General features: G+C 38.0%; 3 protein-coding genes, 1 long non-coding RNA gene and 1 pseudogene across 8 annotated transcripts in view; 4 read left to right on the forward strand and 1 right to left on the reverse strand.

Moving 5' to 3' along the window:
• Positions 1-11,400, reverse strand: part of LOC127452831 (tumor necrosis factor receptor superfamily member 14-like) — a 12,233-nt gene extending 833 nt beyond the window's left edge. The window contains exons 1-8 of one of the 5 annotated variants that reach the window (XM_051718611.1): positions 10,904-11,400; positions 9,675-9,800; positions 9,437-9,592; positions 9,086-9,179; positions 6,276-6,352; positions 5,922-6,038; positions 2,685-2,741; positions 766-876 (exon numbers count right to left, since the gene is read on the reverse strand). In XM_051718611.1, the coding sequence (XP_051574571.1) occupies positions 766-876; positions 2,685-2,741; positions 5,922-6,038; positions 6,276-6,352; positions 9,086-9,179; positions 9,437-9,592; positions 9,675-9,800; positions 10,904-10,997 (832 nt within the window). In that variant the 5' untranslated portion in view covers positions 10,998-11,400. Of the gene's footprint in view, positions 1-765; positions 877-2,684; positions 2,742-5,921; positions 6,039-6,269; positions 6,353-9,085; positions 9,180-9,436; positions 9,593-9,674; positions 9,801-10,903 lie in introns of all 5 variants that reach the window. The other 4 variants (XM_051718609.1, XM_051718608.1, XM_051718613.1 and 1 more) reach the window with 4 other exon arrangements.
• A 12,885-nt stretch (positions 11,401-24,285) lies between these two features.
• LOC127452847 (uncharacterized) lies at positions 24,286-25,717 on the forward strand. The gene is made up of 3 exons (XR_007899319.1): positions 24,286-24,368; positions 24,574-24,772; positions 24,981-25,717. It is a non-coding gene; the product is annotated as an uncharacterized LOC127452847 (long non-coding RNA).
• Positions 25,718-26,122: 405 nt separating this feature from the next.
• On the forward strand, positions 26,123-31,745 carry LOC127452845 (mannan-binding lectin serine protease 2-like; annotated as a pseudogene).
• Positions 31,746-31,864: 119 nt separating this feature from the next.
• Positions 31,865-50,241, forward strand: LOC127452821 (complement C1s subcomponent-like). The gene is made up of 11 exons (XM_051718587.1): positions 31,865-32,027; positions 32,245-32,446; positions 33,583-33,757; positions 34,161-34,301; positions 45,396-45,598; positions 46,994-47,141; positions 47,232-47,350; positions 47,542-47,620; positions 48,206-48,340; positions 48,448-48,522; positions 48,632-50,241. Exons 1-11 carry the CDS (start codon positions 32,002-32,004, stop codon positions 49,390-49,392), a joined length of 2,064 nt encoding a protein of 687 aa, XP_051574547.1. The 5' UTR covers positions 31,865-32,001; the 3' UTR covers positions 49,393-50,241.
• On the forward strand, positions 34,657-37,120 carry LOC127452826 (anti-sigma-I factor RsgI2-like). The gene is made up of 2 exons (XM_051718596.1): positions 34,657-36,245; positions 36,324-37,120. Exons 1-2 carry the CDS (start codon positions 35,415-35,417, stop codon positions 36,675-36,677), a joined length of 1,185 nt encoding a protein of 394 aa, XP_051574556.1. The 5' UTR covers positions 34,657-35,414; the 3' UTR covers positions 36,678-37,120.
• Positions 50,242-54,529: the final 4,288 nt, after the last annotated feature.

Raw genomic sequence — 54,529 nt, forward strand, 5'->3', positions numbered from 1 at the left:
GTTGACACATCAAAGACTTAATCGTCCGCACTAAATTATGTGTAGGAGGAACGTGTAGGTGTCGTGGGAGGCCAATACAGCTAAACCTCATTAGCATCTATGACACGCAGTGAAAGACGATACTTGTGTGGTCTGTACCCTTCCGTCTCTGAGCCGATAAGATCAGAAGAGGTCAAAGGAAACTTTGTAATCATTTATACGGTGATGCAAAGTCATAGTTGAAATAATTACAAAAAAATTGGTTGCTGTTCATTTCGAAACTCTCCTGAATGTATAATGCGTTCTGTGGGAATGATTGGTAAGAGTCTACAGTGGTGTGATTGAATGTTATCTGTCCAGGTCACATGCCTCAGAGAAATATTATTAGAGATACAGTTTTACTGTAGCTATATGTAATACCGGGAGGCTGTCGGAAGCACTTAATCTTATTTGGGTTTAAATCAATATTAGATTGTACAAATACATTTCACGTTCAAGGTTTTAAATAAAATGTTTTCACATACAGAGTGCACCATGTGACTTCTGCTTTTCGAAATATGTGAGAGCTGCCTTGCAGTTTAGAAATAAAGTGACTGATTAAAGGTTAGCCAGAGGAACTTCCTGTGAACTGAATATCTACATAAATGAGAGGCAAAAATACCTCCCACAAAAATGAGAGGCGTGCATATAGAATAAGCAAATACAAGAACACATGTATGTATGTGGGAGAAAAGCAGAACGACAATGCATTTTGCACATGCTTTTAACAGAAAGTGGGCGTTTTACCTGTATGTGTGTGTTGCTGACATTCTGCACTTTTCTCCATGCTACAGTCTACAGGGTATTTCAGGATGTCTGGAGTAAGTACGGGTGATCTTGAATACTTTGAAATAATCACTAAGAACAAACATATACACACATTATTAGATGACTTTACAAGCCGTTAAAAAACAACAAAAACACACACAAGTTGGACTCTTTCTGCAGTGCTTGATTTATGTGACATTTCCCTTTTATTGTGATGATAAAAATGAACATTTTCATAATTTACAATGACATGTGACTTACAGTTACATGTCGTTCCAAACCTGTATGATTTTATTTCTTCTGTGAAACACAAATGGAGAAGTTTGGCAGAATGTTGATGCTGCTCTTTTCCATACAAAGAAAGTGAATGGTGACCAGGGACTGTCAAGCACCAAAAAGGGCAATAAGCACAATTCAAGTAGTTCATATGACTAGTGCCCTATATATAGTCGTCTGAAGCAATACGCTTTAAGGAAAAGGACAAAATTCCCAAAAGTCATTATTTAATGACAATCTTCCCTTCTGCCACAGCTCTCAAATCTCATTCACGTTTGTTTATATTCAGATATGACAGGTCAAGCAGGTTTGAAATCATGTGATATGCCAAATTTAAATGTGCATATTCAAGTTGCACAAACAACATTTGAGAGCTACGGTAGAGGGGAAGATTTTCAGTGATTAACAACATACATTTTTGTCTGTTCCGCATATGACTTCAGAAAACTTAGGGCTCTATTTTAATGACTGTGCTTGGTGCAGTGCAACGATCAATGACCATACCGCTGTTATCCCAGTTTTGTTAAAGCACTAATTCTAAGCATAATTTTCATGCCAGCACAAGTGGGTGTAGGTGTATTGTACGTAAATGAAGTGACGCAAAGTGCAATATGCTATTTTCCTGAGAAATAGGTAATTGCGCTAAGATGTCTAAGAACCACTTCTATTCTTAGCGCAAACTCAGTTAATGCATTAGCAGATTACAGTTTGGAGATCAGGTGGTTATAAAGTTTATGTCCAAACTCTGAAAATGCAGTGGAACATCAAATTACGTCCCTGACAATCACTATTATCACTAGCCATGATTTGTGGATCAGTAGATCAATGTGATTAATTATACTTACATTCTCTATAATGTAATGAAGCTTACGTCCATTTAGTTCTGACAAACACCACATTTTCCAAGCTTATATTAGGAGCATGTCACTGTCATAGAGCTATGCCTGACATTAAACAACAACTCTTCTAATGGATTGCATACACCCTATTTAAACTACCAGCTTCTTATGAATTTGCTGTCTTTGTCTATATTGTTGGTGATTGACCAGGAATTAAATATGTAATAGGACGCCGACGGTGCAATAACTGGAGAATCTCAGAATTAAATTGCACTTTACCCAGCCCATTAGCGCTTTGCTCATGCAGTTTTTCGACCCACTTGTGCCTAGACTTAGCACATGCTTGCACAAAAAAAAATTCCAAAATTTTATGGCCATGCCCACTGACTTTGCGTGTATGAGGTATTGCATAGTGCTGCGCTTAAGATATAGCACTTTTAACATGAGGCCCTTAGAATATAGAGCAGAAGTTGTATGAACTACTGGTTATGGTACTTTTTTGGAATTTTTTGGAGTTTGACAGCACCTGGTCACCATTCACTTTCATTATATGGAAAAGAGCAGCATAAACATCCACATAACATCTTTTTTTATGGTTGTGACAAGGAGGAGGGAGGGGCTGGGCCGTGACTACGCACGCCCGGCCCCCAATCGGGCTAATCAGCTGAGTAGAGGGATAAGTGCAACGAGATGCGGCAGTTCGGGAGAGAGAGAGCTACAGGCAGCTGCCCTGTATGTGTTTATGTTTGTGTGTTTTTGTGTTTGAGTTTATTAAAATATTACTTTTATGCTTTGTCAGGTTCCCACCTCCTCCTTTCCATTGAACCCTGTTACAATGGTCTACAAAGAAAGAAAACCATACAGGTTAGGAACAAAATGAGGGTGAATAAATTACAAATTTTCCTTTTTGGGTGAGCTTTAATCAGTAACTTGTTGCTTCAACCTTCTAACTAAGGCCTTGTTGATGAGAGAGGTCAACAGAGAATGGTCATACTGGTTCAAACTGACAAAGTCAGTTCGAACCAAGCGCTCTGTACAATTGTGGTGAGAGAAATAGCATCTCACAATGCTATTCTGAGATGCGGGTTGGTGCTGTTTTGGCGGCACGAGGGTTTGAACACGATATTAGGTAGGTGGTTTTAATGTTGTGGCTGATTGGTGTGTGTGTGTGTGTGTGTGTGTGTGTGTGTGTGTGTGTGTATATATATATATATATATACACACACAAGCACACACGTTAGAGAGTTGGAGATAATGCAAGAGTTGGATGTCATTTACAGTACTCAGTGTTTTACTTTCTGCAACATATGTGTCTGATACTTTTTAAGAAAGCATGTTTGTGCAATCTACACCTCAATAATATAAGCCTGTGCATGTGTATGCTCAACTGAAAGGATGTGGTCTACCAGCAGCATTTTAATCTTGAGCATCTTGTGCACTGAGCAGAAAGCTATTGACAAAGCATACAGCATAGAAACGTGTGACGGTTTGTGTGTTTCGTTATGTTCCCAACATCCTCGCTGTTGATGTTAATCAGTGACACCAGCAGAGGTATTATTACAAATATCAAATTATTGCAGGGCAGTCTATCACTCAGTGACCAGCAGAGCAACTCTGGGAATTGTGTGTGTGTGTGTGTAAGTACACATCTATGTTTGTATGTTAATGTGTGTGTATGTCTGTGTGTGTGTGAGACAGAGTTTGGGGTTTCCCATCATTCAGACCTGCCGTTACGCAAAATGACCCTTTTATTTATGGTAATGCGAAATGTTGTTCGCCTATCGCAGCTCTGCAACCCACAGACTTGATCTGATGTCAGCTTGGTTTAACTGTCCATCTGTGCAGAATGTACGAGACTCGGCTGAGATCAAGCAAACGTCTTTTATCATTAGTGTTTTAATGTTTGAACATATCTCTTAAAAACGCATTAAACTTGAAGTTTAGTGAGTGGATTAAGACTTAAATACTTTTTTTCAGAAGTATCAAGTTTTTCCAATTATTTAAGTTTTTCATCCTTTATCTAAAAGGCTGAACACCTGAATAAGTTTGAGAAAACATTCTTCAATGATCTACATCAGTGATTCCCAACGTGTACCCAAGGGGGTACTTAGTCAGGTTTCAAGGAGTAGGCTGCTTGGAAAGATTTTGCTTTTTTTACCTGGAAAACAAAAAATTACGACTTACAGGATTAGTTCACCCAAAAGTGAAAATTCTCTCATTATTCACTTCCCCTTATGCCATCCCAGATGTGTATGCCTGTCTTTCTTCAGCAAAACACAAATTAAGATTTTTAGAAAAATGTTGAAGCTCTATAGATCCTTTTAATGCAAGTAAACGGGTGCCATCAGGCTGCTGGCTAATTGATGGTCCAAAAGGCATATTTAGGCAGCATAAAAGTAATCCACACGACTCCAGTCGATCAATTAATGTCTTCTGTATCAAACTGATAGGTTGGTGTAAGAAACAAATCGATTATTAAAACTTTATTAACTTTAAAAAAAAAAAAACGCTTCCTGCCAGCAGTCGAGGCATCAGTGACGTAAGCGAAATGGCGTGTTTACGCGAGAAGTCGGAAGCATGCGCTTTTTATACAACAGAGGAACGAATATCACACTAAAGTTAAGCCGCCTTTTCACTGCATCCCACAAATAACAGAAGACTGGAAGCCATTCATTTCAAACGGAGTGTCGCACAGGGCTGCGTGAGGTTCTGACTGTCTCCTGATGCAACATTTTCGGATCCGATTTGTGCCTCGGCTGCGTTAAAATATTTCAACTCGTGTGACTAGACGTATGCGCCCGCCCGACTGGAAGTGATGTATTCATGCAAAACTATCAGCGCAAAGTGAGAAATATCAACAGATTTTGTCCTAAACATTTTTCTAAATGCCTGCTACTTCTGTATTTTGGACAATTAATAAAGTAGAAGTCAGAAATGATTGTTTACATTGCAAATATCACAAAAAGCTTTTGGAATTACAGTAAACGTGTGATTAAATGTGTACATGTGTCATTTATCCCATCTATGAATTTCTGATTCATATTTGCTGAATTAGAGTTGTTGCTGCTGTTATTTATCATAATATTAACTATAAAAACAGTAATAATGATAAATACTGAGTGAATATTAATCCTGAATTTTATTGAATTCATTCATCTGCTCAACAAAATCACACAGAGTAATGTCATTCTGAGGTAAACCGTTGGGAGCTTCTTCAGTTAACAAAATCCATTGCAAGCAAAATGACAATTCATCACGACTACCACTAGGGAGAGAAATACGACAGTCGTATGCGAATGTTGGAGACAGCTAAAAGGCGGCTTTAGTTAATTTCAAACAGAAATACAGCACTGGGCGGAAGCAACGATTAATAGTTAAAAATATTTTAATAATCGATTTGTTTCTTACACCAACCTACCGATTTACTTCAGAAGAGATTAACTCATCGACTGGAGTCAAGTGGATTACTTTTATGCTGCCTAAATATGCCTTTTGGACCATCGAATAGCCAGCAGCCTGATGGCACCCATTTACTTACATTAAAAGGACCCACAGAGCTTCAACATTTTTCTAAAAATCTTAATTTGTGTTCTGCTGAAGAAAGACAGTCATACACATTTGGGATGGCATCAGGGTAAGTGAATAATAAGAGAATTTTCATTTTTGGGTGAACTATTCCTTTAATAGTATATAGATTAAATAAATTATCTGTTAGGTCTTTCTCAAGAAAGTTTCTCCTGTGATTGCCCCCAAAACTATAAAAAAATTGTGAAAGACCAACAAGCTTTGTGTCTCATTAAAGGGAGAAGCTATTAAGTCAGTCTGTTTTCCAAATGCAGTATTGATTTTCTTTTTTTAAGTGAATCATTGTAATAATGGCCATCAATGGCCTTTAATCAAATTAATTATGCTAAATTATACCCATTATGATATCAGTTAAATGGAATACAATTCTGGACAACACTGGTCTAGATGAGAATCTTCATGCACATGCAAAGACAGACAAAAACTACCACTTACCTGATGTATGTGACTGACGTTTGGTTCTCCAGTAAATGATAAACAGGGCCAAAAATATAATCAGGGAAGTAACGACTAGCCCTGCCCATAGACTAGCAGGTAACATCCAAGGACAAGCTGAAAATAGAGGAGAAATAGTGAACTAAGGACATATGGAAATTATTCCAGAAAGGCCTGGTCCAGTTAGAAGGGTGTGTGGATTTTTTCTGCTTTTTTTCTACTCCTTTTCTACTCATACTTTATTTTAAATCTATAAATCAATTTATTTGCTTGATTGTAGAAATACTGTGAACTTTGTGTGGTTTTCTGGAAAATCTTAATTCTTCCAGAAGAGATTTGGAGGCTCACATTTACATGCTTTAAAATCTCCACACATAGCATCTGTTGTGTCAGTCCCAGGAGCATTCAGATCTCGACCCAGAGCTTCACAACTGTAAAATGACAGAGACAGACAGATGAGCTCAGAGTTTCTTAAGAAAGGGGAAACTGCGTCAAGATTACATCAAAGTTCAACTGGGGAACATGATGTGCTATAATTACATTTAGCATATATATATATATATATATATATATATATATATATATGGGTATTTCATGTATTCATATCAATGAACTTTTTTTTAATCAACATCACGATTTTACATTCAAATGAATATGAATGTTTCTGGAAAAGTGTATTTTATATGTGCTGTGACTGTTCACTATTTCTCTTAAGTTTTTCCACCTTTTTAACCCCCTTTTAGTTCATTTTAAATGGTCGTGTAGTCTGAAATAATTTTTTTAAGTACTGTATAGCTATTCCATGCAGTCTCTCAATTAATATGATGCCATAAAAATGCATTATAATTATAATAGAATAGGTTTAGATGCAGTATAGCATGTCACACATGTCAACTTCCCAAAAGTATTTAATGTCAACTAACAAATGTAATTTGTGTTTGTTTACTTTTGGTTTAACCCTTTGTGCATATGTGTGTGTTGAGCAAAAGGGAGAGAAACTTTTGTAAGTGAATGTGTATGCGTGTGTGTCAGAGAGAGGTTGAGAAAGAAAGCTATAACCTCCCACACCCATACTCCTTTATGTACCTCTAAACTTTTTTTTTAAATGGAATCAAAGAATTGTGGTCTTATTTTGTGTAGGAGAATGACATCAGACATACTCTTGTGAATCCAGTATAGGTTAATTATATAAAAGTTATTAATTCCTTCTCTATCTGTTCTTTTAAACAAATAAGGTATAAACAGGAATAAACAATGAGATTAGATATAGGGGAGACAGGGGTTAGTTGTCACAAGGGCTATATCTTAGGAACTATAAGGTTTTGAGTCCAAAGTCCAATCACACATATGTGTTTCCTTTTGCAGAGGTTTTGCATGTTGTTTCAAACACATAGTTTAAAACCCAAAAATCTGCGTAAAAATGCTGACAACTACACATGGAGTCGCAAGTTCGAATCCAGGGTGTGCTGAGTGACTCCAGTCAGGCTTCCTAAGCAACCTGGGTAGACTCACATTGGGGTAACCTCCTCGTGGTCGCTATAATGTGGTTCTCGCTCTCGGTGGGGCACATGATGAGTTGTGCGTGGATGTCACGAGAATAGCATGAGCCTCCACATGTGCTAGGTCTCCGCGGTAATGCGCTCAACAAACCACGTGATAAAATGTGCAGATTGACGGTCTCAGACACAGAGGAAACTGAGATTCTTCCTCTGCCACCCGGATTGAGGCGAGTCACTACGCCACCACGAGGACCTAGAGCACATTGGGAATTGGGCATTCCAAATTAGGGAGAAAAAAATAAATAATCTGGGTTACAGTCATGCACTTACAATAGAAGTGAATGGGGGCCAATTTTTTTTTTAAATACCCACTGTTTTAAATGTTTAGCCACAAGATGTAAACAATGTGTGTTAACATGATTTTAGTGTGATAAAATCACTTGCTAACCTTTTCTGTGTAAAGTTATATCCAATTTTACAACTTCGTTGCCATGACAATGTACTGTCAACAAAACCTAAAATCCTAAAATGACTGTAAAAATGAAGATTTAAACAACTTTACGGCTCAAATAATACACAACTTTAAATAGAAGAATTAATGTAAGTGCTTTTATAAAATTATAAGCTTCACATTTCTGGTTTTAAACCCTCCCAAAATTGGCCCCATTCACTTTCATCGTCCCCATTTACTTCCATTGTAAGTGCCACACTGTAACCTCGATTTTTGCTCTTTTTAAAGAAAAGGAGGGACAAGTCTAAATTAATTATCGTGCTAATCAACATTATGCCACAAATGCTGATGATTGAGCTTCACTTGTATTGAACCCGGAACATTCCTTTAAGGCGAAAATTAAGGTATACAGATTTTAACCAAAAAGTTGAATTGTGTTGAAATGTCAGGTCTGGGAAAGTTGGTATGCATTTTCAATATTTCAAATGAATACAAATTAACAATTACAATGTTTGTTGCCCAAAACAGTGGCTTGATATTTTTGTACATGTTCATGTACATTACCTTGTGTTTCTTTAATTGTTCTGTTTCATAACTGTTTTACCATTTAAATTTTGCTGAAGGTCTACAACAAGCTGTTTAATTGCAGGTTACACTGTGACAACGTGCCCCACTATTGGGTCAAAGTGTGTTCAATGAACTTTAAATGTTTTCTTGGGGAATAATGGTGTATTATTTACTTTTATGTGTGTGGCTATGTATATTGAAATGTACTTTTAAAATGAAATATTCACTGGAGTAGTGTGACAATTAGCCCCAGTCAGTAGTGTAGTCTAGGGAATAAAATCACAGTATGCCCACCTCTTCAGTCACTACTACACAACTGGCCCCAGTCTCCCTTACTGCATGTAATAAATGTGGAAATTTAACCAAGATAAAGTAAGACAAGAAGTGTTGTTTTTATGCTTGTGTGTGACATGGAAGTACTCACTAATGTGTGTCAAAAACTTGTGGTTCTGGTGACAGTTTCACAAGAGGTAATTTTACAAATCACATCTGATTCTATGTCAATTGTTCCTGTCTGTACAGAGTGTAAGTAGGAATTTTGTGCAGTTGTGATACCCATCTGCTGTGTGAAGTTTTATACTGTATGTCTCTGTCAATCTTCTTATATATTTTGAATGTTTATTGCAATCAACTTCACTGAATCTCACCTAGTATGATTTTTGCAGCTGGAAAAGTAGTCGTCCACATCACTGTAGGTTCCCTTTGGGCAGCCACTGCACTCTGTGTCTCTCCTGTCTGTGTCTGTAATATATCTTCAGTTAATACCAGACCACCCGCCACCCGTAGGAAAGGAAAATACATTGTATATTGGAACTGCGGTGTAGTGGTTACCACACGTTTCGACACGAGTTTGAATCTTGCTCACAACATTTCCTAATGTTTCTCCTCTCTCTCTCCCTATCATTTAATGAATAATGAATGTGAAATCTGTAAACGTTTAAAAATACAAGAGGTACGAGTACCCTGGTACAAAGAAAGAGCTGAGGTAGATTACTTACGTTGCCTGGTGACTCCTTTCCCTGGAGGGCACCAGGAGACTGGTTCACAGAAATCACAGGATAGGTCAGTGGGGTGTTTGCAGTAGAATCCCGGCTTACACTTGCACTGCCTGTTTCTGTCGGCATCACATTCTTTGTCTGTCATCAGATTATGGTCTAACACACACAAACACAAATGTTATTCCCTGTAAATTATATGTGGCATATCTGTACTAAGAGTAACTGAATGTGAAATTACTACTGGAGCACTCCCTGCAGGGCAGACACTTGATCATGAGGTTTTCCTGCTCAATATAGCTGTGATGTTGGCAGGTTTCACACACTGTGTCCGATGTAGCATTACATATTGTATAAACGTATTTCCCTGAGAGAGAAAGAAAGAAAGCTCAAATTTTTCACAGGACTCAGTCATTCAGAGGAAATCATTTGTAAGTCATTTGCATTATGACACTAAATTAATTTTTTCCCCATCACCAATTTACAGTGGTCCTAAAAAGGTATTTGGACATTAAAGCCTAAATTAAATGTAATGAATTTCATTTTCATTTTGTTATTACTTTTAACCAACTGGTCTCAAGTGGATGTATGAAATGCCCTAGCACCATAACCACAGGTTCTTTTTTGTCTTTATTTTGAACAGTAATATCTATTGTTTTACAATTTAAAGTGTCTTTTGTGAAATGTTTTGCTTTAAAAAAAAAAAAAAAAGATTGTGCTATCTTGTTTTATATAAATGCCACAAATTTTGTTATCTAAAGCAAAAAAAAAGTGATTAAGTTTGTCTTAAGTTTCCAATACTTTTTGGGGCCACTCTGTAATAGTCTACCTAGTACTGTTGCAAATATACAATAACCTGTGTTAGGTTAGTGGGCATAAATGCCAGGAACTGTTGAAATCTCTCCCTTGTTCACAGACAGAATGGGCACAGTACACTGTACAGGATTTCCTGTGCTTAGCAGAAACTCGAGTGGGCTGCTTTGACCTCGATGAACACAATATGAAAAGTAAAAAATAATACCCTGCATCCAATTTAGTGCCTTTCACTCAATTGTATGGCGTTTTCTGTCACTACATTACCCCAGACACACAACACAGTAAATGTAACTTAACACAGCACAGCAAAACAACAAACCATTGTAAAAACGTCACAGTAAAGCAAAAGATCAGCCTTGAACAGTCATTTTTACACATTAGTTTAGGGAGAACAACTGCCCCTAGTTTCACAATGTTCTTTTAGATTTACACAGACTATAACCACTTTAACAAGTGTTTTTAAAGCAGTAGTGCCAAATAGAATGATAATCCAAGTGATAACACTTAAAACACTCTGTAATGGAGACTGATTATTAAATATGGCTAACAAACCCAAGTGTAGAGTACAACTGTATCAAGCTCCTAGTTTAATCACATATGAAATTACATATTTATGCTAACAAAACAAAGCAAGTTATAAAACGTAACTCTCACCTTTTGGGCATTTCTTGCATTTTCTTTTTTCCATCTTCGTCCTGGCTATAGTCTGTTTTGGTACTGTCTTGTTGGAAATAGTTGTTGTGTACATTCACATGAAGTCTGTGAGAACGTACATCCCTAGACACTACTCACAGACACTGAAAATAATAATCTATTGATCCTTCTGTATATTTACGTTACCTCAGAATTTTATGATTATTAAGACATGCCAACTCCTTGTATTGTGTCAGTGATCTTTTCTTTTTATTCTTTGCTTTCTGTCTCTCAGTCTGTCACTCTCTCTTGTTCTCTCTTCTTATTGGTGTCTCAACATTTGAGTTCATCTACCACAGTTCCGAAGGCAGAGGAATATATATGTATATATATATATATTCTCTTTCCTTTTCAGATTCTTCTGACTCTCTTTTATATATCATCCATTTTGTTACCCACTTCTACCGCACTGGAAACACCCACTAACTTTACTCTGCCCTCTGAGCTTTGCTCGCCTTCCTTCCTGTTCTCTCAGCTCTTAACCCCCAAGAGAGAAAGAGAAAGTCAAAGCCTTTGTTTTGTTTTAAAGGTATAATTCACCCAATAAATGAAAATTAATTTACTCACCGTCATGTTGTTCTAAACCTGTATGATTTTCTTTCTTCGTACACTGCAAAAGATGTTACATTGAAGATATGTATGCTATGAATGTGAATGGTGACCGGGGCTGTCAAGTTTTAAACGTAACAAAAAGCACCATAACAAGGTCTACTGTACATGACTTGTGTGCTATATTCCAGGTCTTCTTAAGTCATACGAGCTTTGTGTAAAGAACAGACCGAAATTCACATTGTTTTTCACTGAAAATCTTCCGCTCCACAGTAGCTCTCAGATCTCGTATTTGCAATTTAACCTTGTGCGACCCCGCATCCTTATGCGTGGACATTGTGTTTTGTCTTCACTATACGCTATGCATAATTTAATTTCATTAAAACTGACTGATCTCAGTTCTCTGGGCTGTCAGTAAAGGGTTCAACTTTTGACACACTGAGTCATGTAACAAAACAATATGGCGCCGATCTCAGTGGAGTTTGTCTTTGGGAGAAACACCAACATACTGTAACTACAGCTGGTAAGAAACCTAATTACATTTTTACACTGAAACCTGTTTGAATCAACCGATTAGAGTCTCTAGTCTCCTCCAATATGCCAGTTTGAAAATTTGAGCGATGTATCGCAAAACGGCACGCTTTTAAACACATAAACAAGTAGTGCTATTTTTTCCTAAGAAATCCTATATTTACTGTGCATTATCTCATTGAGAATCAATGGGTTCATCCAAAAGCTGAAAAATGTTGCTTTCAGAAGCTTTATATGGAGTTAGGATGAAAATAAGGTGCATTTCGAACTGTTCTGAGACCAGTACAGACAACATACTGGAGGTTAAGTAATTTACTGAATAGGGAGCAAGGGAGCATACTATAGCTTTCCTATGCAGACAAGTGCATTCACTCCTAACATCCTACCAAAAGTTCAGTTACAGGCTGCAGATGATGTTCGGACCACTCAACATGGTTGGCAGACATGGGTCAATAGTAATCAGTATTACTAGTAGTACTAGTATTATTATTGTAACGATGTGCAGGCTGCTGGCAATGGCAATGATGACAATGACGAAGTGTAGAGAAGCCAAGTGCAGTTTATTTACAAACGTGATAACCTATAACCCTAACTACAAACGTGAAACATAAAACATAAACATGAACTTGACTATGACTTAAAACTTGACTTGACATAAACATAACCTGGCTTGACTTGGCTAGCACAAAACACATCCACATACATTCAATAATTGACAATTAGACAATGCAAACATGAGGGCTTAAATACAAGACATGGGAGATTATTGACAATTAGACAATGCAAACATGAGGGCTTAAATACAAGACATGGAAGAACATAAACCAATGAAAACATGACACATGAACATGGAGGAAAACATGAAATCACATGACAAGGGAACAGGAACTAAACATTTCAAAATAAAAGACATGAAATCAACAAAATACACATGACATAGGTCAAGTAGAATACTTGAACAACTATGAACCCAGCAGTTCGGCTCATACCCCCTACGTCAGGGGAATCGTCCCCTGGAGGATTACGTAGAGGAATTTTTGCGCTCTGGCCAGCCAGGTGGACTTTAATGAGGTTGCCCTCAAAGACTGTTTTAGATTTGGACTGAATGAGTCCATTTCTTTTTTGATGTCTGGCGGTCGCAGTTCCCTCAGCCTGGCTCAATATATTGACCTCACCCTACAGATCATTGGTTCCACGTTCACTGTGGGGGAGGCGGATGCCGAGCCAGAGTTCCACAACATGGCCGCCGCCGAGCCAGTGTTCCACGACATGGCCGCCGCCGAGCCAGAGTTCCACGACATGGCCGCCGCCGAGCCAGAGTTCCATGACATGGCCGCCGCCGAGCCAGAGTTCCACGACATGGCCGCCGCCGAGCCAGTGTTCCACGACATGGCCGCCGCCGAGCCAGAGTTCCACGACATGGCCGCCGCCGAGCCAGAGTTCCACGACATGGCCGCCGCCGAGCCAGAGTTCCACGACATGGCCGCCGCCGTGCCAGAGTTCCAAGTCATGGCCGCCGCCCAGCCAGAGTTCCACGTCATGGCCGCCGCCGAGCCAGAGTTCCACGAAATGGCCGCCGCGGAGCCAGAGTTCCACGTCATGGCCGCCGCCGAGCCAGAGTTCCACGACATGGCCGCCGCCGAGCCAGAGTTCCACGACATGGCCGCCGCCGTGCCAGAGTTCCACGTCATGGCCGCCGCCCAGCCAGAGTTCCACGTCATGGCCGCCGCCGAGCCAGAGTTCCACGACATGGCCGCCGCCGAGCCAGAGTTCCACGACATGGCTCTCTGATCCTCTGGCTGCGCCTCGTCCCTCCGATCTATCAGCTCCACCATGGACCTCCTTCCCTACGGCTCCACCTTGGTCCTCAGTCCCACCGGCTCCACCTCAGTCTTCTGATCCCCCAGCTCCGACTTGCTCCGACTTGCTCCTCTGAGCCTCCAGCACCGCCTTGGTCCTCCCTGCCATCGGCTCCACCCTGACCCTTCGAGTCTTCGGCTACTCTCCGGGCACCAAGTTCCATGGCTCCGCCCCTCGAGCCTCTCACGGCTCCGCCTTCCATGGCTTGGCCCCTCGAGCCTCTCATGGCTCCACCCCCCACGGACTCTGCCCTGGTCCCATGCCCCTCGAACTTTCTCGCCACGCCACGCCCCAAGACACCCCCCCACCCCCCCAGCTCCCTACGGAACTTTGAATTTATGTCATGTTTTACGTGTTTTGTTTTTGTGCTGGGGCGTCGGGAGCCACCCCTTAGTGGGGGGGATATGTCATGTGTATTTTGTTGATTTCATGTCTTTTATTTTGAAATGTTTAGTTCCTGTTCCCTTGTCATGTGATTTAATGTTTTCCCTCCATGTTCATGTGTCATGTTTTCATTGGTTTATGTTCTCCCATGTCTTGTATTTAAGCCCTCATGTTTGCATTGTTTAATTGTCAATTACTGAATGTATGTGGATGTGTTTTGTGCTAGCCAAATTAAGCCAGGTTATGTTTATGTCAAGTCAGGTTTTAAGTCATAGTCAAGTTCATGTTTATGTTTTATGTTTCACGTTTGTAGTTAGGGTTATAGGTTATCACGTTTGTAAATAAACTTCACTTGGGTTCTCTACACTTCATCATTGTCTTCATCATTGCCAGCAGCCAGCATCGTTACAATTATAATGCTACATTTAATTTTAACATGGTTAGCAGTGATTTGCAGATGCTGGCCATTACTTGTATCAGAATTAATTATGCTAATTTCTGATTGGTAAAATGCTTCACTTGTTTGTTTGACAGTGCAAAGAGAGAACACAGATTTTGTTGCCAAAGTAGAAAAAGAAACAATGTAACATTAATGTCAAATCAAGTCAAATCATTTTTATTTGTATAGTTTTTTATTTGTGCTTGTCCCAATACACATTGTTCCAAAGCAGCTTTACAGAGAATCAGCTGTAATGTCTGTAACATCTCAAAAACATGAATAACCAACACTCCTGGAAACATAAACAATATGATAAAAAACTAATTCTGGCTTTCTATAGCTTGGTATTATTTAAGATTTCACAACTTAGTCCTGATGTCCTCATATGAGGATATACTTTTTTTTTGTTTGGTTTTTTTTTGTTTTGGAAAACTAAGTTTATTAGGTGCTACTAGTTACACATCAAAAAGGGAAATTAAAAATACACACAGCAGTCACTCATGAGTACCAGTGATGTTTGGCATCTATCGATGTCAAACTCTGCGTGACATTTCTTGTTGTGAATAAATGAGTTTTGAGAGATTCAGTGAATAATGACCTACATTTCAGTCTTTTCCTCACACAAAGCTATCATATGGCTTTAGAAGTCTTGGAATATAGAAACAATTTGTATGGTCTACTTTTATGGTGCTTTTTGCTATTTTTGGAGCTTGCCAGCCCCTGGTCACCATTCACTTTTATTGTATGGAAAACATTCTGCTAAACTTCTCCAACTGTGTTCAATGGAAAAAAGAAAGTCATACAGGTTTGGAAAGACATGAGGGTAAGTCAATGATCACAACATTTTCATTTTGGGTTGAACTATTCTTTTAAGAATGATTCATTTTGCATTAATTTGTAATGTCTTAGCAACTCAGCACACTTCTGAAACAGCTTTACTCTTTCATTCTCCTTATGTCCTAAGACAAGATAATTCTTTGTCTTAGGTTAGATTTCATACCCATATATTGCTTTATTATTTTACTATCATACCTATAAAAATATAGCCTAAACTATACATAATGTGGCAACTGAGTCATACTCCATCCTTATCTTAAATGTCATAGTTAATGGAAAAAATAGGCATGGATTTCCCCTGCTCTTTCTTGCCTAAGAACTTACAACATTGATGAATATCTTTGACGTGCACAGAAATAGATTACTGTGACAAGTCTCTAGCTTTCTTCTTAAGGAGGAAGCGGAAGCCGGTTTGTTGCATGGGGGGCATGGTCATGTGTCTGTCTGCGGGAGAGAGAGCGGTAAGGCTCGTCACTTGGGTTCCTGTCTCTCATTATAGTGATGGCAGAGGGAGACCTGATAAGGCATGCCAGAGCATCAGAATAGGAGAGATCAGAGAAAGTTGGCTGCATGTGCCTTTGCAGTGTGAAAGCCCAATGACTCGTTTGTGTATTTTGGCCACCAAGAGCCCTTTTTGTTTAAATTCTGTGTGATGCTGAAAGAGTAATAAAAATACTCACATTGACTCACGAACTCAGAAACTATCACACGGTTAAACAATCCAAGTAAGCTTTTATTTTGCATGCACTTTTGCTGTGACACACACTAATGGTTTTTCAGCACAATCACACACAGTCCGCTTTTTCCTCTGCTCTCCCTCAAAACACAAAGAGCTGTTAGAGATAACACCCACAGGTGGGACTCCTTGCCGCTTCACCATATTACATTTTAGTTTTTTCACTAGCACTGTTTTGATCACAAAAGTCTAATTTTATTTCCTGTATTTTCTAAAAAAAAAAAAAAAAAAAAAAAAAAAAACATGCTTTTCCTATCTACCCCGATGATCTTCTCCAGTATGCAAAATAAAATATGTATTGGCTAAATGTAGGCTATTGTGTACAGAAAATATGAAATATTAGTTAAAAATGCAAACATCGTTGCGCTAACATAGATCGACTAATTTACTGCTTGCTGGATTCTCTCACACATGTCAATGTCATCATAGAAACTCACACATTAGACGTGTGCCTAGTATTTTCTGCTCCCTGTATCTTTATAAACGTCATACTGCAAGTTCATTTGTATTCTGAGGAAAAAGAAAAAAACATATATCGTGCAGCCCCACAGGCGACCACTACATTCTTACTTTGGGATGGCAATCAGTTGTCTGTGCAATTACAGTATACTTGCATTTTAAAATCCTGCACCTCTAATCCACTTACCTGCCACTGCCGCTCAAATTCAAAGGTGTCTTTCTCAAAAAGGCGCATACCGGCCGTAAAAGCAGAATCTTCCATTGGGCCACATACAAAACTCAGGACTTTTTAATACTTAGACTTAGATAGGAAACATTTGTACATGAAAAGTTTGCTTGTTTAAATCTATTAGTTAAAAGGATTGGACCTAAGATACAAATGGAAATCCGCCCATGTAAACTTCAGAGAATGATTAAAAAAGGCTTTATACAGTAAACACAAACGACTGTGATTGGTGCATACTGACAGTGATGAGAAAAGTAACAACTTTGACAATGCCGCATCAGAAGACGTCGGACAAAAATTTGTACATGAATAGTGATACTAAGCATTTTTAATAGTCATTCAAATGAAAATAAAAACATTTGATAAAGTTAAAGTATTTTCTAAGTGGTAAAATTGCCCAAATGTTGGTCGGGACATTTCTGATTTTCTAAAAGTTGATAGGGACATGTCCCTATCATTCCTACCAAAATCTACACCTATGGATGAACACACATTTTTACTCCAGCATAATTCACTCACATAATTTTGAACCAATCATAAAAATTCATTTTCGCAGTTTAAAATTAAGATGTTACCCCGTTGACATTTAGGGCTGGTAAATCTAGTGGTTTCATTTAAAGTGTGAGGGACCCATATTCCAATCTGTGTTTTTACTAATCTGCTAACATAACCATAACTTATAAATAGACTATAAAAATGTTGAAAAGAGAAAAAGGCTGCCAGCGGGAGAAACAGCAAAAACAGCAATAAAAATATTCTTGGTTAATATAACTTGCCAGTTCAAATCAGTCAACAGTAATCAAGTCTGTTTCCTGACGGCTTTTTAGAATCTAAACTTGAGATGTCCCATTCATGAGTGAATTACTTTTTGAGTTGGTTCCATTCAAGTCAGATGTGGGATATTCTTACTAATTATCTCTGATCTCCGACCATAAAGGCATTCCATTGCCATATGCTTGGAAGATGACATGTAAGGAAACAAAACTGCAATGCTCCCGTTAGCTTAGTAGGTTTTTGACTGTAACCAGAGATGTCTCCTAGCAATCCAACTGGTACACAATGCTGCAACACTATCATTTGTGCTACAGGTGTACGATTATCAAAAGAGACTATAATATACCATGTTTTATACACCTTTTTCTACAGGTGTTTGTTAAACAAGCTTAAAAATCATGTAATGTAGGAACTTTGACTCATTTATCGATACTACTTAAAAAAGTTAATGTTTATCACTTTGTATAACTCCCTGGGTGCTGAAATGTTTGTGTGACATCACACACCTGCATCTCGGCAAAATCGGAGTTGAAAATTTCCTCACAAGTTTCCCAGTTGGAATTCCGACTTCAAGTAGTGTTCCATTGCACTTTTCCTAGTAGGAAGTTGGGAAATCCGCCTTTTCGAGTTGAATGGAACGCAGCATTAGTATCGCTCTTAATATGCTTTTTGGAATGCTCGCAATGGCATACTACACTTAGCTGTTTTGCAGTATGTAGCCTATAGCCTACTGTACAAAGTATGTGAATTTTCTGCATGCACCTGAAGTACCTGGATGATCTACACTACTGTTCAATAGTTTGGGATCACATTTTGTTTTTGAAAGAAATTGATGCTTCTGTTCACCAAGGATGCATTATATTGATATACTTGATGCATAATACTGCCACAAACATTAGTAATATGTAATACAATATAATTGTAATGTAAATAACATTTTGATTTATTTTAAAATTCAATTACCTGTGATGGCAAAACCTCATTTAAAGCAGCCTTTACTCCATTCTAGTCATTTCTAGTGGAGGATTCTTGGATAAACAGAAAGTTTGAGGAATAAAGCATATGTATAAACAGAATAAGCCATTTGTGCTGCATTTGCATTATAAATGTCAAATCTTTGTGTCTTTATATATAAAAAAAAATTATTGGTTGAATAACATTGTATGGAATACAATATCCAATGATGATCTAGTGTGTTGACAGACAGACTTAATCAGAAGCAATATCAAGCATTATTTTTAATCTTTCAATATTCTTCTTCACTCATTGTTTGATTGGACACTCAAATTATGTCAGAAAAGGCAATCTGACACAAAAGTGTAATTATTTCCATATTTACAATTATTGATAAGTTAATATCTAGACGCCATAATAAATAAATGTGACTACAATGTAGTATACAATATGAATGATTTTAACTCTGCTTGCTTGCATGTCTATTTATCTCTTTTATTACTGAAACACTTCATTTTTGCATGTTTTTAATTTACTCTTCCTTTGTTTTTGTCAGTTTTTTTTTTTTTCATTTTTGTGAACCACTCATTTGACATACTTTTGAAAGTGAGATACAGCCTATTCCTAGAGCTACTGTATGTAACTACAATGTATCGCACTGATTTTGCCGCCAGTTCGTCTACAAACCAAATTGTCCAGTATTTGCATGTTTCAGTTGTCGTCTGGAACACCTTCTCCCATATTTTACCTATTGCTGTTTATAACTGCTGTTCCTCAACATAAATAATGCTCTGCAGGTTTCCGATGAGTGGATTCGACTCACCTAATGCCTATCTCGAGCAGTCTTCACGCAACTTCAGCACAGAAGCCACACTTGCAGTCCTGAACAGTGTTGGGTAATGTTACTTTTAAAAGTAACTCATTAGAATATTGCATTACTCCTTAAAGTAACTTAATTAATTAAAACGTTTTTTTTTTTTTTGGAAAGTAAAGATTTACTTTACTTTTGTATAACTTTTGCGTTACTTTTTTCTCACAGCCACTTTCTCTTCTGCTATGCTATGCATTCCATACAAATAAGCCATGCATTGCATACAAGAGACATTACAGGTCATGCTAGCTACTGTACAACACTCGTCAAAACAGCATAGTAAACAAACAGATATTTAGAAAGTAGGTCTTCACTTCATATTTATAATAAAGAATCAATAACATGAATATGCATGATTTGTTTTTCCACCAACATGGCAGCCAATATGAATAATGAAGGATAACCACTGTCTTACCTAAAGCAGCAAAGTCCAACACTTGAACCTGCATCATATATGTCATAATATGTTGTGCCCATCGACAATGTCAGAGTCAACTTGAGATGTTCTTGTGAAGTCAGGATAAAATTCAGTGAGGAATGCCAGTCTAACATGTACAAGGAATAAGTCTGATGAATAAATAAATCTTTTTCACTTAAGTCATCACAGTGCACGCTTGTTTTGAGTTGCTCCACGATGCATACAGACGCCGCAACTTCAAAGGCACATGTTGATACAACTTGAATGGAATAGTTTTTAATGCTACCAAAATGTCATAAAAACGGTTTGTTTCATGAATCAAACTGCTTGTTTATTATAAAACAAAAATGTAGAATATTTTTTAGAGACTAAGACATTTTCTCTGCATACACAATCAATGTACAACATTGCTTGGAGTCACTGATCCAGAGTCTTTTCTCATCCCATTCTCCCAGTTACAGAGAGTTGTAACACGGAGCAGTTCGGCTGCATAAGTCAGTGAATCGAGTGAGTATTTCACCCTGAGTATCATGTGATGGCCAGTGGAAGACTAGTCTTATAATCCCTCTGCCTAAACACATTTACTGATTTTTTTTAATGCAGTGTGTATTAACACATGAATCAACCACATTTCACTCAACCGAATGTTGACCTCATATTACTCTAAAACACATGCAATGTCTGTATCTAAAAGGTGATTGGCTCTTTTACCTGCAAGGCAGAACTTCCTTTCTACATCCATTGACTGTTGGGTGCTAGAGCTTCTTGGTTGGGCATTCCAATTTCTCCCATACATTTAAATAGAAGTGACTCTCTATGCTAAATAGTCTCTGGCCTCACACTCTATAGAACTACAATACCAATCATGCACTACATCTCCTTCCTGAAGTTTGCACTCTTTTAATCCTGATTTCTTGCAATACAGGGACAGTAGACATGTACAGAAACAACACGTTACTTTATTTAAAAAGTAACTCAGATATTATGGTCTAAAATAAAAATATTGCGTTACTGTACTCGTTACTCGAAAAAAGTAATCTGATTACATAACGCATATTACTTTTATAGTGTTACCCCCAACACTGGTCGTGAATACCATAATACAGAATGAATTACACAGACTTTTTAACATTACAGACTAGAGGAGCCATACATTTATCCACGTAATTATTACAATTGCATGGAACAATGTATCATGCGCTCGAATGTTAAATTCGAAACAAAAGGATGCGACTCTATTGATTCTGCCAGCGCACTGATGAATGAAAGATGATGTTCTGATGCTGCATGATGTTGCCAGGTAGCCTGCTCCATCCCACAATCATTAAATATAAACAAGATGTGGCATTTTATTTTATAGTGTCTACCATCATACACTAAAAATAAATAGCCCCCCAAAAAACAACCTGCAACTCTACATTTTAACCAGCATTTTCAAAATAGCCCAGTTGGGTGGGCAAACCACGAAACTGGCAACAGGTAAACTCATTTCCAACCAAAGAGTATCAAAACATGGCATGATCATGTCTTAACATTACACTCTTAAAGATTTTCTCGTCAAAAAACAGTAAAGAACTGGCAGCAGGGTTGCCAGCATGTTACTGTAAAATTAACAGTGTCTTCCTTTTGCTGAAATTATCAGCTAGATACTGTTTTTACAGCTACAGTATACAAATGTAATTTAGCAGCATATAGCTGTCAAATTACATACTGTCTACTGTTATTGAAATTAACAGCTATGTTCCCAGCATGCACTGCGGCATGAAGAAATTACTTAGATTTTTTAATATTTACTGGTTTATTTTTACGTTGTTTTTGTTGTAGCCTAAGTTACTCGTATTTTAGTGTTCAGCTTTTACTTTTTTACGTAAAAGTATGTTTGTTAATTGTCACCATTGTTGCGTTTCGTATGCCGAGAGTTGATTTCTGTGTGTCTTGATAACAACTGGAGTTATGCTGCAAGTTAATCAAAAACATCAAACACTCAGTTTGCTGATATCATTTTACCGAAATATCCTTTACTGTTTTTGCGTTTATGTTTTTTATGTGTAATGCATCACTATTGCCACATATAGTGTTATTTGCAAGGTAGGATCAGATATTCAGTCTAACCTTAGGTTTTGTTTTCCAATTAGCACAGTGCAACAACTTGTGTTTTGCTTAAACACAAACTGATTGGCTGTAAGAACATAACATAATAAAGAAGGTCCAAGATGCCAGCTCAAGAGAACACTAATCACCGTAATGGTGACTTCAAACAAAACACAACTATTGATAACAAAACAACAACACTAATTAAACTAAGACTTATATTAAGTCTGAATAAAAGATTTTGTATGTGTTTTTTTTTTTGTTTTGTTTTTTATTTTTTAATTTTTTATTTACAATTTTTGTAGCTCCAATGCATTGCCAAAGCATACATACTTATTCAAGCACAAAGGCTTGTGGGTATTTCACCATTATAACCCAAAATGCAGTGCTATACTGTTATTTTACTGTGTACAGAGTGTTGTTGTTTTGTTTTGTTTTTTCATAAAAAAATACACTGTTCAATCCTGGCAAAATTGTACATTTAATATGTACATTGCTTCTAAGGCTGATTTTTTTTTTTTGTTAAATTTTTGACTTCTCATTAAACAGACAAGTGTTGGCTGACGTGAGATGATAAAGGGTTGTGAACAGAGGTGTTGGCCAGAAACATCATGAACACTAAACATGTGCCACAAACTAAATTTTATTTTCATGGGGGGAGGTGTTAAAATATATGCTTCAAAATGTCACTATAGCTTTCACCAAAATGATATCATGATATTATATGTTCATTTTCCCCTAATGCCTTGCATAGAACAGATATTTACTGTAAAACTAGTCACTTCACAATGAGCCTGCTCTTGATCTCCCAGAATGCAACATTTTTAACTGCAAACTACTGTATTTAAGAATCACAGTAGATTGCTGAAGGAATTTGGCCGTAAATTTACAGCAGTTTTTTACAGTGTAGGTACCGTGAATGTACTATGGTATTATTTGTAGTGTGACTCTAAAGTGCTTAATTTAGTTCAGTTTAGTTTAGCAAATTTGAACATTGAAAACTGAGTACACAACAGAATCAGAGCTGTTTTGCTGCTTGTTAGTCAGCAGTATGTGGTGTTTGGGGAGGGACATTCTCAGGACAGAAAGAATTTGATAGAATAAAAAATATGTGCAGTGCAAGGTGAGTCATTAATATCGTTTGGTCCATTTCCCGGAAGAATTTTAAATGTGTATATCTTTTAAAAGGTCATTTTGGCACCTTTTATGAGTACTGTGGATGGCTTCAAATCTAGACATTAACTAAAAGCAAGAAAACAAAATTTTTTATTTCATAAGGGTCCCATGTGAGCAAGCTCATATAATCAGGTTTTATAGATTATAATGGCATAAGAACACTTGGTGTGGTACAGATGCACTTTATTTAAGTCATTATAAAAATGGAGTAATCTGAGGTATTTTGTCTATATGACAGAAGCCAAAACAACAATCATTGTGGGATTCACGGCCTGGGCTACAGACTAAGAGTGAGAGTGATCTGTTTTACTTTCTGGATTTTGGGTTAAATAAAGATCTAAGGACTTTCTATTTTACCTACGTTGTCTGGTGTTGAATACAACGCATGCTTATCCTATATCCTGTAGGTGTTGTATAAATATTTGATAATTAGTAATGCACATGTTTTGCAGTGTTTCTTAGGAAACAATGTAACACAATCTTTTAATGGCACCATTTGACCTTTTTTTGTGTGGTTGTTACAGTAAAAGTTCTTTGAAAAAAAAAATCAAACAATACAGAGCAGAGAACCTCTTCCTCTACCACCATGCCCCCATCTTTCTCTATTCTCTCTTCACCACCCAGAATACCCTAGCAATGCATTAAAAAAACACTTAGTGCACCTCAGTAACCACATAGCAATGTCAGCGCAACCACCCAGTTGCCAAGCCAAGTACCCCTTTCATTTCAAAATGTGAAAATCTAGAAGGTGTACACACAGCTCAAAGTGCACAGCCCTATTCATGGCTTTCAGAAATGTGTTTATTATCCACACAGACATGAACTTGCTAAACTGAATAATTTCAAGTCTTTATAGCTTATATATCACTTAATAAAGAAAGTTAATGAGGCTGTATGTACAGCTACAATGGTGGTCTCTGGAACAGTCACTGCATCTCTCTCCCGTTCACGTCAGTGCAGAGTAAACGCCCCCCTGACAGATGTTGGGAAACACTCTGAGGTATGTCGACTGGTTTAAGGGGAAAGGAGGGTGGGACATGACAATGCAGACAAGCGTGAAAGTGTAGAAAGAGGAGAGGTCGAGTAGAGTTGTAGCAGTTACTCATCATGATCATTTTGTGGTATGTCAAAATTTCTCCATCTGTCTGTCTGTCTGTCTGTCTGTATTTTTCTTTTATCTTTTCTTCCTCCACTCCTATGTTTTTTATTCAGTTTTGTTCTTTATGTCTATTCCTGTCATATCTACCCTAATATTTTTCTGATAAACTTCTCTCTGCTCAGTTCTAAATCTGACTTTCATAATGTTTTTTCCTCCTCTCTGTCTAGTCTTACCATCCTTGTTCTTCCCTTGTGTGGGTCAGTGCCATTAGCTGGGTGGGTGTAGTCCCCTGAACATCCACGTGGATATAACCCTGATTCCAGCCTTACATGGGAAGAGTGTGCCCCAAAAGGACACAGAATCACCCTCACTCTCATACACTTGGACCTGGAAGAAAGTTATGAGTGTGAAAATGATGCCTTGAAGGTGTGTGTGTGTAATTAGCTATAGTTTGGGAGAAAATTTCACCAGAAACAAGCTTAATATGTCCTCATTTGGAAAAATAATTAATAAATAAAGTAAATGACTTTTCTTTGTTCTAAAATGCAAACTTTCTTTTAGTTGCAAATGCAAACTTTCTTTGTTTTTTTTTTGTTTTTTTTCCTCTACGTCAATGCTCCACACTCCATTCCAGTAGGTGGCGGAATATGCACCAAAAGCTGGTTTGCCACCCGCCATAAAACGTCAAAGAAGAAGAAGAAGCCTTAAGACCGGAGAACGAGAAGAGGTGCATAATTAATAATCATCCTTTGGTCAGTGGTGAATAAAGCACACCTGATGGGGATAATGCTTCATCACCGCTGTCTTTAAAACGCAGTGTGCACCTTTTCTCGGAGAGCCGGTTTCAAATCTCCATGTGTGCGCACACTGGCATCCTCCCAGGACCAGGACCAGGACCAGGACCAGGACCAGGACCAGGACCAGGACCAGGACCAGGACCAGGACCAGGACCAGGACCAGGACCAGGACCAGGACCACAGCTGGGAGGGATCGGACGAGTGGCCGCGCTGCCGGACCCGTTCTTCGGACCCCCGGACGTTGTAATGAGTCGCCGGGGGTGAACTGCTCACGTTGCCGCCGACGGGCTAGATGCCGGGCCGCCTTCCCCTCACGCTTGCCACGGGTCTGGGAAGACAGGCCGCCAGTGACGCTTTGGAGTTTGGAGGGGAGCGTGAGCGGCCGGCTGACCCAGCCCGTGCTTGGGCTTTCCTATGAACACTACCTGGCCCTTTCACGGATCCCCGTTCACCGCGAGGATGCCAGATTCCCCCTTTTATGAACACTATTACCCCTTGGACACTTTATTACCCCTTTTGGACATCTTTACGTTTATTATTTCCAATAAATGCCTCTCCGAGGCTTGACGCCACACCCACTGTGTCTGTCTCTTGCTCACCCTGCCACATGAAACCTGTCAAGAAAATGTCCTGGTCTTATTTAACTCCAAATAATTGCAAAGGAAAAGAAACCTAAATTACATTTTGCATAAAGAAAATGAAATGGACATTTATGGCCATTAAGATTTTTTACATTGTCACTTTTAAACATTGTTTACATTTTAGTTTTACTGTTTCAGTTGTTTTCAATGATAATCCTAATTACCGTAACAATGTCTTACTGTATTACAGTTTTAAAAAAACACTTTAAAGCTCCAAAAAGCAAAGACAGTCATAGTAGATGCAATCCATATGACTCCAGTGGTTAAATTAATGTTATTTTCACTATAATTGTTTACTTCCGGTCGCTCTCCAATGAACGTCCATGAGGGGACCAAGTTCATGCAGCCTCTCGCATGACGTAAGCACGTTGGCAAATAATTCACAATGGCTGTAAAATAGGGTAAAATGGGACCAAACAAGGTTTGTGCAATCACCCAAATGCTGTTATAATGCTATTTACAGTATGTTGTAGTGAATAGTCTTCTAGGACAGTGGTTCCCAAAATTATTTCCTTGAAACCCCTCTTATAAGAATGTCAACAATACTTTTTTTCGAGTGGTTGACACATTTCTGCTGGCCCTGCAGCTGCTTGATGGTCTCAGCATTAACATGCCAACAAGGTATAAAGTTTTAAGAGGTTTTTGTGTCTTATGGTACGTGGCAGTGATGTTACAGAAATTCCATGAATTTTTAAGATCCAAGAAAAAGAAACTCACCAGCACTTGGCCACACGCTAGCCAGCTCCTCCGTTAAAAGCACAAAATGTTGGGTGCTCTTCATTCTCATGTAGATGTGCAGAGAGTTTCTGGTTGGTAGAGTGATATTTCATGAAGTTGTACTACAGTTCCCAGCTAGGGTGTTAATGTTTTTGGACAGATTTTACATTTTATTGTTGAGATTTTGATAAAATCACGTTGAGTTAGATGATGATGCACACTGGTATCACGCATATTATAGATCTTTATAGACCCCCCCCCCCCTTATCTGCTGTGAAGACTCTCTGCTAAGCTGTTACTTACCCATCTAATCTTTAACCTCAAGGCTCAAATTCTTCTTATTTATAGATGTTGATGAGTGTAAGGACCCTGATAATGTGTGCAATCACCACTGCAATAACTACATTGAGGGATACCGCTATTCCTGCAGACTAGGGTACCTCCTCAACCCCGATCAGCACAGCTGCAAAGGTAATGCTCAACTTTTCACCATATTTCTGAAGTTTTTAGAGCTAATATATTATGATTGTGTGTGTTCTGATCAGTGTTTGGTAAATTACTCAAAAAAGTAGTTCACTGCAAATGATCAATATTTGGTAAATTTTGGTAAATTACTTAAAAAAAAAAAATAGTCCACTGATTTGCAGTGGACTACTTTTTTGAGTAATTTACCAAACACTGATCAGAACACACACAATCAGATTACTGACTTTACAGATTTATTTATCAGAAAAATTCATCACATTACTAATTACTTAGTTACTTTTAAAAAAAAGGTTTATCACATAAAAAGTTTTTCCGGTCAACAAATTCAAAATAATGTCTATATTTCCTCCTTGTTCATTGTCACACACAAGTCATACATTTGGCACAACACGTTTCTCCCTGACAATTACTTTTTATGGAGTGTGCACCCTTCAGCTTTTACAGAAAATGCAAATAGATGTACAGTACTGAACATGGTTTTATTCACTCTCTCTCTCTCTGTGTCAGTTAGCTGCAGAGGGTGTGTTGATGTCACCTGGCTGGCCAGGATCATACCCAGAAAACTCTGTCTGCTCTTACACTCTGGCTGTAGAAGAGGGTCTGCAGTATGAGTTCATGTTCACTGGGGCTTTGATGCGGCGAAGGGTGAGAATGGAAACTGCATTGACTCATTAACTGTAACACTACACTGTAACCCATTGAACACCTACTTTTACACCTGCAATTTCCCACAATCTTATCTCTTTGTTTTTGATCTTTTTAATCTCTTCTCTCCTTTTCCATATGGTCTCCTCTCAGGTAAAAACTGTCTCTGAAGACTTCGGTCCATTTTGTGGCCACGTCCACCCTAAATCTACCTTTCGCACTTAGTCTCCACATGTTGAAATTATCTTTAGGACAGATGATGCAGGAACAAACTGAGGGTTTAGCCTCAGTTACAGAACCAGAGGTGTGACTGTTACTGCTCATCTTTAGAACTAGACATGTTTCTGCAGGTTCTAGCTCTATTTATGTATTTACTAATCAGATTGTTGATTGAAAATTGCTTTGGTTTGTTTATTTACATGTTGTATTATGTTTATCGATAAATATTATTCCTCACAGAAATGACTTATCCTGGAACAGTGACGCCAACATCTAGTCTGAGCCTGAATAGTTCTGAATATTTCCTGAACAATGAGGTTACAGTAAAGTGTGACAAAGGACATGTATTGCAATCAGTAAGTATTTATTGGTGAATATAATAAAATGTATCCTCGTAGGCTTGAGGGCCATAGATTGAATGATTGAGTTTACCAAAGATAGTTTATAACAGTCATTTTCAACTGGTGGGTTGCAACCCCAATAAAATTGATCACAGGTCTGTTCAAATAAATATGTCCAATGTACAGTCTGGGTCCTGAAGCAAAACCAGTTGAGAACCACAGAAAATAATAATATTACTACTACTACTAATAATAATATAGGCTATATATATATATATATATATATATATATATATATATGCTGTGTGTGTGTATATATATATATATACTGTGTGTATGTATATATATATATAATATATATATATATATATATATATATGTATGTATGTATGTGTGTATATATATATATATACACACACACAGATAGAGCCAGATGGGCTGGTTTGAGTATTTCTGTAACTGCTGATCTCCTGGGATTTTCATGCACAACAGTCACAAGAATTGACTCCGAATGGTGCCAAAAACAAATAACATGCAGTGAGTGGCAGTTCTGTGGACGGAAATGCCTGGTTGATGAGAGAGGTCAACAGAGAATGGCCAGACTGGTTTGAACTGACAAAGTCTACGGTAACTCAGATAACCACTCTGTACAATTGTGGTGAGAAGAATAGCATCTCAAAATGGCATCTCAAAGCAGAATGCTATTCTGAGATGTGGGTTGGCACTGTTTTGGCGGTACGAGGGGGACCTATAAAATATTAGGCAGGTGGTTTTAATGTTGTGGCTGATCGGTGTATATATATATTTTAAGTGTATGTATAACTATAGATATACTTTAGCTATGCTGCAGACTATAGTTGTCTGCATGTATAGTTTATGAGCCAACCCTTGTTTACCATTGCAAGCTTTTGGTGTCTTTACCTTGAAGTTTAATATTCACACTGTGTTTCACAGGAAGCATCAGCTAAGGTTGAGTATAAATCCAAATGCCAGAGGAATGGAGAGTGGAGCCCTGTTATCACCTGTGAACGTGAGAAAATGTCTTCTTTACCACAGGCCTCTTTTCTTGATTTTTTAGATGCATATCAATGTGTCTGTCTGTCTGTCTGTCTGAACAACTGTCACTACAGAGAAATAGGAAAACAAAACATTAGCACAATAAACAAGTAACATTCACAGTACATACAGTATAATTAAATTTCTCACACTGATAATGTTATTTAGATTTTTTTTAGAAAATGTTGGTTGGGTGTCTTGGACCAAAATGTTATTTAATTGAAACATTTTTGGAAAAAGTCAACCCAGATCTCTGATCCTTAAAATTAAACAAGCTGTTTTCACTACTGTTTCTTCTATATGAAAATGACTTCTTGGATGACTTTTTGAGTGGCATTATATGATTCAATTTACTGTAAAGGATACATGCAACATAGTCTTAAACTTAAATCTAAAATCATTTCAATGTTTTTTTTTTTTTTTTTTCAACAAATTATAATTCACTCTCAGACAGACTCTTCTTCTTTTACCCCATCAGCTGTGGATTGTGGCATTCCTGACCTACCAGATTTAATAGAGCTAACAGTTGAAGGTCCTCACAACCTATTTAGAACAAATCAGTCTCAAGTGTTCATCTGAATATTACCTAATGTCTGGAAATGGTGAGATGTGTGATGTATGTGTCAACTACATTGATTTAATGCTTGATATATATGAGTAATTGCTGCCTCTTTCTGTCCTCTTTTACCTTAGGGCATTTCATCTGTGATGCTGAGGGTAATTGGGTATCTGAGAGTGGTCAGAAATTCTCAGAAGATTTTCCTAAATGTGTCCCAGGTACATTCACCCTGTGTGTGTGTGTGTGTGTGTATATATATATATATATATATATATATATATATAAAATATAAAACCCCAAATACTATTGGTTTTAGACCATTTTAAATGCTCTGAAGGAGCAATATCTTTCTAAAATACCTTTGATTAGACTAATTTTAGTGTGTGGACTGAATACAGAAAGCACTGCTGGTTGCAGAGACTTTGGTGGGAAGCCAGCATTACTGGGGCAGATTCCCTGGCAGCTCTTACATAGGTCAAATCCAGAGGTGGTGCTTCACTGATCAGTGATTACTGGGCCCTCACAGCTGCTCATGTAGTAGATGGATATGAAACAACTACCATGAATTGGTTAGGGGGAATGATTGATGCTCAGGACAAAAACATAATCACCATGGAGACAGAAAAGATAATAATTCATCCAAAGTATAAAAAAGTAGGTAAAAATGGGGGACAAACAAACTTTGATAATGATATTGCACTGATCAAAATGTCTGCCAGGGTGCCACTTGGTCTAAACATCAGACCAGTGTGTCTGCCAAAGTAAACAGACGGACCTATGATGGAGGATGTGATGGGCACAATTTCAGGTTTTGGAGGATATAGCAATAAAAATCTAAGAAGTCACAAATTGCTTTATGGGCATGTTCAGGAGTATTCAAATGATAAATGTATTTTAGGAGGTCTGCCTGTCACTGATAACATGTTTTGTGCTGGAGATGATGGCCAGGGTATAGACAGTTGCAAAGGTGACAGTGGAGGTCCACTGTGACTCCCTACATTGGATCAAGGGTCTGCAGAACAGCCTTTTAGGATTGTAGGTATTGTATCGTGGGGTCCACATGGATGTGGACATAAAAGCTTTAAAGGTTACTACACTAAAGTACAGAACTACCTGGACTGGATTAGAGAAACTATAGAAAACAACTAACACCAACACACACAAAAATAAGATTCTGCTCCACCAATATATTGTAATGCACACTAGTCAAGTTTCTCAGAAAATACGGTTATATCTCATCAGTTTGTATATGCATCTGCTGTTTAGATAAATGATTCAGCATTTTTTTATTTGTTTTTATACTCTAATATATTCTAATATACTATAGTATCATGTATACTAAATTACAGAAAATGGTAAAATATATATGCTCTATACTGCAATACAATAACTTTTCTCACAAAATCTTTTTTCTCATTAATCAAAAATGTTTTAGCTGACAAGGCAAAAATCACTTATGTAATACACTTTTTTCCCCCTAATGTGTGTACCATAACACTAATTGCAATCATGTGGTTGACTGTTTTCTATGATTGTATAACTGTACAGTTCATGGGTTGCCTCAGTCTGCTACATTTTCAATTGCTCTCTTCTTTCTCTTGCATGCCATTTTTTATGCCATGCACTGTTACTTTTCCAGGTTTGTCTTCTTTAGCCAAATCAAACAAACCTGATTTTGGTTGTGACTTTTAGACTCGTTTTCCCACCTATGATGCCACTCAAATTAAAAATTAAACATTTATGAACATTTTAAAAAACCCTTCATGATTGCTTTAGAGTATATATAGTACATACTGTATACTGTTTATCCTGACAAGGATGGACCACATCTAATAATCTTCTGACAACAATAGATTTACTCTTAAGAAAAGCTGCAGAGAAAAAATGGTCCATGTAGACTTTCACCCTTACTGTTTGAGTAAACAGGTTTGAAAAAAAAAACAAAAAAAAAAAAAAACAAAACAGGGATTACGGGAACATTTGTGTTTCTTATCTCTCTCTCTCTTATTTTTCTGCCACTGTTTTTCAGTCATAGCCAAATCAAACAAGTTTATCTTTTATAATGACTTTTAGACCCTTGTGCTCTCACTAGAGAGGCTTCTCATTTTTAATCGCGTAGGCTTTCTGAACACAAGAAAAATAATGGTCGTATTACATATTTAGTGAAACAGCTACTGACGTCTGTGTGTCTGTCATGGGTGGAATACATCTAATATTTTGGTAAGTTGTGTTTAAATTGAATTATTTTGCATGTATTATCCTATAATATAACACTTCAGCCTTATGATTAATTTCATAACAATCATCAGGGGTAACAATGTTAGTTAAGCATTTCAGAATGCATCTCAGCACTATTTAATGAAATATTCAATCATAAATCAATTATGACTTCTTTCCCACTAATTATGTCTGTTCCTAACAACACACAATAATCCAGCCTGCTGTGGGCCTGTGTGAATGTTTGTGAGTGTGAGCCGGTCATGTTTGGGGAGGTATCTTCTCCTCTGTACCCCCAGCCATATCCTGCTGATCTCAAGAAACAGTGGGACCTGGAAGTGCCACAGGGCTATCAAATCCAGCTAACGTTCAATCACCTGGATATTGAGCCCTCTCCAAACTGCTACTATGATTCTCTCATGGTCAGTGATCCTTCATAACAGTAACATACTTCAGAGTCATGCCCATCAAGGAGTAATTGTCTTGTGAATATTTTATAGAGAATGACTACTCCGATCCCATTTGAGTTGCACAATGCATGTACTGCACCTTGTTCTGTGTATCTTGTGTGGTGAACAAAAGAAAAGTGTGTCAAGGTGCATGACTCCAAAGAACATTGTATTCTATATACAGGGTTGGGGAGTAACGGAATACATGTAACGGGATTACGTATTTAAAATACAAAACATAAGTAACTGTATTCCACTACAATTACAATTTAAATCATTGATAATTAGAATACAGTTACATTCAAAAAGTATTTTGATTACTGAAGAGATTACTTTGCATTTTATTGTCATTTGTTTCATTTAATATTTAGTCCTTTCAGAAGGAAAAATGTATACATATGATATGATCCAAAGTGCATTTGAACAGCGGTGAAACACTTTCTTATGAAGTGTTACATTTATACGAGCAGACAGGGAAGTAAGTTTGAAGTAAGTTTGGAGCAGAAGAAATAGAAATAAACCTTGTGTAAATTGTCAGCTTTAAGCTAAGCTAAAATGCTATTTCTAGCCATTTTACATGCACGTTACCAGAAACAATCATATTTTTTTTAGCAAGAAAATTCACGTTGGATCAAAATTTCTTTCTAGTAAGACCTTTGATATTAAGGCAAAAATCGTATTCTTGATAATAATTTTTGTATTGCTTTCCTGTAAAAATATCTAAAAATCTTTAAAACAAGATCAATTTGATTTAACTTGTTTTAGAAACAACACTGCGTAAGATATTTAGGTTTTTCAGAGAATGTATTTTTAACATGTGTATTTTGTCTTACTGTACTGGCAGAGTTTTTATAGTCAAAATAAGTGGAAATAAAATCTACCAGTGCTGAAGAATTAATCCAAAGTATTTAGAATACATTACTGACCTTGAGTAATCTAGTGGAATACGTTACAAATTACATTTTACAGCAAGTATTCTGTAATCTGTAGTGGAATACATTTCAAAAGTAACCCTCCCAACCCTGTCCATATAACAACAAATTAAGTTGAAAAATGCCATGCTGATGCTTCTAATACTGCTACAAAACAGATGATTATTTTGCATTCAGGTTGTGTCCGACAAGAAATTTCTGGGGAAGTTCTGTGGCCAGAATTCCACAGACAGGTATTATCCAGGTAACAAGCCAATCTTGGCTCCTGGCAACCGTCTCCAGCTGGTTTTTCAAACGGATGACTCCAACCATGTGTCACACTTGGGCTTCACTGCATTTTACCAGGCTGTTGGTGAGTTATAAAGCAGTTCAAAGCACATTACAAACAATTCAGTGATGTAGTATATGCACTACCAGTCAAACGTTTGGACCCACCTCGTCATTCTTTTTTAAGACAATTTTCCAAATGTTAGAACAATAGTAGTCATCAAAACTATGTAGTGCTAAAACTATTTAATAAATTAGCTTCTTCAAAAAAGCCAACCTCTGCCTAGATTACAGGTTTGTAAAGCAATTCATACAGACACAATTTATATTTATATGCAAAACTAATATAAAGAATAAATAAGCTTGTAGATCAAAAGGTTATAAGACACATAAATCCTGGCTGGTAGTGTACTGTATATGTTAAGCTTCATAACATCTCTTTGTGTATGCCTGTTAATGCTTGTGCCCTTATTCACCTGTTCTCCTAGACATAGATGAGTGTACCTCCTTCAGTGTGGAGAATGAGTCAGATCCACCATGTTCACAAATATGTCTTAACACTCTGGGCTCCTACCTGTGTGCCTGTCACCATGGTTACCAGTTACGACCTGACCAACGCACCTGCATCTGTGAGTGTTTTCTTTAATAAAAACCCATATTTTCAGGAAACCGTTTATGTTGATTTTGTAAGTCAGTGGTACGCTGAGCATCCCCAGGTGGTCTGCCACATATTTCTGGGTGCCAAAATATTTTGATAATTCTTATACTCACCCTTAGGCTGTCTCAAACTCATATGACATTTTCTACAGAACACAAATGAAGATATTTTGTTGAAGATAATAGGTGTTTTTTATCAATAAAATGCAAGTCAATGGGGTCCAACACTTTCAAGCTCTATAAAAAGGACATAATACTCAAAACCCAAAAATGATCATATTGCTTCAGAACACATGGATTAAAACACTCGAATGGTTTTGCATGGATTACCTTTAAGCCTAAAGTATACTTCGGTGAAACGTGAACGCTGAGCATTTGCAAACAGGACACGTGACACAAATCTCGTCATAAGCAGAGTGCACGAGCACTGAACGTGCGCAGCCCGATTTTTCTAACTGCGCATCTTTGAACGCACAGAATGCACCTGGAATTATTTGCACTAATTAGTGTATCCACAAGGTGGCAATGTCACATTTGAGCCACTGTTGTTGTCACATTTAAATGTGTTTTTGTTCATGTTTTGTATTCATGTCTTTTATTTTGAAAGTTTAGTTCCTTGTTCCTGTTTCCTCTTTCTGGTCATGTGATATCCTGTTTCACTCCATGTTCGTGTGTCTTGTTCTCATTGGTTTATTGTCTTGTTAACTTGTTATCAGTCTTGTCGTGTCATTGGTTCATGTTTTAGTAATCTTGTTATCATGTTCATTAGTTTAGTCTCGTCATTGGTTGTCTGTCATGTGGTTACCCATGTCCATGTATTTAAGCCCTCATGTTTGCCACTGTCTTTTGTTGAGTATTGTTGGTGTAATGTCGTGCTAGTCTTCATGCTATAAGTCAAGTCAATACAAGTCAAGTCAAGTCAAGTCAAGTCCAGTCCATGTTTATGTCACTTTGTTTTGATAATTTCACGCTGGGATTTCATGTTTGGATTTCATCTTGTAAAATAAAATCATTATCGTCCTCGTTCATTCCTGTGTTCAGCCTGTCCTGCCTGCTCTGAAACATTACTGAATACTCGACCTACTATGAACTCAGCAGTTAAACTTCTGCGGTTACGCCAGGGAAATCGTCCCCTCAAGGACTACGTGGCTGAGTTTTGTGGACTGTGTCACTTGGTGGACTTTAATGATATTGCCCTCAAAGACCTTTTTCGTGTGGGCTTAAATGAGACAGTCTGCTCAATGATGCCTGGAGGCAAAATTCAATGGACTCTGGCTCAGTTCATGGACTATGCCCTGGTGCTGAGCGGTTCGTCTTTCACTGTGGGAGTGGCTGATGAGGGACTCAGCACTCCCACAAAGGCTGCTACATCTGTATCGTCTGCCACGGTTCACGAACCAGCATCCACGGTCCACGAGCCAGCGCCCACACCTGCCATGGTCCACAAGCCAGCGCCCACGCCTGCCACATTCCACAAGCCCACGCCTACCACATTCCACAAGCCCACGCCTGCCACATTCCACGAGCCAGTGTCCACGCCTGCCACGTTCCACGAGCCAGCGCCCACGCCTGCCATTGTCAATGAGCCAACGGCCATGCCTGCCATGGTCAGCGAGTCGATGCCCACACCTGCCATGGTCAAGAGCCAGTTCTTGAATCCTCGTCCATCCCAGAGCCACCGTTGCAAGCCTCGTCCATCCCAGAGCCCTGCCACGGCTCTGCCCTCGAAGCCTTCCACAGCAGAGTTCACGACCATGGAGGTTGTTCCCCAGTCACTGCCTGTGCTCACGACCACAGAGGTCGTTCCCCTGTCACTGCCAGTTTTCACGGCCACGGAGGCCATTCCCCTGTTACTGCCTGTGTCCACTACCACAGAGGCCGTTCCCCCTTCAATGCCAGTGCCCATGACCACGGAGGTCGTTCCCTCGTCACTGTCTGTACTCACAACCATGGAGACTGTTCCCCCATCAATGCCAGTGCCCATGACCACGGAGGTCGTTCCCTCGTCACTGTCTGTACGCACGACCATGGAGACTGTTACCCTGCCACTGCCTGTGCTCACAGCTCACCAGACCCCGCTACCTTCCTGGAGCCGCCACCCAAACCGCCAGACCCTGCTCCCTTCCTGGAGCCACTTCTCTGGCCACTGGCTCCGCACTTGTCTCCTGCTCCACGCCCTGTCTCGCCAAGCCATGCTCCATGCCCTGTCTCGCCAGGCCATGCCTCAAGGACCCCACCAGCTCCCTATTGAACTCTTGTTTGTTTTGCTTTTGTTTGGGCGCCGGAAGCCGCCCCTTGAGGGGGGAATATATCACGTTTTGATCATGTTTTGTGTTCATATCTTTTAATATGAAAGTTTAGTTCCTTGTTCTGTTTCCTTTTTCTGGTCATGTGATATCCTGTTTCCCTCCATGTTCATGTGTCTTGTTCTCATTGGTTTATTGTCTTGTTAACTCGTTATTAGTCGTGTCATTGTTTCATGTTTTAGTAATCTTGTTATCATGTTCATTAGTTTAGTCTGTCATGTGGTTATCCATGTCCATGTATTTAAGCCCTCATGTTTGCCATTATCTTTTGAGTATTGTTGGTGTGACGTCATGCTAGTCTTCATGCTATTAGTAAAGTCAAGTCAAGTCCATTTATATTTATGTCACTTTGTTTTGATAATTTCACGCTGGGATTTCATGTTTGGATTTCACCATGTAAATAAAACTGCACTTCTCACATCATCATCATCCTCCTTGTCCATTCCTGTGTTCAGCCTGCCCTGCCTGCCCTGTAACATCATAGTTGTCATGAAGAATCACTAGAATAAGATGTAATCGTTGCTAAACTACAGGAGACGAAGGTTGTAGAGCCGAGGAGGGCGGGGCCGGGCTGGAATGAGACACACCCGGTCCCCAACCAGCCTGATGGGGCGCGCGAGGGATAAAGGTGGCCGGGGACGACAGTTAGAGAGAGAGAGAATTGCAGGCAGCTGTACTGTGTGGTTTTGGTTGTGTGTTTTGTTTAAATTGTTTATTAAATTATTATTTATATTATTAAGCCGGTTCTCGCCTCCTCCTTTCCACTGAACCCCCTCACAAAGGTAAAAACAACAACAGTGGATGTGCATGTCAAGAGCGCGTGTGTGAGGAGGTCTGGAGATATCTGTAATTGTATAACTTGAGTCTGAAGGAATATAAAGACATCTTTATAGATCTAAACCAGTAATTTAGTCTAGGGCATATGCAGGCATACACTGTATGTCCACCTATCTTTCTTAGGATTTTGAGTATGCCCACCTAAATTAAGTGATGATACGTAAGGCCACCAGAACAACGAGTAGGCTTTTGACCCAAAAAAATGTTCAATCTACTAATGCAATGCCGCAGTACCGTTGAGTGAATTGTGTGTGTGTGTGTGTGTGTGTTTCTTTTTATTGTTTTAAGTGTACAGAGATTCTCTCTAAATGCACACAGAGCTACGGGAGACGGGAGCGCAACTAATGGCACAAGCAAGACAGACAGGCCAACAGCCGATCCACCAATCAGAACGTTCTTTTCAGACGCGACTGGACAGTTGTTAACCAATCATATTTTCCATTTCAGAAAGGGGTGGGACATTTCCAGCATCTAATGATGATGCATCCCTGCAGTACCGTAAATTGCGCTGTAAATGTATTTCCCTGCTAAGTGTGTGTGTGTGTGTGTGTGTGTGTGTGTGTGTGTGTGTGTGTATATATATATATACAGGTGCATCTCAATAAATTAGAATGTCATGGAAAAGTTCATTTATTTCAGTAATTCAGCTCAACTCGTGTATTAAATAAATTAAATGCACACAGACTGAAGTAGTTTAAGTCTTTGGTTCTTTTAATTGTGACGATTTTGGCTCACATTTAACAAAAACCCACCAATTCACTATCTCAAAAAATTAGAATACATCATAAGACCAATAAAAAAAAACATTTTTGTGAAATGTTGGCCTTCTGGAAAGTATGTTCATTTACTGTATATGTACTCAATACTTGGTAGGGGCTCCTTTTGCTTTAATTACTGCCTCAATTCGGCGTGGCATGGAGGTGATCAGTTTGTGGCACTGCTGAGGTGGTATGGAAGCCCAGGTTTCTTTGACAGTGGCCTTCAGCTCATCTGCATTTTTTGGTCTCTTGTTTCTCATTTTCCTCTTGACAATACCCCATAGATTCTCTATGGGGTTCAGGTCTGGTGAGTTTGCTTGCCAGTCAAGCACACCAACACCATGGTCATTTAACCAACTTTTGGTGCTTTTGGCAGTGTGGACAGGTGCCAAATCCTGCTGGAAATTGAAATCAGCATCTTTAAAAAGCTGGTCAGCAGAAGGAAGCATGAAGTGCTCCAAAATTTCTTGGTAAACGGGTGCAGTGACTTTGGTTTTCAAAAAACACAATGGACCAACACCAGCAGATGACATTGCACCTCAAATCATCACAGACTGTGGAAACTTAACACTGGACTTCAAGCAACTTGGGCTATGAGCTTCTCCACCCTTCCTCCAGACTCTAGGACCTTGGTTTCCAAATGAAATACAAAACTTGCTCTCATCTGAAAAGAGGACTTTGGAACACTGGGCAACAGTCCAGTTCTTCTTCTCCTTAGCCCAGGTAAGATGCCTCTGACGTTGTCTGTGGTTCAGGAGTGGCTTAACAAGAGGAATACGACAACTGTAGCCAAATTCCTTGACATGTCTGTGTGTGGTGGCTCTTGATGCCTTGACCCCAGCCTCAGTCCATTCCTTGTGGAGTTCACCCAAATTCTTGAATCGATTTTGCTTGACAATCATAAGGCTGCGGTTCTCTCGGTTGGTTGTGCATCTTTTTCTTCCACACTTTATCCTTCCACTCAAATTTCTGTTAACATGCTTGGATACAGCACTCTGTGAACAGCCAGCTTCTTTGGCAATGAATGTTTGTGGCTTACCCTCCTTGTGAAGTGTGTCAGTGATTGTCTTCTGGACAACTGTCAGATCAGCAGTCTTCCTCATGATTGTGTAGCCTAGTGAACCAAACTGAGAGACCATTTTGAAGGCTCAGGAAACCTTTGCAAGTGTTTTGAGTTGATTAGCTGATTGGCATGTCACCATATTCTAATTTTTTGAGATAGTGAATTGGTGGGTTTTTGTTAAATGTGAGCCAAAATCATCACAATTAAAAGAACCAAAGACTTAAACTACTTTAGTCTGTGTGCATTGAATTTATTTAATACACGAGTTTCACAATTTGAGTTGAATTACTGAAATAAATGAACTTTTCCACGACATTCTAATTTATTGAGATGCACCTGTATATATATATATATATATATATATATATATATATACATTGGTGGCTAAAAGTTTGGAATAATGTATAGATTTAGCTCTTATGGAAAGAAATTGGTACTTTTATTCACCAAAGTGGCATTCACCTGATCACAATGTATAGTCAGGACATTAATAACGTGAAATATTACTATTACAACTTTAATTTTTTTTTCCAGAAATTCTTAAACTAATTCAAAAGTTCTCATCAAAAAATCCTCCACGTGCAGCAATGACAGCTTTGCAGATCCTTGGCATTCTTGCTGTCAGTTTGTCCAGATAATCAGGTGACATTTCACCCCACGCTTCCTGTAGCACTTGCCATAGATGTGGCTGTCTTGTCGGGCACTTCTCACGCACTTTACAGTCTAGCTGATCCCACTAATGCTCAATGGGGTTAAGATCCATAACACTCTTTTCCAATTATCTGTTGTCCAATGTCTGTGTTTCTTTGCCCATTCTAACCTTTTCTTTTTGTTTTTCTGTTTCAAAAGTGGCTTTTTCTTTGTAATTCTTCCCATAAGGCCTGCACCCCTGAGTCTTGTCTTTACTGTTGTACATGAAGCTGGTGTTGAGTGGGTAGAATTCAATGCAGCTGTCAGCTGAGGACATGTGAGGCATCTATTTCACAAACTAGAGACTCTGATGTACTTATCCTCTTGTTTAGTTGTACATCTGGCCTTCCACGTCTCTTTCTGTCCTTGTTAGAGCCAGTTGTCCTTTGTCTTTGAAGACTGTAGTGTACACTTTGTATGAAATCTTCAGTTTTTTTTTTTTTTTGGCAATTTCAAGTATTGTATAGCCTTCATTCCTCAAAACAATGATTGACTGACGAGTTTCTAGAGAAAGCTGTTTCTTTTTTGCCATTTTTGACATAATATTGACCTTAAGACATGCCAGTCTATTGCATACTGTGGCAACTCAAAAACAAACACAAAGACAATGTTAAACTTCATTTAACGAACCAAATAGCTTTCAATTGTGTATGATATAATGGCAAGTGATTTTCCAGTACCAAATTAGCAATTTAACATGATTACTCAAGGATAAGGTGTTGGAGTGATGGCTGTTGGAAATGGGGCCTGTCTAGCTTTGATCAAAATTTACTTTTTCAAATAGTGATGGTGCTGTTTTTTACATCAGTAATGACTATACTTTGTGATCAGTTGAATGCCACTTTCAGTGAATTAAAGTACCAATTTCCTTCTGAAACAGCAAAATCTGTACATTATTCCAAACTTTTGGCTGCTGCTGCTGTGTGTGTGTGTGTGTGTGTGTGTGTGTGTGTGTGTGTGTGTGTGTGTGTCTATATATATATATATATATATATATATATATATATATATATATATACCCCACCTTCGCTGGACCAGACAGGACTGGCAAAAAGTGCTCTTCACTGACGAGATGCAGTTTTGTCTCACCAGGGGTGATGGTCGGACTCGTGTTTATCGTTGAAGGAATGAGCGTTACACTGAGGCCTGTACTCTGGAGCAGGATCGATTTGGAGGTGGAGGGTCCGTCATGGTCGGGGGCGGTGTGTCACAACATCATTGGACTTAGCTTGTTGCCATTGCAGGCAATCTCAACGCTGTGCGTTACAGGGAAGACATCCTCCTCCCTCATGTGGTACCCTTCCTGCAGGCTCATCCTGACATGACCCTCCAGTATGACAATGCCACCAGCCATACTGCTCCTTCTGTGTGTGATTTCCTGCAAGACAGGAATGTCAGTGTTCTGCCATGGCCAGCGAAGAGCCTGGATCTCAATCCCATTGAGCACGTCTGGGACCTGTTGGTCACGTCGCTTTCAGTGATATAAATTAAATTAGTCTTTTATAAAATATTGACATAAACTGAAGGAGCTGTCAGGTTCAGCCAAAGCCAGTTTGGTTTTGTTGAAACTAATAAGCCATTAGACTAATCAAAATGGAAAAATACCATTTGGCTACCACAGTACCGCAGCTCCCTATACACATATTACACAATCTGCGTAGGGCACCAACTCCCTAGGGGGGCACCATCATACCCAAGGCGTAGTGCCTCGATCCGGGTGGCGGAGGACAAACCTCAGTTGCCTCCGCATCTGAGACCGTCAATCCGCGCATCTTATCACGTGGCTTGTTGAGTGTGTTACTGCGGAGACATAGTGTGTGTGGAGGCTTCACGCTACTCTCCGCAGCATCCACGTACAACTCACCACGCGCCCCACCGAGAGCGAACCACATTATAGTGACCACAAGGAGGTTACCCCATGTGACTGTACCCTCCCTAGCAACCAGGCCAATTTGGTTGCTTAGGAGACCTGGCTGGAGTCACTCACCACGCCCTGGATTCAAACTCGTGACTCCAGGAGTGGTAGTCAGCGTTAATACTCGCTGAGCTACCCAGGCCCCCTATTTAAGCCTCTTTTAATACCTGTTCTGTTATTTACAGTCAGATTAATTAAAACAGCACGGATGTGGTAAAGAAAATAGGGACCTGTTGAGGGGGCCTTGAATAAGTTGTGGGGCCCATATATTTACAACCTGGTCTCATAGTGAAAACATGTCTTTATATACATTTTTGCAAAACTTGTTATACGTGTCTCCAGGAACAATTCCCTGCAGTTTCCAGGAGAAATGACAATAGAGGTGCTACAAAAACTGTGTGTTTTATTCACTTTCACTCAAATCATGACTTAAATGGCTGATTATGACTTTATAAACACTTATTATTCTCTCTATTACTCAGACCATGTTATTTTATGATATTGACACACTTTTACTCAAACACATCTTTTAAAAAACAACAAACTTTTATTAAGGACTCACCCACATATATACACATTCCAACACAGACAGCTTGTGCGGTAGCTCACCTGATAGGGCGTTGGACAGATTCGGAGGAAGTCCAGCCATGAACTCAATCTGGAAAAAAAAAATAAATAAATAAATTATATATATATATATATATATATATATAAAGCACCTTAATAGCGCATCTGAATATGACACCATTTTACTTGCTTTTGGCGCCCCAAGCAGGACATTTCACTGAAAACCTGCAGCCAAATATAAATTAGGAATTGCAAAAATGTTGTCATGTTCACGTAAATGTCATGAGACCGGGCTGCATTTTTAAGCATATATAAACATTTGTTGATGGGCCGCAAGGATTGTTTGTATCAGTTAAGGAACTTTTCCAAGGTTAGACTTGTCTCAAGTTTTAGGAATACAGAGAAGCTATACATGCTTTTATTTAGTCTCGCCTACATTGTTGCAATGCCCTTAAATCAATGCACTTTAGCATGGCTACAATTAATGCAAAATGCTGCAGCTAGACTTTTGAAACAAACTAGGTCTTCAAATCATATTACTCCTGTTTTAGCTTCTTTGCAGTGTTACCAATTTAGCAGAACTTTTAAGAACTTACGAAATAGTTTGACCTCGTAGATCAGCTTGTTGTGAACTGTTGACTGTTCCAAGATCCAGATGCAATACTAAAGGTGATAGAGCTTTTGTAGTGAAGGCCCCATGTTTATGGATCAGCCTGCCCTTGGATATTAGATCTGCAGATCATTTTATGTAGACTTGCTTTTACTACTAAGCGAATGTGTTGTTTTATTGAGTGCTTTGATGTTATGCTTTGTGAAGCACTTTGTGCTAAATTGTTAAAAAATGCTATAAAATTAGGTTCTTAAAAGTTATTATCAAAGCATGTGTTCCGCAGAAAAAAGAAAGTCATACGATATGAGTTTGAGATGGCATAAGGTGTGTAAATGATGAGAGAATTATCATTTTTGGGTGAACTTCCTTTTTGTTTTAATTGTGATTTTTTTCCGTTTTCGGGTTATTTCTATTTTCACTCTAGAGTAATAGAGCTTCTTGCATCTAATTATTTGCATGCGTAGTTAGGGTTGCAGCGGTATAGCGGTTTCATGGTATACCACGGTATGAAAATTGACAGTTTTTTACCATGTACATTTGCTTATCAATGGTATTGAGAAAAAAATTCAACCGGACAGAGAATCTCACCTGCGCGTGCGTATCTCCTTTCCTCCTCGACTGTCTGTCAGACTCGTCAACTTGCGCCACACACACACACACGCACGCACGCAGAGGAGAAAAAAGCGAGACGAGGGGGTCTGACATAAGTGAGTGTGTGTATGAGTTAAAGCAGTGTTACCGGGCTTCCCTCGATATTGCAGCATGCAGACCTCAAAACTGATGTGACCAATTTCAATTCTAGTGAGACTTTTCTAGTTTAAAGCGTTACGGAGGAAGTCAAGTCGAACCTCTCAAACAGGAGGCAGCCCTGACATGCCAAATAGCACTGAGGTGGAAAAGAGCAACACTGTGCTATGCGCTAATTAATTTTTTTATTATACATCATGACCTTTACTAAATAGTTTCACGATTTTACATGAGTAAAAGTAACTTATATTTTGACAAAATGTTAGTTTCATATGAAATAATCTAAAGGTAGAATCTATTAGATCTCATTTTATATCAACAGTGGCAGTTGTAGTTAAAGTTTCAAGATGTGTTTCAGCTAATACTTATTTTTTCATAAATACTATAATTTGTTATTATTATTACTATTATTTAAGACTAGCTACACTGACCTAACCATGGTAATGAGGAGCCTTTCCTCCTGTGTAATATGTATGTTCTGTTTGAATTATTTTGAAATTAGGAAACAAACGGGATAATAATGGGCTCATATAAGTAAATATGTTCTTCAATTTTAAAAGGGGGGGGGGGGCTTCCTGTTGCTTTTGTTGTTGATGTCAACAACAAATATAATGTCACTTGATGCATGTCCTTGTACTTGAAAACCATGAACAAAACTATGCAACATAAAAAGAAATGCGACCTAGCATACATTAAATACAGGTTACGTTTTTACTATGGTGGGTCGCCACTTGATTTCCAACGTAAAATCTGGGTCCTGAAGCAAAACCAGTTGAGAACCACTGAGTTAAAGGTACAGGAGCAGTCTGGCTGCACTGTCATGCACCTACAGTATATGTTAATTGTTAATAATCATAGGACATAACTTTAAAAGCTCACACAGCTGATGTTATTTTTCATTTAGTAGTTAATTTAACATGCTATGCTAACATGTAAACTAACATGCTTTAGTTATATAACATGTTATAGTTACATGCTATTTTTTTATTATGTTTATAATTCATTTTATTATTATAATTCTGTTAGCTTTCTTATTTATTCTATTTATTTTCAAAAGGGAGACTTTTTTTTACACATACTTCCATAAAAAAAAAATGGTTTCAAGTTTCAATAATATTATAATAAATTATAATAAAGTGTTTGTTCAACCAAAAAAAAAAAAAAAAAACCTTGTTTTCACTCCTTTAAGGGTCATTGTAACTGATAATAATAATTGTGCAATACCGTGATACCGTGAAACCGTGATATTTTCTGAGAAGGTTATCGTACCGTGAAAATCTCATACCGTTGCAACCCTATGCATAGTCCACATTTTTATGTTGATAGTGCCAGGCGTGAATAGGTGAGGTGGTCAGAACCAAAGATTAGTGTGAAGTTTCTCATCCTGATAGTAAAAGAAGAGGAAACACAAACTTAACAAATACAGGGCAAGACAAGTCATGAAAATATTGACAACAACACAGGCATGTGGCTAATGCAGTATGTAAGCCATTTTCTAACTTTACACATGCAGCCAAAACATATTTATACATATAGCAAGCAGAATAAGTAGTGTGTTTCCTTCTTGTATTAGTGGACTGTGGGGGTGGGGTTTACAGTGAACCAGAGGGGACCATCTCCAGTCCTGGATACCCAAACACCTCCCCACTTGATCTGCACTGTGTCTACAACATCTCTGTGCAGCCAGGCTTTACTATCACCCTCAACTTCAGCCAGACCTTCCACATAGAGCAGGTCTACAACCAAGGACCGACCTGCCTCTTTCACTGGCTGCAAGTATGTTTGGATATAAATGTCTGTTTATCCATTTATTAACACATTAGGTGTTGCACTAACAAGTCAACAAACTCTATTATTTCTACATCTATTCAATGTTTTGGGTCTGTGTGACTAGTCCTGGATCACATGACTTCAGTTGCGTGTGTTTTATCTACACTGGCCTACACAGAATAGTACTGATCAGTGATTACTGAGCCCTCACAGCAGATCATGTACTAAAATAATATGAAAACACCACCATGTCTTTCCAAATGTTACTTGTTTGTTCTATTTCACCCTTTAAAAGTGGCCAATTTCATGTCTTGCAATCACATGACAACCTATAAAACTGTCACAACTTTTACATAAGGAAAATGTTGATAATTCAGCTAGTCAACAATTTGACTACTTGATTAGGCAACTAATTGATTAGTATAAACAAGTAGTCATGAAACCCCTAAAATACACACATTTATCTATCTTCCAACCAAACTTTTCAAAAATGTACATCTCCTAAGATGTGACATGACTACCAATCCATCCATGAGACACTACATGGAATATCTGTAGGCAATAATTTGATTAAGTCGAAAAAACTAAAACTAAAATGGTTACCTCTTAGGACCTACAGTAAGTTATGCACTTTTTCTTACATAGTCATACACATTTTAAACTAAAATCTTGATGCTGATTTAAAAAAGTTATTATGTCAACAACCCATATACTGTATATATATATATATATATATATATATATATATATATATATATATATGTATATACACACACACACTACCGGTCATAAGTTTTGAAACACTTGACCGAAATGTTTCTCATGATCTTAAAAATCTTTTGATCTGAAGGCATATGCTTAAATGTTTGAAATTGGTTTTGTAGACAAAAATATAATTGTGCCACCATATTAATTTATTTCACTATAAAACTAAAATTTAATAAAAAAAAAAAACAAGTTTTTGAAATTGATGACTTGGACCAAATAATAAAGAAAAGCAGCCAATAAGTGCCCAACATAGATGGGAACTCCTTCAATACTGTTTAAAAAGCATCCCAGGGTGATACCTCAAGAAGTTGGTTGAGAAAATGTCAAGAGTACATGTCTGCAAATTCTAGGCAAAGGGTGACTACTTTGAAGATGATAAAATATAACACAGTTTTGATTTATTTTGGATTTTGTTTAGTCACAACATAATTCCCATAGTTCCATTTATGTTATTCCATAGTTTTAATGACTTTACTATTATTCTAAAATGTGAAAAAACTTTTGACTGGTAGTGTGTATATATATATATATATATATATATATATATATATATATATATATATATACATACATACATGCATACACACATACATATATTTTACATCTATTTATCTGTGTTCGTCTCTGTCCCAGGTGTCTGTCCCACAAAAAGCACCCCAGAAGTTTTGTGGAGGAAAAAGCCCTGGACTCCTCCACACTGACTCCCATTTCACCCAAGTGGAGTACCACACTGACAGACACGGACAGAGCCAGGGGTGGAGCTTACATTACACCACCCAGAGTGAGTGAGAAAAGAAATAAATATCTAAACTAAATGTTTTTCCATGTGTGGGAATACTTATTCATCAGATATCCTCAATTGTCTTTAAAGGGGTGCAGTGTCCAAATCCAGGCAGGATCCACAATGGAAGAGTCACTCCGAACTTTGCCAAGTACTTGTACAGAGATTACATTCAAGTGCGTTGTGACCAAGGATACAAGCTCATGATGGTGAGATTAAAAATAAAACTGGGGAGAAAATAAGTACAGCTAGAGTTATTATAAATCAATCATTTGTATCCTTCTGTCCTCTGACAGGCCTATTTGAGAGTATAATTGTACTCGAATATGAATAGATATCAGTACTTACAAGCATTTTTCTCTCAAATAATTTCGCTTACCTTCCCCTTTGCCACTTCTAGGGAGAGAAAGAGATTAAAAGTTTTAAATCCATGTGTCAGAGTGATGGAGAATGGCATTTGACATTGCCAGAGTGCAAGAGTGAGTACCCCCCATCACTGGATTTTGCTTTTGTCTACATTTCATCCACTGATCATTTGGTTCTATGCCTCATCTGCATATAAACTCCCACTGTATGCCTAAAACCAAGGGGCGTGGGGTGCATAAACCCGGTATCCATTTTTCTGTCACTCTGCTAGGGAGACGTAGTAACGTAGAGTTATATCGTGATAATGAGCAGTTTTGATTGGCTGGAGTTTTGAAACAGGAACATTGCAAAGATACTCCTGGTCTACATTACAATCAAGTTGTTTTTGTAGTTATATATTTATCCATTTTAATGCATTCATTTATTTAATGCACATACATTGTGATAAATAAATTGGGGAAAGAATGTTTCATAATTTGAATAACATTTCCATCTCACTTTATGACACCCCTTCTCTGGGCTTACTTCACACCACTGCTAAAACCCCAGTTTTATAGGTGATGGAAAAATGTTTGACATACAGTAGGAAATGCTGTATATTTACACTGATTTGTTTTCTTTGGACTGTTTTGCACACATTGTATTATATACCACTCAATTTATACACACACCTGTATAAGTATTGAGTCTCTTTTCAGTTATTGACTGTGGAGCTCCAAAGCCTTTGCAAAATGGAAAGGTTCAGTTTATCAATGGATCAAACAATGAATATCTCTCTGTCATCGAGTATCACTGCAATGAGCCATACTATGCTTTTGAGAAGACTCCTAAAGGTCAGATACTATACAAAGCCCACCTTTATTCAATATGATTTCATGACTTTCAACAGCTTGAACTGAATTTCAGCCATTTATATCCTTTCATTCCTCCTCTTGTACAGCAAGATACACCTGTGCAGCAACGCGGAAATGGACAGAGGATGATAGCAATAATATTATTCCTCCTTGTATTCCTGGTGAGCATTCTGTTTTGTTTGACTTACAGACAGGCAGACCGACAGAGTGATTAGCCACACATTCAGAAACAGAATGATTAACTTCTATCTCTCTCTCTTTCTCTCTCAGTGTGTGGAGAAAATATAGAACCTGCTTTTGGTGGCAGAGTTTTTGGTGGGAAGCAAGCTCAACTCGGGCAGATTCCATGGCAGCTCTATACTAGCTTGACAAGAGGGGGTGCTTCTCTGATCAGTGATTACTGGGCCATAACAGCTGCTCATGTAGTAGATGGATTTGAAAACACAACAATGTCTTTCCTTGGTGGATTAATTCACTTAACTCAAGATAAACCCATTAAATTAGAGACAGAGAAGATCATAATTCACCCAAATTATAAGAGGGTGGATAGAGGTAATCCAACAAACTTTGATAATGACATTGCACTGATCAAAATGTCTTCTAAGGTGCCACTTGGTCCAAACATCAGGCCAGTGTGTCTGCCAAAGAAAACAGATGGATCTGTGATGGAGGACATGATGGGTACAATTTCAGGTTTCGGAGGGTTTGAGGGTAAATTAAAAAGTGATAATTTACGTTATGGGCATGTTCAGGAATATCCAAATGATAAATGTGATTCAGGTGGTCTGCCTGTCACTGATAACATGTTTTGTGCTGGAGATGACAAGAAAGGTGTTGACAGTTGTCAAGGTGACAGTGGGGGTCCACTGTTCCACCCCATGTTGGGCTATGGGTCTGCAGAACAGCGCTATGAAGTGAGGGGCATTGTGTCATGGGGTCCTACTAAATGTGGCGATACAATCTTTAAAGGTTTCTACACTAAAGTGCAGAACTATCTGGACTGGATTAAAGAAACTATGGCAAATAACTAGTATTGGCTGAACAAGATGAGACATGACCCATTTGTCATTATTCCACCCCAGATAAAAGTTGTAACCTTGAATAGTTTGAAATCAGTTTCAGGTATGCATTTTTCAATAATTTACATTCAGACTCCTGATAAAAGTGTATTTTAATTAATCTATTAATGTATTCAACTCTGAATGTGTTATGACCAAAAGTTTTTTAATTAAAGTGTTATTTTACAAATGTTAAAAAGTGCAGCTTATTTTCTTCTGCTACAGCAGACATGGTAGAATGGTGCCATATTTCCAGAACCTTCATTTTTTGTGTTTCTCACCTTTTGTTCTCTCTTCAAGTTATAAGGCTAACAATTCCATAATAATTTTATAAGGCAACCAGGGGCATAAACTGCTTACAACTCTGCTCAATTTTAGCCCCAATTAGCAGTCAAGTTGAGTCTGTGCACGTCGGCTCCAGATTTTGGACCAGTTGGAGTTGACAGATTTCACAGTGTATCGCAGTATGGGAACTGACTCCGATTTCTTATGCTAAGACAACGATTACATCTAGTCGGAGTATATCACACGTGTTTGGTAATTTAGAGCCAATTATAGAGGAAATCTGGTTGCGTGTGATGCTCAATGACTCAAATATGAAGTCATATGGTGTGATCCTTGTTTGATGTGTGTAATGCCCATTTTTTCTGAAGCCATTTAGCCATAGTTTGTAAGTGTGTGATAGTGATACCCTATGGAATGTAAAACCTGCCAATATTAAATAAATGAATGCAGTGATAAAAATTAAAATTAAAACATCATTAACCATTTCAAGTGTCTGTAAAATATGTGACAAAATTAAAAATAAAATTCAATAATTCAGTTTTCATTTTCACAGTGACAATTCTTCATCCCAGTCAAATTAAAAACTTAAATGCAATAGCTGATTTTAAATTCCATTTTCACTGCAATTGTGAGGCAAGACTCTCAATATTATAATGAAAAAGCAAATAAGAAACAGAAATTGCAAATAAATTTTTCCAAAGCATTTTCTTAATGTTAGTGCAGTAAATGTGACATAATTAAAATTAAAAGTTAAGTTTTAATTTTATTTTTTCAATTTCAAAGCCAACATGTAAATTCTATGTTAATGAGTGGGTGGTGCTCAAGGGAGAACCCTTTAATACAGTGGTTCTCACACTAGGGGTCGCAGAGAGGTTGACAGGAAGATGTATACTGTATATAATAGGGTTGTTTCTGATAAATCAGTCATCAATTATTTGGCACTATTAATTTAATGGATCAATTATAGTAAATAAAAAAACAAACAAAAAAATAAACAAGGAAGATCAACAGAATTTACCACGCTAAGGATCTTATTTCAATGTGTAGTGGACTTGATCCTTGTGTAACTCTGTCTGTGTTCGCTACTTCCCTGTCCTGATTTTAATATTATCCATCAATGTGACTTTTTGTCTCAAACGCAATCGGCAGAGCAATATCCATTTACTCTTAACACGGATGTTTACATGGATTTATACAGCAGGCACTGATATATTGCAGCACTGATATAGGTTTGCCACCTCGGCCCTGTAAAATTCCTGGATGCCTGTTCAATGACCGAAAAATGTATTGCTGGCCATCACACAAGAAATAAAACATATTACTCATGATTGTTTACCCCTGGTTTGATATGGAAATTACTGCATGTATAGCACATATTTCAAACATTAACATCAATACATTCAAAAAAATATTTTAGCGTATATTTAAGATACAGATTTCAATTTCATAACAAAATTCCAGCAAAATATATGATGTAATTTTTAACTAAATTAATATATTATATTAATTTATATATTTCTATTTATTTTGTTAAAAATGACAAATCTAGTTGGTGGAATTATGTAATTAAATTGAAATGTGTAAAAGAAAAATCTATCTGACATACATATCTTTAGCATTGAGCATATATTAAAATCCTTAAAACTTCCTTTTCTTAATTGTTTAGTGTCTTACAAGTAAGGCAACCAAAACTAAACAGTTCCATATCCATAACACATTTTTTATTTATAATGACATACTTTTATTACAATCAGTATTCATGTTAAGGTAAATTATAGCCATTGCTAAAGCTCAAACAAAGCAACAAATATGCATTTTCTTTTTCTCTGCATTGTAGTAAACACTAATACAATAAATGTAACCATTTACTGGTTTAAGAACAGAACAATGAAAACCACTTTTCTGTTGACCACTAATATGAATATTCTATTAGGAATGCATGTTCTCTAAGAAACATTGAATTCAGTGTTTCTGAGTCAAAGCTCACCAATCGTTCTCTATAAGTCAAGCATCTAGATAGAGTACTCACAGACTTGCAGGCAAACAGAATATCTCACGTTTTATTTGATCTACTCTCAGTTTCTGCTGCTCTTGTTTTTGCGTACAGAGCATAAAATTTACAGTAGGTTTGCAGCTCTAATATAAAATGTACACTTAGAAACTTAGGTCATAAGAGCCCATAGTTACAGAATTACCCTGAAAATGACCATGACAAGCTCACTTTATCATTATCGCCAACACTCACCAAGCTGCAATTTTAATCTTGAAATATCCACTTGTCATCGTGTAAAATGAAGGCATTGCATGACAAAACTATACTTTTTTTATTGTGTGGAGCAAAAAAAGTTTGTTTGGCATGCTTGCTGCTGCAGCTGTGCAGTGATGAGCTCGACTCGAGTGACAGAGCGCAGCTGTAAAGTTCTGCTGTCGTAAAAGTCCTATTCAAATATCCCTCAATAAATGACGCATTTATTGAAACTTATTTAATTAAAACCAGTGATGTAACAACAGGAATATCGCCCATTCTATCAAATTAAAAGTAAAACATTTTCATTTGAAATTTACTTGAGTAAGAGTAAAAAGTATCCACCATTGAATAAACTCATAAAAGTAATTTTTCCCCAAAAAGTTACTCAAGTAAATGTAACTGTAAAGTAAATGTAGCGCATTACTACCCACCACTGAACAGGACATTTCAAGACTCACACCTGTAAGTAAATACGGTTGTCAATCCCAAACACTGTGTGAACATAGCCCATATAACTTCATATTTGAGTCGTGGAGCTTCACACAACCAGATTTCCTCTATAAGGCCACGTTCACACAGCAGCAGAATATGGTTGTCAGACCTGTTTTGAGTGCTTAATACGGTTACGTTCACACACAGTTTCACACATTCTATATCCGAACTGACACCCGCAAATTTTCAGGTCTCACAGCCGCATTCTTGGCAAGCCTGTGCTGTGTGAACAGAACCGCACTGGACAACTAGTTGTTAGTTACATCATGTACAGTGAGAGCCACACTGCACAGTACACGAGCATGTCTTGTGTGTTTTAAGTGGGGTTTCATTAAATCACAGAGACGGAGAAATGAGCTGTGTCATCCGAAAACCCAACCGCTGTCTTCCAACGGAGCTGCTCGCCGGGATTGGACTCGTTTATTTAACACGGCGGCAATTGTGATAAGACATGCCGGTGTTATGGATGTCACCATCTTTTAGTCACTGTCACTATGGTTACAGCTGTTAGAATACGGTTGTGACTTCGGTTCATCCCTATGCCCTACTCACTTCGAAGAACAGATCTCTTTATGTGGGCCCTCTGAAGGGAGCATGAAAGTACTGTATAAATGTACCCTTTGCTAATAGTCTTGTAAAAGGGCTCTTCGTGAATTTTTTTTTTCTTACTTTCGTTTGGAACAACACTTTGAGTGGCGTCCCCTTCCCGCAGTTCCCTTCAAGGGCGAAAAACTGCCATTTGGAAAAATACCATAGACAGTATTCGAACTGTTACTGTAAGCTGTTGTATGAACGGGACATTTCAAGACTCATACCTGTAATTAAATACGGTTGTCAATCCCAAACACTGACTGTGTGAATGTAGCCCAGATAGCACACGTACATCTCTGAGATGTCTGATGTACATCTGTTCATCTGGAAAACAATCTAATTTATATCTGCAAAACATATTAAAAAGATCAGATTTACAAACATTCTAAAATATAAACGTCTCAAAGACATCTGCTGAATGTCTTAGTGACATCTGAGAGGAAACGTCTTATAGATGTATTGCAGATGAGCAAACAACCTAAAAAAAAAAAATGTCTTCCAGATGTAAACACACACATCAAATAAACATCTGGGTGATGTAAGTGTGCTATCAGGGAGCCTAATTGTATTGATAAACAGACATCATATCTCTGTTAAAATATTTTGTTTGTGTTCCATGGAAGAAAGAATCTCATATGAGTTGAATACTACAGAACCTATTATGAGTAAATTATGAGAATTTTTGGTGAACCATTCATTGACACTGAACAACTTCAAACACAGTTACCAACAGGGGGCGCTCGACGTTGTCCCTCAAAGAAAAACATCTGCATATTAGAAGAAAACAATGCTGCCAAATGGATTTTAGTGAACAAATTTAGCAATTACATAAAAATGATAATAAAATACCATCAAGGTTTAGACCACAATAATGGAGAAAGTAAACTGTATCGGTCGCCTGTTCTGTCAAATATGTTTAGAACAAACATGGTGCAAGAGGTAAAGAAGATGTTCAAGAGTAAACAAAAAATCTTGTAGTGAACAAGTGCTGAATTAAAAAGGACAATTTAACTGGTTATTGAAATACATGGTAAGGAATCTCTTATGTTTTAGGGAATCCCTAGAGGGAGGGAGATAGGAGTTACCAGGCGTTACCCATAGTTACGGACAGTTCGACGTGGACATAGAATGATAACGAAGTTGGTAGCAGTCAGCCAAGGTTTGTATGCAACTGACTTCAAAGACAATTTTAGACAACCATCTTGTAAGACTAGTCTAAAACAGATTATACAAGTGGACCAAATCTCTGATGTGGTGATGGTTGAGATCACTGAAGAAAAGTGATACACTCCTTCTTCTCACTCTCAATGCCTGACCTGTGTATCTGGATCTCTCTCCTTTCTGCTATACTAAAGAAAGTTTTTTTTCTCTCTCTCTCATCGTTTACTCAAACTCATGCCATCCCAGGTGTGTATGACTTTCTTTCTTCTGCAAAACACAAATGAAGATTTTTAGAATAATACCTCAGCTCTGTAGGCCCATACAATGCAAGTG

This window comes from Myxocyprinus asiaticus, chromosome 15 (assembly GCF_019703515.2).
Source record: "Myxocyprinus asiaticus isolate MX2 ecotype Aquarium Trade chromosome 15, UBuf_Myxa_2, whole genome shotgun sequence".
In the NCBI taxonomy this organism is placed as follows: domain Eukaryota; kingdom Metazoa; phylum Chordata; class Actinopteri; order Cypriniformes; family Catostomidae; genus Myxocyprinus; species Myxocyprinus asiaticus.

Excerpts from the sequence above, each read along its gene's own strand:
- LOC127452821 (XM_051718587.1), top strand. The coding sequence starts at position 32,002 with ATGGGTGGAATACATCTAATATTTTG. Across the intron at positions 33,758-34,160 it reads TGCATTTTACCAGGCTGTTG|ACATAGATGAGTGTACCTCC; the intron begins GTGAGTTATAAA and ends CTGTTCTCCTAG. Across the intron at positions 47,621-48,205 it reads GACATTGCCAGAGTGCAAGA|TTATTGACTGTGGAGCTCCA; the intron begins GTGAGTACCCCC and ends GTCTCTTTTCAG.
- LOC127452826 (XM_051718596.1), top strand. The coding sequence starts at position 35,415 with ATGAACTCAGCAGTTAAACTTCTGCGGTTACGCCAGGGAAATCGTCCC. Across the intron at positions 36,246-36,323 it reads CAGTGCCCATGACCACGGAG|GTCGTTCCCTCGTCACTGTC; the intron begins GTCGTTCCCTCG and ends ATGACCACGGAG.